We start from the raw sequence: 72089 nt of genomic DNA, 5'->3' as shown, positions 1-72089 counted from the left end.
TTAACAAATGGTTCAAATGGCTCTGAGCAGTATGCGACTTAACTACTGAGGTCATCAGTCGCCTAGAACTTAGAATTAAACCTAACTAACCTAAGGACATCACACACATCCATGCCCGAGGCAGGATTCGAACCTGCGACCTAGCGGTCGCCCTGTTCCAGACTGTAGTGCCTAGAACCGCACGGCCACTCCGGCCGGCACACACATTAACAATAAATAAATTTATCATAATATAAGGTTAAAACAAGAATATATGTAACAAAACATACGCTAAAACATTCGAGAATCTGCCATGAAAAGAAATTATAGAAGTAGTCATACCCACAATTGGTACTTTTGGTACCCAAAAATCATGGTTTTTTAGGGTTTTCTCAGGACACAGACCGGTGCTACACACAGATATATCACATACTGTAATTTATCTTTCTAGTACAGGTGTTGCTAACGACGGACATGTGCTCGACACTAGTCCGAGAATGAAATAAAACAGTAAATGTACACCGTACTGAGCTTAAGCCAGTATACTACTGCTTGTGAAAAATGCAACACAGGAAGACAAGGGTCTGGATATGTTGTGGGGAACCCGTTGCCACGTCTTTTGTGAGCATGTCCACTAATGAATAAGTTGCGGATGGCCATATCCTATCCGTGTTCGAGGGGCGACACATCAGGTAATAGTACAGGCCAGGGAACCTTGTAAGTAGGCTGTTTAGGTTTTTTTATTGGTAACGCCACCTCTGTATGAAAATCACTGGCTGTGCTGTGTGCAGTCTGTGGCTGCTTTGCATTGTTGTAATACTCGCCATTGTAGTGTTAGGCAGCTGGCTGTGAACAGCGCATAGCGTTGCGCAGTTGGAGGTGAGCCGCCAGCAGTGGTGGATGTGGGGAGAGAGATGGCGGAGTTTTGTAATTTGTCATGAACTGCTATATATATGATGATATCAAGGTAAATACATTGTTTGTTCTCTATTAATATCTTTCATTTGCTAACTATCCCTATCAGTAGTTAGTGCCTTCCATAGTTTGAATCTTTTATTTAGCTGGCAGTAGTGGCGCTTGCTGTATTGCAGTAGTGGGAGAAACGAAGATTATTGTGAGGTAAGTGATTTAGTGATTTGTGAAGGGTATAGTTTAATGTTAGTCAGGGCTATTCTTTTGTAGAGATTTTTGAAAGTCAGATTGCGTTGCGCTAAAAAAAAATATTGTGTGTCAGTTTAAGGACAGTCTTGTAAAATTGTTCAAAAAGGGGACGTTTCATATGCCGACCCTGCCAGGATACCTCACTGGAATCTTCTGATTTTTTCTTGTAGTTTGTGTAATTAGTGTAGCTTTTGTTTATTGGTAGCGCATAATTGTAGAGAAAATCTCCTTTGTAGTTGCAGTCTGTCATTGTTGTACAGTAAAACAGTTGTGGCATGCATGTAGATTTGCACCAAGTATTTCGCAGCTGCAATTAACTAGATATTATTTTCAGTGTTATGTTAATGTGTTCTCTTATTTTTGGTCTTCAAATTGTGTTTTTCTGTGTTGTAGTGTGAAATACTGTGACAATAATGGCGTGTGAAAAACGTAACACTAGGCTACAAAGTAAACTGAGAAATAATAGTGACGACGAGTGTAGCTTATCAGCACCACTGTGTAATGAATTAACAGACATTCAAAGTAGTAATTTGGTAACTGTGCACAGGGAAATCGAGCGGGCGTCAAAAAATGGCGTGGACAGTGAAAGAATTAGTGCAGAGGAAAGCATTATCGATCGATCGGTCGGCAACAGCTCGCCTCAGGAATCCGAAATGACAGAACACAATATTGCAACTACTGCAGATTCAGATTTTGGGTCCACACCGTTCTCTCAAATAAGTCAAGACACATTTTCTGCTCGTCAAAATGTAAATGTTGCCGGTGCCAATTCAGTGCCGAAAAGCATAGAGGAACCGATTCCAGACACTAACACATTATTATTGCAATTAATGCAGCAAATGGAACAAAATCAGAGACAAACACAGCAAAAGCTTCAAAAGTTAGACACAATGGAACAACACCAGAGACAAACACAGCAACAGTTAGACACAATGGAACAAAATCAGAGACAAACACAGCAACAGCTTCAAAAGTTAGACTCATTGGAACAAACTCTTGAACAAACACGTGAAGATTTAGCTATTGAGTTACATAACATTGAATCGAAATGTCAAAAAGCCTGTAATGACGTAAAAACACAAATTTGTGAGCACTTCCAACCTATTTTTTCGCGTCATGAAAATGCACTACAGAATTACGAAGCAGCCATAAAAGAACTGCAAACTACTGTTCATGAAAATCATGAGACCTTGCAAGCTAAATTTGACTCAGTTGCATCTACCGATTCGGTTACGCAACTTGCAAAAACTCAGGAAAACTTGAAGGACACAGTAGATTCGATTTCAACACAAATGGACACTCTGAAACTTGGTTCAGAAAAACACACTGAGGAAATGTGTTCACTATCGGAGAAAGTAGCCGAACTTTCGGATCAGGTCACTAACTTATCTACGAAGGTAGATGATAATCTGAATGACACAAAACCGGTAGTCTTTAATGACACAGAAGAGAGCGAACAAATTAGGAAACTGAAACAAAATCAAAATCAATTCAATACACAGTACAAAAGAGAAATCCGGGAAGTACAAGATCATTTGGCACAAGTAATACAAGAATTACGTATTTCAGAGGACACTCGCGCTCCAATACGGGAAGAGGGACATAGAAATACGGAACAGACACAAAATAACAACACAGGGCACTTCGGAAATTATGAAAGAAATTGGCAAGGTGCACCGAATTTTGAAGTGGAACCGCCGAAACAACGTAACAATGACCGACATGCGACTCGCCGACACGATGATTTTTATTATGCTTATCCATTACGGATATTTTAGAACCGTGACTGTATATTAATGTAAATAAATTATACAAAACTGCAACCAGTCACTTTTTTCATTAATAATGCTTTATTACATTAACCGGTTTTCGAACCCTTTCAGGTTCATCTTCAGATGATTTCGGCAGAATCCGGGAAGTTACATCATTATTGGTAGTAGCATAATGCTGGGTGCTGGTTCTATGGCAGAAAGATGGGTCACATTTTAATGTAACGCCATGACTATAGATTATCTGTCGGAATGGATGTAAATGTAGTTTTTTCTTACTGCGACAGTATATGCGGCTTTTTTCGTATCTGTCTGCCTCCATTTTGATGTCCAGATACGAAAAAAGCCGCATATACTGTCGCAGTAAGAAAAAACTACATTTACATCCATTCCGACAGATAATCTATAGTCATCGCGTTACATTAAAATGTGACCCATCTTTCTGCCATAGAACCAGCACCCAGCATTATGCTACTACCAATAATGATGTAACTTCCCGGATTCTGCCGAAATCATCTGAAGATGAACCTGAAAGGGTTCGAAAACCGGTTAATGTAATAAAGCATTATTAATGAAAAAAGTGACTGGTTGCAGTTTTGTATAATTTATTTACGATGATTTTGACTATCAGCTGTTCATTACTACACGTAAATTCAAAACGTTTAAGAATTCTGCCAACGACATTCATCCACAAGCGTGGCTCCATCAATTCTCTCAGTGTTTTCCTCCCAACTGGTCATTGCAGCACAGATTAGAATTTATGAGTGGCTACTTGGAGAATGAACCAGCTGTAAGAATGCGATCGGTCATTCACGATTGTCACAGTGAAGGAGAATTTTATCATGCCTTCCTCTCAGCATATTGGTCTCAAGCCACACAAGACCGAGTAAAACATGGCATCATAATGATGAAACATTTCGAACAATCTGAATTCTCCAGTCTTGTGAAATATTTTGAAGACATGTTGCACAAAAATCAGTACCTGTCAAACCCATACAGCCCCTCAGAACTCATCCGCATTTGCTTAATCAAATTACCTGAACATTTACGACATATTGTTTTGGCAGGACGTTGCAAAGACGACATTGAAGCTTTTCAGGGGCTCTTACAAGAACTGGAAATAGACACTGACAATCGCAGAACGCGAGAACAGGAGCACAACAATTACAGGTCACATCTGTCACAATTCCGCGATGACAGAAATAATACACGACAAGGCTATTCTTATAATGTAAATCGTGACCAAAACAGACATCACCCGTATGACAACCGTTGGCAGAGTAGTAATAATTACAGGGAAAGATCACCTCTCCGCGGTAATGACTATTACAGAGACAATCAGAGAAACAGACAATATGGGAACCAAAATAATTATTATTACGGGAGACAGAATAACTTTAGACGCAATGGTCCAGCGCGCAGTTACGATTCAGGGAGAAATTCTCCACCACTTAACCGACAAGAAAGAAACTACAGGAACTACCGACATGACGACAGACGATGTGATCGTAACGACAGACCTGAATTGCATCAGAACCGGCAGGATTTAAACAGGGCAGGGCCTTCTCGTCAAGGTGAATTTGTAGAAGTTCGGTCTCCGAATCCCAATAACAGCGCGCGCCAACAAAGAGACAGACAATGACTCGCACAGCAGGCAGCCGCGTGCTCCCGCTGGCTCCGAGATAAATAACATAAGACGCTAGCCTTGAGAAAAATTCCAGTATTCTTTACCGACGTATACCGCATGATAATTGCGCTCAAGTTGAAACTCTGAGTACTATGAAGAGTAAAGGATTGCACCACATTTCACATTTAAAACCGTTTATTGAAAGGTAATCTGCTTTTTAACTTTGTCTTTGGCATAAAATTTTTCACTTCACATTTCTAGTATGCTTTGTCAGACTTAGAAACTGTTAACATGCAACAATGTTTGAAGTTAAATATCCAGTCTAGAACCTAGGGAACATTTTTAAACAGAAATTACGAATGCATTGTTATAGTGAACAGACGACACAGTGTTGTATTTGTACATTCTTGCTTGTTAGTTGCACGATTACGTAACGACTATAAGGCTCACATACTTAGAACATTTACCAGTACTGCTAATGAGATTTTAATGCAACATTTTGGTTTATTTGAAAATACATTCTGAATTTAAAGTGCTTTCTGAGAAATACCAGATGACACAGGTTAGTTTATGTGACAGCTACACGATTTTTATCACGACGCTACTAATGAGTGACAATTTACAATGTTGCTTTTGCGGTGTATCTGTTTTATATCTGCACAGCTTTCTGAATTATTCTGGAAAGTAAAACATGTTTTAGTAGTAACTTTTGTGGTATAGCTACAAGGAGACAGCCTTTTCCGTAGCACAACAATACGTTACAGCACAATACTTTCTTCGTCACAACAATAAGCGTAATAACTAAGATATCTATACTCGAAGCATTTCACTTTTGTTTATCATCAGGTAAGTACATTGACTTCTGCAGAACTTAGCTTTCGGAGGACGATAATTACGACACTTCCACAGAATTATCTTACAGCAAGACGCACATTTAGCGCTATAGGACACGTATTTGAGTGATTAATTTTGTACTTAAAACATTTATTTTTTAAAGATATTTGAAGTACAATGATATAAAGGTTTTCCGTGATACATTTCATTCCATTGCTGTAATCTGTAACACCTGAGGTTATAATTACATTAATCCTCATGGGGGTACACACTTACTTTGTGTACCATGTGTTTGGCAAGCACAAGGAGCCCTAGCTAATATGGTATTTGCTTACACAACTTTACACATCGGTACCATATTTCTCCAACACAAAATACACAGCTATCTGATCATTTAATAGAGAAACAAACATTTCTTTACTATATCAGTGACAGATGTTTACGCAATTACACAGTTGGATACCTTCACACTTATGAAATTGCATTTTGTCAGTACTTTGTGAACTGTTCATATTTTTTCGGACCCATTGTGATGTTATGAGAGCTTTGAATGATATATTTGGTAAGGGAGCATGATTTTTAAAGTCTGTTTGAGGTTGATGACACTATTGAAATGAGCAGAGAATTTTTTTAGGTTTTGAAATTATTGGAGGAAGCTACGACGATTTTGAGAGTTGACTAGACTGAGATGTTATGATGTTATTTTTACGCCGACGATGTGTATTATGCTGTTGCGGTATGTTTATGATCAATAAGATGATGCTGTATAAGGAATGTGATTACGTGTTTATATGTATATGAATAATGAATAGAAGGTAGGGACTCTGACTGGTGAAAAAGGATATTGTAAACCGAGAATCGTACTTTAAGAGTTATGAAATGTGTGTAAATGTGTGAATGTATCACAATGCCGGCGAAAATTTTTTGGACACTGTTATATTCATACGATTTTGTTTCTACAGATTTGTAACGCAAATTCTTGACCTATGAAATTTTTATATGAGACTGTCGCTGTAGCGAAAACTGCTGTCGTAAATATTTCGTTAAGAAAGGTAAGTGACCGTGAAGTAATTCGTTGTGAGCGGCCAGGTGTGTCAGACGCCTGGAGAAAAAGCCATTATTGCGAGCCCTTTTCAGCGGCACAGGTAGAAAAAAAAAAGGGAGGCCATTATCCTCACTATTGACGTTCCTTTGTAGAGAGCATCGCAAAAACGACACGGTCGAACTTGAAAACATATGTTGACACTGTGGAGCTCTTAATTTATGATATTTACAGAAATGCGTAATGAAATGACGAGAAATATTTTTACATCTGCACACCTGATTATGACAAGCGTCTTTCTACGAGAGTTGAGAGAATGTCTACTAACTTATGAAATGTCACATGACTATTGAATGATATTTTTATGCTTTGGTTTGCGTAATTGCTTATTTCATTTGATATCTAGTTTCTAGCTGCACTGCAGCATTGGTTAAAATAAAATTTTATAGGTGTACTAATATAAATATTTTCTGTCTACAGATCGAGTAAATAATAATTTTTTTTAAAAAAATGAGGGAACACAAAAAGACATTTACCTTCACAGGAACTGCAATCATAGTTTTCTTTTCAAGTACTTGTTAATTTCTTTTGTAGAATAAATTGTGATGCATCACTCTAGTGTTAAGATGTGACATAGGTATTAGACATGGCCATTTTTAGTGTAATACTTTTTCTGCTTGAACTTTGTCATGTTTAGTTATAAGTTATGCTGTTTGCCAGGCATAGTGCTACTGAATTTGAATTTGTGTTACTCTGCTAAGCCAGATTTATTTTTCTTGTTTGCTGCACATTGCCTTATATTAGTCGTAATATTGCAATTGCTTCGCTAATTTCTAAAATGCTGCTTCCTTTGCAAATCTGCACTTTTTGGTCATTGCTGTTTGCATTAATTGTTTTATGTGCTGCTGCATTGCCTCGTCCCTTAGTTTAGCATCTGAGCTCAGTAGATTTAAGTTAGCTTAAGAGGGGGTAGACTATATCAGAACCTAACTATGGAGAATAGGGAAAGAATGCTTTGAAAGTTATATGAAAACGATTTGGGCCTAAATGAGTATTGTACAATGAGCCATATTTATTTTGAAAGAAATATGGTTAGAATACAGAAAAGAGGTACAGATAGGACTTTTTGGGAATAATGATGAACGACGGGAGATCTCCAAGAACAAAAAAGGTTTTGTACGCAAAATACTGCAGTACCAAAAGTTACACTGAAAACGAACCCTGTCCTTTCCATTGTGTTATTCCCCTATGTGTTTGTGTACCCTTGTGTATTTGTTTTCTTCCTGTCTCTGTGTAGTTTCATAGAATTTTTTTTTCTAATACTATTCACTATGATGAGGAATACTGTTATCCTCAAATATAATTGGTATTAATAATATGTTATTTAACTTGTAAATATGCTTAGATATTATTTATTCTGTTTTGTTTTAATGATCATGTGTGAAGTTGATGTTTCGAAAGTTATTCTGATGTTTTATGTATTTACTTATGTCATAATTCCTGTGACACTGATGTATATGTTTATTTCTATTCTTTTGTAAAGCCCCTAGTACTACAAATGTTATCTGTATTGTTACGTTCTTTGATGATGTATTTTGTACCTTTGTAATTGTATTCTTCTGTTATAAAATTGTAATTGACACCAGTTCATCATATTATTAACTTGTAAGTTACATTTCACTGCACGCGTATCTGTTGGTCATAGTATATGGACAATATGTGAGAAGTAGGGACTGTTAGTGTTTGCACATGTGTTAATAATTCAGCAAGGGACTGGATAACAGCATTGCTGGTTCTAAGGACATTCCAAACTTTGTGAGTGCACAAGTGGTGGTTTATTGACTTGCTCTATTCTCCGCAAGACTCTTCAATGGTGATTGTGCACCTGCACAGTCACAACAGATGGCTGCTGGCCATCTCTACAAGGACTACAGTGGGTCTACATCTTTGATGATCCACCAATACCATTATTTCTACAAGGACTGCAGTGGGTCTGCACCTCTGGTGGCCCACCAATACCGTAATCTCTACCAGGACTACAGTGGGTCTGCTCTGTGATGACCTACCAAACGATATTCTTCAGAACTTCGATTGACTCCGCTGTGGGTTTGCTCTATTGTGGCCCATGACCTGTCTGCATGTCGAGAGTCAGTACTGTCTTTCCATTGCAAGGACAACGCTACTTCTTCAAGATTGCATGGAAATCCACTACTTCCATGTGCATTTTCTTTTACTGCTCAGACTTTGAGAAAAACCCTGCAGTGTTACTGTGATGAACGATTAGGACTGTCTTTATGGACTGTGAGAAAATTTTAGCTTTTGACCAACATTGTATCAATAAGTGTGTGCATTTGATATCTTTGTTATTGTAATTATAAAAAAATTTTATCAAATCATTATTGGCCAGTGCCCAAAAAAAATTTGTAAAATTTTTTTGTGGGTAGCATGGGGGCTATGTAATTAGGCTGTTTAGGTTTTTTATTGGTAACGCCACCTCTGTATGAAAATCACTGGCTGTGCTGTGTGCAGTCTGTGGCTGCTTTGCATTGTTGTAATACTCGCCATTGTAGTGTTAGGCAGCTGGCTGTGAACAGCGCATAGCGTTGCGCAGTTGGAGGTGAGCCGCCAGCAGTGGTGGATGTGGGGAGAGAGATGGCGGAGTTTTGTAATTTGTCATGAACTGCTATATATATGATGATATCAAGGTAAATACATTGTTTGTTCTCTATTAATATCTTTCATTTGCTAACTATCCCTATCAGTAGTTAGTGCCTTCCATAGTTTGAATCTTTTATTTAGCTGGCAGTAGTGGTGCTTGCTGTATTGCAGTAGTGGGAGAAACGAAGATTATTGTGAGGTAAGTGATTTAGTGATTTGTGAAAGGCATAGTTTAATGTTAGTCAGGGCTATTCGTTTGTAGAGATTTTTGAAAGTCAGATTGCGTTGCGCTAAAAAAAAATATTGTGTGTCAGTTTAAGGACAGTCTTGTAAAATTGTTCAAAATGGGGACGTTTCAACCTGTACTACCCGTCATACTTCCCAGAAGACTTGCAATTTCCTCTTCATACGTAATCGAGCATTGTCCTGCTGAAATATGGCACGTGGAGATCCTGCAGGATGGGCAATGCCTTGGCCTCTAAAGCCTCCCTGATGTAGCGGTTTCTGTTCGGATTGAGTTCAATATGTAGCTGGCGATATCGCATGTCATAACCAACGACGCCCCAAAAATTAAAAATTAACTTTTATCAGTTATGCCACTCAACAATGTAGGTCCAGTGACGGGTTCATGTGCCCATTGCAGTCTGAGGCGGAGCTGGTTTCAGATCGACTGAGACTGATGTAGTGGCATGCATGCCACCAGTCCAGCCCTCGCCAGATAGCGTCGAATTATCGACGTAGACATGTTGTAACACTACAATCGATATCGTAAATAATTTGTATTGATTAATTCTGAGTAATGTAAAATGTATATTCTTTATTATGAAATGTATTTGATCTACTATAAAGAAGTAGAGTTGTGTGAAACGTTTACCCTTTGCGAGTTAAGTTATTTGTATTATATGGAGGGCAATAGCATTTAATTAAATACATTTTGTGTTATCTCCTTAATATGTGTAAATGATGAGATTCTTTAAAATATGTTTTTTTTGTAACTGTATAATAGCTGGTTCATACCTAGGGACTTTGCATTATATAAAGGAAAACGAAGAGTAATTCGCCTCTGCGAAAAGGTGGTACTGGCGCTCAGCCTTTGTGGCAAACGGGGGAGCGCAGTGGTCAGTCGGCAGCCAGTGGCCGACGAGTGAACAGCGCAGGTGCCGAGCGAGGTTTACAGTACTGCAACTGAGATGGGATGGCCTCGGATGTAATTTGTGGCCGAAAGTAGTGCCACCACGATTGCGCAACCACTTCCCCACACATACGACAGATTACAACTGTATAACTGTATGAGCCAGTACTTTTGTGTTTGGTTTGGTGAATTTATAATTCTAATATTGAAGAACTGTCTTTGAACAATGAGTATGTCCTGTGTACTTATCCAAGCAGGATCCTCTCCTTGTAAGTGATGAAATCCGAGTATACTCGTTATAAAGAACTGGTTAATTTTCTAATTTAATCACCTGTGTCTAATATTTAGTGAGAAAATAATAATATGTTTCATTAATACGTTGTTGATTAAATTAACTGTTGCATAGACAAAGAAAGGCACTTAATGATTGACTTATCAGAAAGTTTTAACAGCTTCACATTGCTTTCAAATTGTGTGTGACAAAGTTTTGTGCTAGTACACTTAATATGCTTGATAAAAGTTACTTGTTTCGTATGCAGATAAAAAGAGACTCTTTATGTCTGATCATTTTGAATCTCAAGTTAAATATGAAATCAGGCAAGAAAAGTGTTTTAATGCTCATTTGGTTTAAAAAGTGTCAGTAAAATTCACTTGCTTGACAAGTGGCGTCGAAAAACAAAAAACAAAAAAATACAGTTGGTTTAGATGTTGATGGAAATTGAACTTTCACTTGAAGTCATGTTTATAGTAGTAGATAGTATTGTCAATGGTAGTAGTGTTGAAACATTACAAGATTAGAAACTTCAAGTGGCGGAGTAATCTGACTTTTACCGTAATACCCTTCCCCCATGAACCATGGACCTTGCCGTTGGTGGGGAGGCCTGCGTGCCTCAGCGAAACAGATGGCCATACCGTAGGTGCAACCACAACGGAGGGTTATCTCTTGAGAGGCCAGACAAACATGTGGTTCCTGAAGAGGCGCAGCAGCCTTTTCAGTAGTTGCAGGGGCAACAGTCTGGATGATTGACTGATCTGGCCTTGTAACATTAACCAAAACGGCCTTGCTGTGCTGGTACTGCGAACGGCTGAAAGCAAGGGGAAACTACAGCCGTAATTTTTCCCGAGGACATGCAGCTTTACTGTATGATTAAATGATGATGGCGTCCTCTTGGGTAAAATATTCCGGAGGTAAAATAGTCCCCCATTCGGATCTCCGGGCGGGGACTACTCAAGAGGACGTCGTTATCAGGAGAAAGAAAACTGGCATTCTACGGATCGGAGCGTGGAATGTCAGATCCCTTAATCGTGGAGGTAGGTTAGAAAATTTAAAAAGGGAAATGGATAGGTTAAAGTTAGATATAGTGGGAATTAGTGAAGTTCGGTGGCAGGAGGAACAAGACTTTTGGTCAGGTGATTACAGGGTTATAAATACAAAATCAAATAGGGGTAATGCAGGAGTAGGTTTAATAATGAATAAAAAAAATTGGAGTGTGGGTTAGCTACTACAAACAGCATAGTGAACGCATTATTGTGGCCAAGATAGACACAAAGCCCATGCCTACTACAGTACTACAAGTTTATATGCCAACTAGCTCTGCAGATGATGAAGAAATAGATGAAATGTATGACGAGATAAAAGAAATTATTCAGGTAGTGAAGGGAGACGAAAATTTAATAGTCATGGGTGACTGGAATTCTTCAGTAGGAAAAGGGAGAGAAGGAAACATAGTAGGTGAATATGGATTGGGGGGAAGAAATGAAAGAGGAAGCCGCATTGTAGAATTTTGCACCGTAATACCACATAATTCTGAAAGTCCGTATAACTTTGCATTTATAATGAAGGGATACTTTGTGAGACCACATTTCATTCTTTATATCAGAAAGACAAATCAGAATAACTGTTTTCTAGCCAAAGGAACTTAAAGTGATTATATAAAAATTGAATCTAGAAGGGTGTATACAGTGAATTTATTGTTGTGCACCGTAAATGTGTGTTATTTGAAATTGACTGCTATCGTGTGCTATATTGTCCGGTGTGGGTTGTGAAAACCAGTTTAGAAAATTAGTTAAAGGCAGAAGTAATGATTAGGATGAATAAGGGAAAGGCTTCATTTGCAATCTGGTGACTGCTCACCTGTAAAAGAGATAACTTCTGCTACCAACTGTGTTTCGTCCAGTTGTGTGTATTCATTGCAGTTCACTAATCAGTGATTAATGGAAGTTCCTCTTGCAATAGTAAGAACAGATTCTTTCTGAATAATGTTTCACATTATTATGCCTGATTAGGCTGGCGACCGTATTATTTCATTCATCACTAATATGTTACTGAAATTTCTTGTCAAATTTAGTCTTTCTGCAATCTGTCAACTACTGTCATTACGAAGTTAAAGTTCGATGTCCTATTTCTGTTAGGAAAAACACGGTCAAATCCAAAAACTCCTCTCATAGGATAACATTTACTGTGCGTAGAAAACCATATTTGGGAATTAATAGCACAAGCGGCGCCAGTAGTGTTCTAATGTCCACGCCCATTGCAGAGCTCCAGCATAAAACCAAAACTGTGGACGGAGCTTATGTCGGTTAAGCTGCATGCCCTGTACGATGCACAATGTCACAGTATGATAAACCTAATTACCAGAGTTGAGTGACGGTGCCCTATACGACTTCACTCAAATGCAGACGTTGAGAGCTTTGACCTCGACTATGCAGACCAGCAGTTGGATGTTTCAACGACTGTTCGTGGCTTTACAAAGACTGACATGACTGGTACACAAAACAAGACTCTGCTGGGACTAATTGCTCACCATCTCTCTGCAAGCTTAATACCTTATTCAGGGTGCACTGTTCAACAAATTTTGAGAAATTCCGACCGTTCCTTGAGGATGTTGCAATTTTCACAAACAGTGCTGGATATTAAAACGACATAAACTTCCGGAAAAAATTAGTTCATCTGGAAAGACGACATCGATTTTGATCCAATAGCGGCATATGTCACCTCGGGGATACTGAATGTACTGGTAATAGTTTCAACGTCTTTTGCCTTGGTGTAGCTTAGTGGCATAACTACCAGAGCGCCATCTGTGTCACCTCTTTAACAGGTCACAGCCAGAAGGCCCAGAGTGGTGGAAACTTGTGAAGTGAGCAGGTAACCATGCCATGGAGATGCTGTTGTGCTTCCTACAGCCAAATGAGCAAGTTTGAATGGTATCGTATTGTAGCCATGCGCCGGCCGTTGTGGCCGAGCGGTTCTAGGTGCTTCAGTCCGGAACCGCGCTGCTGCTACTGTCGCAGGTTCGAATCCTGCCTCGTGCATGGATGTGTGTGGTGTCCTTAGGGTAGTTTGTGTTGTGGCGTAACAAGACAGCCACGCCACTCGGAAGTATCCGAAAGGCACGCGTTAACTCACGCAGGCTAGTAGATAGGTCTGAAACAGGATACGTAATGAATGCTATAAAGAAAAGTACGTAGGTCCTGGAATACTTAACTTTAATCCATCCTTGTGGTACATCGCTCTTGACGATACAAGTGAGACTCTTTAGATACAAGCTATGTAATGCTAATGGCGCCTTGCTAGGTCGTAGCCATTGACTTAGCTGAAGGCTATTCTAACTATCTGCTCTGCAAATGAGCGAGGCTTCGTCGGTGTGCATCGCTAGCTACGTCGTCCGTACAACTGGGGCGAGTGCTAGTCCGTCTCTCGAGACCTGCCGTGTGGTGGCTCTCGGTCTGCGATCACTGACAGTGGCGACACGCGGGTCCGACATGTACTAATGGACCGCGGCCGATTTAAAGCTACCACCTAGCAAGTGTGGTGTCTGGCGGTGACACCACAGTTTGGTTTAAGAAGTTTTAAGTCCAGGGGACTGATGACCTCAGATGTTAAATGCCATGGTGCTAGGAGCCATTTGAAGCACTTTTTTTGTAGCCTTCCCAGTGAGGTGGTGACCCTTTCGGATAATTGCCACACAAGTTGTACAACGATGCTATATCAGTGGTCACGTAAACATTTTCCCACGCGCAGACGGGGTTCTAGACGTCCGCAGAGTTCAGACGCGTGCCGAAATCGTCGTACAGTCTTTAGACAGCGTGTGCAGATGATACAGCTACCACAGCGCAGACAAGAAAGCTTCTGATCCCAGACGTGTCATCACGGTTGTTAACCGGTTATTGGCAGCGGGTTTACGGGCACGCACAGCCCTAGCCTGCCTTCCACTCGAGACACATCAGCGATGTGCACGACTGGACTCGTGCCGTCAGAGGATCACTTGCAACATGGAATGGCGCGCCGTGGTCTTACAAGATGAAAGCAGACTGCGCCTGCACAGAAGTGATGGCTGTTTGCACTTACTGCATAGACGTGGTGGACGGTCTCTCCTTATGTATTTGTCACATCTTATGTTCCAAGCTAACACTAGGTTTAAGAATCATGAAAGAAGGTTGTATACATGGAAGAACCCTGGAGATACTAAAAGGTATCAGATAGATTATATAATGGTAAGACAGAGATTTAGGAACCAGGTTTTAAATTGTAAGACATTTCCAGAGGCAGATGTGGACTCTGACCACAATCTATTGGTTATGAACTGTAGATTAAAACTGAAGAAACTGCAAAAAGGTGGGAATTTAATGAGATGGGACATGGATAAACTGAAAGAACCAGAGGTTGTACAGAGTTTCAGGGAGAGCATAAGGGAATAATTGTCACAAATGGGGGAAAAAAATACAGTAGAAGAAGAATGGGTAGCTCTGAGGGATGAAGTACTGAGGGCAGCAGAAGATCAAGTAGGTAAAAAGACGAGGGCTAGTAGAAATCCTTGGGTAACAAAAGAAATATTGAATTTAATTGATGAAAGGAGAAAATATAAAAATGCAGTAAATGAAGCAGGCAAAAAGGAATACAAACGTCTCAAAAATGAGATTGACAGGAAGTGCAAAATGGCTAAGCAGGGATGGCTAGAGGACAAATGTAAGGATGTAGAGGCTTGTCTCACTAGGGGTAAGATAGATACTGCCTACAGGAAAATTAAAGAGACTTTTGGAGAACAGAGAACCACTTGTATGAACATCAAGAGCTCAGATAGAAACCCAGTTCTAAGCAAAGAAGGGAAAGCAGAAAGGTGGAAGAAGTATATAGAGGGTCTATACAAGGGCGATGTACTTGAGGACAATATTATGGAAATGGAAGAGGATGTAGATGAAGATGAAATGGGAGATACGATACTGCGTGAAGAGTTTGACAGAGCACTGAAATACCTGAGTCGAAACAAGGCCCCAGGAGCAGACAACATTCCACTAGAACTACTGACGGCCTTCGGAGAGCCAGTCCTGACAAAACTCTACCATCTGGTGATCAAGATGTATGAGACAGGCGAAATACCCTCAGACTTCAAGAAGAATATAATAATTACAAACCCAAAGAAAGCAGGTGTTGACAGATGTGAAAATTACCGGACAATCAGTTTAATAAGCCACAGCTGCAAAATACTAACACGAATTCTTTACAGAAGAATGGAAAAACTAATAGAAGCCGACCTCGGGGAAGATCAGTTTGGATTCCGTAGAAACACTGGAACACGTGAGGCAATACTGACCTTACGACTTATCTTAGAAGAAAGATTAAGGAAAGGCAAACCTACGTTTCTAGCATTTGTAGACATAGAGAAAGCTTTTGACAATGTTGACTGGAATACTCTCTTTCAAATTCTAAAGGTGGCAGGGGTAAAATATAGGGAGCGAAAGGCTATTTACAATTTGTACAGAAACCAGATGGCAGGGACATGAAAGGGAAGCAGTGGTTGGGAAGGGAGTAAGACAGAGTTGTAGCCTCTCCCCGATGTTATTCAATCTGTATATTGAGCAAGCAGTAAAGGAAACAAAAGAAAAATTCGGAGTAGGTATTAAAATCCATGGAGAAGAAACAAAAACCTTAAGGTTCGCCGATGACATTGTAATTCTGTCAGAGACAGCAAAGGACTTGGAAGATCAGTTGAACGGAATGGACAGTGTCTTGAAAGGAGGATATAAGATGAACATCAACAACAGCAAAACGAGGATAATGGAATGTAGTCGAATTAAGTCGGGTGATGCTGATGGAATTAGATTAGGAAATGAGACACTTAAAGTAGTAAAGGAGTTTTGCTATTTAGGGAGTAAAATAACTGATGATGGTCGAAGTAGAGGGGATATAAAACGTAGACTGGCAATGGCAAGGAAAGCGTTTCTCAAGAAGAGAAATATGTTAACATCGAGTATAGATTTAAGTGTCAGGAAGTCATTTCTGAAAGTATTTGTATGGAGTGTAGCCACGTATGGAAGTGAAACATGGACGATAACCAGTTTGGACAAGAAGAGAATAGAAGCTTTCGAAATGTGGTGCTACAGAAGAATGCTGAAGATAAGGTGGGTAGATCACGTAACTAATGAGGAGGTATTGAATAGGATTGGGGAGAAGAGAAGTTTGTGGCACAACTTGACTAGAAGAAGGGATCGGTTGGTAGGACATGTTTTGAGGCATCAAGGGATCACAAATTTAGTAATGGAGGGCAGCGTGGAGGGTAAAAATCGTAGAGGGAGACCAAGAGATGAATACACTAAGCAGATTCAGAAGGATGTAGGTTGCAGTAGGTACTGGGAGATGAAGAGGCTTGCACAGGATAGAGTAGCATGGATAGCTGCATCAAACCAGTCTCAGGACTGAAGACCACAACAACAACAACATGTTCTGGGGTGCGATAAGCTCCAACTGTCGTCCACCTTAGGTATTTCCGGAGGGGACAGTTAACAAGACGTCGGTAAGCGTAGAATGTTGTTAGACCCTTTCTTTTGCCGTTCTTGCAACATGAAGGTGTTGTGTTGTCAGGATAACGCTCGCCCACACTCTGCCTGTGAAACTCAACGTGCTCTGCAAGTCGTGCAGCCACTTCCCTGGACAGCACGATCTCCAGACTTGTCTCCAGTAGAGCGCGTATTGGATATGATGAGAAGCGAAGTGACTCGTGTAAATTGTCAACCAACAACTCTTATACAATGACGTCAACAGGTCGAGCACGCGTGGCATAAGGTAACTCAGGACAGTATTTGACATCTGTATGATCGACTGAATGCCAGCGTCAGCACCTGTATTGCCGCCTGTGGAGGCTACGCGCTAAAATGGATGTATCAGGATGGGTATATACCTCAGTAGTACTAGTGTCATTTATCTGTAAATGTAAATACGAGGGTAATCCCAAAACTAAGGTCTCCTATTTTTTTATAAGTACATAAACCTGTTTATTTCTACAATGGTTTACATAAGTTAACAGCTTGAACATTTAGCTATTTTTCGACATAATCACCGTTTCTGTCGATGCATTTTTGTAGACGCCGTGGCAGTTTTTGTATGCCCATGTCATACCAGCTCGCCGCCATGCTCTTCAGAAAGTTATGAACCTCTTCTTTCACCTCGTCTTCGGAGGTGAATCGCTTTCCGGCCAGATGTTCTTTTAACCTAGGGAACCGGTGATAGTCACTGGGACCGAAGTCAGGACTATAGGGTGGGTGGGTGATTATGTTCCACTGAAACTGTTGCAGGAGAGCAACGGTTTGCCGAGCGATGTGTCATGGAGAATGTGTACGCCCTCGCTCAGTATTCCTCTTCCTCGGCTCTGAATTGCCCGTTTGAGTTTTTTCAGAGTCTCACAGTGCCTGTCAGCGTTAATTGTGGTACCAGCGATTCAGCACCGACGACGAGGTGAAAGAAGAGGTTCATAACTTTCTGAACAGCATGACGGCGAGCTGGTATGACATGGGCATACAAAAACTGCCACAGCGTCTACAAAAATGCATCGACAGAAATGGTGATTATGACGAAAATTAGCTAAATGTTCAAGCTGTAAACTGATGTAAATCATTGTAGAAATAAACAGGTCTATGAACTTACAAAAAAAATAGGAGACCTTACTTTTGGGATTACCCTCGTACTTAAGTGTATATTGCGTCTCTTCTGACTTCATCGTTGGTGGCATGTTAAACCCCCTGTTGTTTTCGCCTTCGAACGCGACCCTATAACTATATCCCTGATGATCTCATTTTAGATGAGAACTTAAATTTCAAGAGGGGAAAGTCAATATACGGGAATGTCCTGCTTTGCTCTTGGTCGGAACAGACAAACAACAATCCGAAGCTTTGAACGCATTCATGACGAGTGCTCGGATGACTCAGTTTCAAGGTTATTGGCCGAACAAGTAGGTGTAGTTTCCACCTCGTACATAGCTGTAACTGGTATTGATGGTCAATGTAAATGATGTCCAGGGAGAAATAAGTATTCTGGGCGATGACCGCTGTGAATTCAGTACCAATTCTTTTTTCACTCGTCTATTTTACACAGCTTTGTTGTTTATTTAGCTGAATGTAAACATTAGCAGAAATCTCTTTTCTACTCTCAGATGTTCCACATAACGTTTGTTTACGGCAGGCTTATTTTTGTTAGTAATATAAGTTAATTTGCAAAATACTCTAGTATGTACAGCAGTTTTTTTTTTTTGCTTCTTTTGTTAAAGATGCTGAATTTTGGGACTACCCTCATATTTCATGTACCCCATATCCACTGTTGCAACAATGGGAACCTCTAAAAGGGTGTAATAACTTCTTTCCGGCAGTGTATTTCCAGTACAATAATTTGAAAGCTGCTAACAGCAGTACAGTGTGTAACAAGGATGCTGTGTTTCCAAATACAGAAAAGCGTCTACGTAGAAAGAAGTTGGGGAGCAGCAAAGGAGAACAGAATTCGTATGTATCTAGCGAGAGACACAACGACAATATTCCGCAGTCGGGTTCAGCAGTGGGCCGCCCGCGCGCGAGGTATCTGGGACTCGCCAATTTCGAGACGGAACAGAGCAAGAGAAAGAGCAACAGGCGGCGGCGGATCTGCAAATTTCTCGCCGGCTGGGAGAGGCGGCGGGGGCGGCGGGGGCGGCGGGGGTGGCAGGAAGCGCGGCCCGCCGAGGAAATTGCGGCGCCGGGGCGCAGCAAAGCAGGAGCAGGGCAGGAGCAGGCCAATCGCGCAGCCGGCAGCCGGGGGCGGCGCGCGCCGGCGATTCGATTACCGCCGCGACGCGAGGAGCGAGCCGCCGCCGCCGCCGCCGCCGGCTTCGTTACGGCCCGCCGGGGTAAACACACGGGCCGGCGGGCGTACGTGCCACTCTGTGACGCAGACACCGCGCCGAACCCTGCGCCGGGGGCCGATGTGTGTGCACCGACGGTGAAAAGAAACGGTATCACCTCGAACGACGAGGCAGATTTTGATCCGCATCCAGTGCAAATTTGCCAATAAGTAGCTGATACTTCATCACACACATCGAAGGACGCAACCATCATGTGACATAGTGACAAAAGTTCACTGTTGGTCCACGAAGCGATTGAGACTGTTGAAATGACCAAATTTCGTAACAGAATAGTAGAGTTAAGCATTATCATACAAATCAGAAAAATTTTGGCTTTTGCAGCAGAATAATTTATGTTTGTATATGCAAAACATGTTTAGCTCTTTTGGGGTAGTCATCGACTCTGATATTCCCTTTATGTCATTGTCATGGATCCATGTGTATATGCTTATGTGTCGTGTATTGTGTATCGAACCAGGGACCTAGAAACCATGGTGATGCTTCGTCCCGCTGTAGCCCTCAGTGGTTCACAATCCCACAAAAGGGCACAGCAGTCCATCAAAAAATGGTTCACATGGCTCTAAGCACTATGGGACTTAACATCTGAAGTCATTACGTAAGGTGGCGTGGTCTCCTGACCCTCTTTTCTACATATTCCGACCTCACCATCATATTCTGCCTATCAAGACGTTTCATTCGAGCCCAAACTCGATAGGGTCAATTTTACATATTTCCAGTTAATCAATATGCAAATCTAATAAATAAATCGCAAGTTCGCACCAAGATTAAAAAGTCAAGGCTGGCATACACAAGCATTCAAGACATGATGGGCATAGGAGTTTTTGTTCAGCGGAGGCAACCAGCCCGCTGGAAAGTCCGTAGGAGGGTGGGTTAGCACGCAGCTGCGCTGGCCGGCCAACCACCCACAGACCAAAACAGTTTTTGCCAGATAAACGGATAATGGCCTACATGTTCACCTTAAAAGTAAAACGTGCTATATTGTTTGTGAGAGCCCCAGCACACACATTCTTTTGATGGGCCTAGTGCATAGTTTCAGAGTTCTCACAAGTGGACACTAAACGCCTAACGCAAATGCAATATATTTCCGGATTGGTCGGCTTAGCCATTCTCCCATTTGTAAGAGTAACGCTCACGCAATGAGCCGGAGGAGTGAGGGGAAGACAGCAGATGATATACGCCTTTGCTTCTTGCGTGGAGGGAAGCCATTCCAGTGACGCTCCTGTAGTGGGAACACGTAGCGGGAGCGAGTGCGCTCGGGCGTGTACGCAGAGAGCGAGGAACAAAGTCTCTACTCAGTACTGCACTGAGAGAGCACCTTTGTCACTAGCGAATCAGAGTGGAACTCTATATTGAGTCGCTTGCGATTAAGCGTTTGTTCACTGTGTTGGCCGCGACACTTAAAGTACGGTGTGAACGCAGACTGAGTATTAGTTAGTACCTGCGAGTGAACATTGAGTGGCATCACGGTGGACTGCTTATCTGACCGGTGTACCACGCCAATAGCTAGACTAGGGGCAAGTAGGAGTCCTTGACTTCATCAAGGCATAGTGAGAGTTCAATTGGCGAAGGTCAGTCCAGATAGAAAGAGATAGTTTTGTTATATTCCAGCAGCGAACGATGCAGGCAGCAGTCGTCGCAGCTCACGGTATTGTGTGCTACAGAGGAGGCGGGCCCCATCTTTCCTCCATTACAAATAACATACTTCATTCACGTCTCTCCATAACATTTCTCACGCGACAGCCTCGACCGTACTTAGAAAAATTCAATCAGATAATTATTCAAGTTGAGTAGGCGCGGCTCTCAGCCATTCTGCCGAGTAAATAACATTCTTAAATAAAAGCGATAAAATAGCTTTCCCACACTTTGTATATAAATGTCGTTAACAGGATTCCTATCCATAAGGGGTAACCTCCTATTCCAAAAAGAACCCGGAAATTTGTATATCAGTTTATAAATAAAAGTTTCACTTGATTTTCTAAAATTGTGCAATAAATAATATTTTTCGTTCATTTAATGTTTTTCTTACACTAACTAGCAGTTCTCCAGTACCCATGTATAGCAGTAGTTATGTAAGAAAATAGAATATTTGTGTGTCTTTTCCTTACAGCGGACGACTCCAGAAGATATTTATGGCTGAAAGTTTTTCAGGCATTTCTTTTTGACACATTAGGAGCGTCTGACTTCTGTAGTAGTGTAGGGTGGAAATCGCTTCTTGCAGGAGCTAAACGGTACTTGTCAAATCTATCCATTGCGCAACTCATCAAGATAACACCCACACACTGACAATCAGTCCTCTAAGAACTACTTAAACCTAACCAACCTAAGGACATCACACACATCCATGCCACCGAGCGAGGTGGCGCAGTGGTTAGACACTGGACTCGCATTCGAGAGGACGACGGTTCAATCCCGCGTCCGGCCATCCTGATTTAGGTTTTCCGTGATTTCCCTAAATCGCTCCAGGCAAATGCTGGGATGGTTCCTTTCAAAGGGCACGGCAGACTTCCTTCCCCGTCCTTCCCTCATCCGATGACACTGATCACCTCGCTGTCTGGTCCCCTTCCCCAAACAACCCAACCCACATCCATGTCCAAGGCAGGATTCGTTATAGCAGCAGCGCGGTTCCGGACTGAAGCGCCTAGAACCTCTCGGCCACACGGCCAGCAGCAGTCCATCCACGCCACCGCTGCCCCACACCGAACCCATGGTTATTGTGCCGTTTAGCACCTAGTGGACCCCCTGGAAACGTCTCACACTAGTCTAGTGTAACCCCAAATGTTTGCGTGGTAGAGTAATTATGGTGTACGCGTATGTGGAGACAGTGGTTGCGCAGCAATCGCCGACATAGTGAAACGGAGGCGGAATAAGAGGAACCAGCTCGCATTCGCCGAGGCAGATGGAAAACCGCCTTGAAAACCATCCAAAGGCTGGCCGGCACACCGGACCTCGACAATAATCCGCCGGCCGGATTCGTGCTGGGGACTGGCACACCTTCCTGCTCACGAAGCAGCGCGTTAGACCGCGCGGCTAGCCGGGCGGGCTTGTGTATCGGTTAGATGCACATAAAAATGGCTCTGAGCACTGTGGGACTCAACTGCTGAGGTCATGAGTCCCCTAGAACTTAGAACTAGTTAAACCTAACTAACCTAAGGACATCACAAACATCCATGCCCGAGGCAGGATTCTAACCGGCGACCGTAGCGGTCTTGCGGTTCCAGACTGCAGCGCCTTTAACCGCACGGCCACTTCGGCCGGCTGTTAGATGCACATAGTACAGGTTTATTACAAGTGATATGTCACATTCAAACAAACACACACACACACACACACACGCGCACATGTACAAAAATACACATGCATGCCTGAACATATAAAATGAATACCGCTGAAGATGAATATGAAAAGCATCTTCTTTACACACAAACAAAACATTCAGTTGCCAAAGACAGAATTTTTCTTAAGTATATGATAAAGCACAATTGATGCTTCACAATGCGGGGCAATTACGGGATTTCGACAAGTATCCTTTAATGATATTGCACGGTGTATTCGATAAAGGACAAATGAAGTACCAATTAAGCAAAATATCTGAATTATTAATTATAGAATAATAGTTTGTGATGCACCTGGATTCGAACCCAAATACGTAACCCTCCCCCACACCCACCTCCCTTGGGAGATCATTTTAGCAGTCATCGTTAATGTTTATTTATTTATTAACATTGCAGAGTGACCCACCGCCTTGGAAACTGTGGTGGGTCGTTTACTACAGTTTAGTAACAAGCCCCAGAACAGACTTGTCTTTTTCTACAGCTTCTCGCAGTGTTTTTTAATTAAAAACATGTGATACGTAAAGAACATTTTGAGAAGGGAAAATTTTTTTATTACATTCTTAGGAAGAAATAACAGAAGAAAGGAAAGATTTAGATATTAAAAGAGGTACCTTTATCTGGCATTTTAAGGTGGGAGGGCTTCGGTAAACACTGCGAGCCTGTCTCACTTTAATTAGCATATCCTATTCTACTGTGGTTACTACTGTGTGTATGTATGTCGTGAGATTATCACTATGTAATGTGTATGTGACTTGACAGTACTATTTGTTACTACAATTACCTCTTCATATGCCCACACCTCAAGTGGGAGAGAAGCATCTGCAGTGTTGCTCCAGTCGTCTGGTCTGCTGCAATGCCAATTCGTATCTGTATCTGGTGATACTGGTGTCATCGTGTCATCATCTGTTTCCACAGCAGTGTTTGAAAATCTGTAGTTTCGTGTATGACGTTGTGGTGTAAGGTTCGTGTCTCGTCGTGATCTTGCATATAGTCGTTGCTGCTTATAAGTCTTGACATTTCATCAGTGATCTGGTTAAACATGCTCCATTTATCTGGGCCTCTTAAACGTTACCCTATGTCTTCGACTTCTGTCATCAGTCTTAAGTGTGTGTGAGAGTGCCGCATTTTAGTGTTTCGGAGGATCCACGTTCCCCACATTCATATGTATGAAGTCGTCAGCATAGGCTGATATACCCATTCGTCCAAATTGTTTACGAGTGATTCTATGGTAATATCCCAGAAAACTGCCCCGCGTATTGAGCCTTGTCGGTGCCCTTTTGATACTTTCTTGATAACCTTTTGTTTTCCAGAGTGACATTGAACCACCCTATCTTTGCAGTAATCGAGTAAGCTGTTGTACAGGATTCTGCATCTCTCGTAGCCTTGCGAATAAAGCAGGTCATTAGAGGTTGTCGAAGGCGCCGGCTATGTCTGTCGGTATAGGGTATTTTTCTTGTGTGGCTTGTATTACTTCCAGCACGCGGTTAATTGCACAGCCATTGAGCTTTTGGATCTAAAGCCATACTGATGTGGACTAAGGCCGAAGAACCTCCTGTATGACTGTAGTCCATTGCAGAGGAACCTCTTCTGTATCTCAGCCGAAGTATTCAAAAGGCAGATGGGTCTGTAAGTCTTTGGGTCTTTTGGGTCCCGACTACTACGTTCGCAATTTTCCACATGGCGGGGTCTCTACCTTTCAGCAATGCCTCATTCAGTAGCTCTGTTAGAAAAGGGGTGATCTGTGCAATTATATTTTTAGTGCTTCTGAATTTATTCCATCTGGGCGGTGGGTCTACATATTCTTTAATTGTTTAATTGCTAACCCTACCTCTTCTTGGGCAAATGGGACAGCAACTGGGACATTTGTGTAGGTGTCACACATTTGTCTTCGTAAGTCTGTGTGATGTTGCTGGTCATTCGTTTTTACCTGCTTGAAATTTGAGTGGTTTCTCCGATGTATTGTTTTCCAGTTGAGTGTTGACAAAATTGATCCAGTGATCCTACCTGGTCCTGCATAGTTCATTTTTTTATTTTTGTTTTGCATGATTGTAATTTCCAGGTTGCTTTTTAGTAGTGTTTCCTTTTGTCTCTAGCGTCTCTACCTGGTCCTGCATAGTTCATTTTTTTATTTTTGTTTTGCATGATTGTAATTTCCAGGTTGCTTTTTAGTAGTGTTTCCTTTTGTCTCTAGCGTCGTTCCTTAGTTTTGTTAATACAGTGGACCACGGTAGATTCTATTTTGGTTCACTGCGACGGATTTTTTTTTTTTTTTTTTACGTGCGTGCGTGCGATGCACCAATTGCGACGGATTATACGTTGCTGCTGCAATGCAATTTCTTTTATAATTTTTGTTCACCTACCTCTCTACAGCGGTAGATCTTCGCACGTAAACTCGTGATTGCAGCTACTTACGAGATCAGAGAAAAGCAGTGTTGAGGAAACTGTAACCTCATAGCTACACGCCGGCGGACGCTGCAAGTAAAATTTGCTGAAAATTGTCTATGTACTTTAAAGAAAGGATTCGGAAAGGGGATGTCACTCGTACTTTAAACATGAAGTTCAAATTTAAACCTTCAATAGATCTTTATTGCCGTTAAGCAAGATCATCAGCCCACCTTTACGAAAATTACTAAAGTTTCTACTCACAGTTATCACCATACCTAAAACAGCCAGAACTTTTACCTTCCCAAATTCCGAAACCAATTACTTGTAACACAGTCAATGATCGTCCAAAGTTTATGCTCGCCATAAAATACTCAGTAAGAATATACTCAGTACCGCCACGCTATATAATTCAAAGTTCACTCGCGATTTTCATCGGAACGAATTATTACAACACTAAAGTTTTCATAAACAGTTTCTGGTCACTACCAGATACCATTAGCACTGGGCCATAACGCGTAAGTCATCCCAAGAATTCATCTTACACATGATGCGAAAAGTCACATCCAACATCGCCTCCAATCAAAGCTAGCTCGCGACTCCCCTCTCACTCTCCCACACTCAAAACTACACTCCTGGAAATTGAAATAAGAACACCGTGAATTCATTGTCCCAGGAAGGGGAAACTTTATTGACACATTCCTGGGGTCAGATACATCACATGATCACACTGACAGAACCACAGGCACATAGACACAGGCAACAGAGCATGCACAATGTCGGCACTAGTACAGTGTATATCCACCTTTCGCAGCAATGCAGGCTGCTATTCTCCCATGGAGACGATCGTAGAGATGCTGGATGTAGTCCTGTGGAACGGCTTGCCATGCCATTTCCACCTGGCGCCTCAGTTGGACCAGCGTTCGTGCTGGACGTGCAGACCGCGTGAGACGACGCTTCATCCAGTCCCAAACATGCTCAATGGGGGACAGATCCGGAGATCTTGCTGGCCAGGGTAGTTGACTTACACCTTCTAGAGCACGTTGGGTGGCACGGGATACATGCGGACGTGCATTGTCCTGTTGGAACAGCAAGTTCCCTTGCCGGTCTAGGAATGGTAGAACGATGGGTTCGATGACGGTTTGGATGTACCGTGCACTATTCAGTGTCCTCTCGACGATCACCAGTGGTGTACGGCCAGTGTAGGAGATCGCTCCCCACACCATGATGCCGGGTGTTGGTCCTGTGTGCCTCGGTCGTATGCAGTCCTGATTGTGGCGCTCACCTGCACGGCGCCAAACACGCATACGACCATCATTGGCACCAAGGCAGAAGCGACTGTCATCGCTGAAGACGACACGTCTCCATTCGTCCCTCCATTCACGCCTGTCGCGACACCACTGGAGGCGGGCTGCACGATGTTGGGGCGTGAGCGGAAGACGGCCTAACGGTGTGCGGGACCGTAGCCCAGCTTCAGCATCCGTGCGTCGCTGCGGTCCGGTCCCAGGTCGACGGGCACGTGCACCTTCCGCCGACCAATGGCGACAACATCGATGTACTGTGGAGACCTCACGCCCCACGTGTTGAGCAATTCGGCGGTACGTCCACCCGGCCTCCCGCATGCCCACTATACGCCCTCGCTCAAAGTCCGTCAACTGCACATACGGTTCACGTCCACGCTGTCGCGGCATGCTACCAGTGTTAAAGACTGCGATGGCGCTCCGTATGCCACGGCAAACTGGCTGACACTGACGGCGGCGGTGCACAAATGCTGCGCAGCTAGCGCCATTCGACGGCCAACACCGCGGTTCCTGGTGTGTCCGCTGTGCCGTGCGTGTGATCATTGCTTGTACAGCCCTCTCGCAGTGTCCGGAGCAAGTATGGTGGGTCTGACACACCGGTGTCAATGTGTTCTTTTTTCCATTTCCAGGAGGGTATATCTCCTCGCTAGGCGGCCAACCGTCTCGCTTCTCATTGGCTGTCAGCATTTACGACCAATGAGAACTCACTTCTATGGCGCGGCTCACGATAAAAACTAGCAAGCACCAACCACTTCTCTAGGCTCATTGATGTCATCAGATTAAGTATCACAAAACTCTCTGATTAAATAAACAAAACAAAATGAACTATAAGCTTTACTCTATATCTGGAAATTTATTATGTATTCGTGAATGTTCTGGCTCTCTTATACATAAGCATACATACTTGGACATCCGACATTCACTAGCAGGGGAACCACTAGTGGATTCGTTCCCACGTTACAGAGTTGGAACACTTGCCAGTTCCTGTAGAGAATTACATGAATGATTTTTAATAATGCCGAACATCTCACATACTCTCACACACGCATTCTCATTCACACACACCCTAACACACAATACACATATTTACTTAGAATTCTTGGAATTATTATTATAGAAAAGTCACAGAGGTTTTCTGAAACAAAAAACTTTCCAAATTTATATATGAACACTCGTACATAGTCACTGAAGGTGAACGACTACCTCACTGTGTCTATTTAAATTCTTGACTGTCGGAAAATTACGTTTTTTTATGGAATTTTACTAACTTCCAAAATACAACTATTTTTGATCTCAGACTTTGACATATGGTTTGTTTTCACAACAGAAGGATGTACATCAAATATGACGTTCCTCAGGTTATTCCTTTATTTGTTATGAATATTTTTAGTTTCGTATAATGTAAGTGGCCTGCCAGCACTACTCCACTGCTTTCACACGCGCAGCTGCAACAGATGGTCGTGACGTCAGTCTGCAGGACACAACTCGTCCTTTACTGACCCTATAATACTCTACCGGCTTACATTGCAGCCCACATACATCCTGAAGTAAAGCTTTTAATAGACAAATGGGCGATCGCGCACTAGTTGCGACGCCACAATCTCTCCAAGGCAGAAACGAAAGACTTAACTGATCGATAGAGCTCGGCCAGAAATCCTTCTGTTCCTTCTGATTTTGGGTTCATAAAGAGTGACGTTTTGTTGAGTGGTTGGAACACTTCATGAAACACGAGGGTAACTAAAGAAAATCAAGTGTCGTTGGTTTTAGATAACGACTTGATGCACATCAGCATTAGAGCGATTGTTAAACACAGATAATGCAAATACACGGATCATCCAGAACAATATTGGATAACGTGTCATCAGTACAATAATTGGTATCAAGAACATTTTTCTGTCTACAGGGATTGTCCGTTGTTTGCTTGAGATAATTGTGTCCAAGTTACAAATTTATTTCAAAATGGTTCAAATGGCTCTGAGCACTATGCGACTTAACTTCTGAGGTCATCAGTCGCTTAGAACTTAGAACTAATTAAACCTAACTAACCTAAGGACACCACACACATCCATTCCCGAGGCAGGATTCGAACCTGCGACCGTAGCGGTCGCTCGGTTCCAGACTGTAGCGCCTAGAACCGCACGGCCACTCTGGCCGGCACAAATTTATTTCGTCTCCTGCGTATTCCCTCTCACAGTAGCCACAAAATGCAACCACTTCACAGGGGATTTTTTGGACCATTAAAAACAGTATTTTCTAAAGAGTGTGAGAAATGGCAAGTTTCATAATCGGAGAGGGCCATCACACAGTGTTAGGTTGGTGAAATGTTTGGGTATGCTTACAATAGGGTTGCTTCAATTCACAATGCTGTTATACCTTTCAAACGTTGTGATATGTACTCATACAACAAAGATGTTTTTGAACATGAGGATTTTGTGCCTGCTACTTCACGTAATGCACTGTGCAGTAAATGCCATCTGCAGCCAATGAAGAAAATGAAGACAGTCAGCGGTCTCTTTCTCCACAGGTAACTCCCTCCAAGCCAAACAAGAATCCAGGACCTAGCCACCTATCCCCAAAGGACATTCATCTTCCTCTATAGCCACTGCAAAATGGGAAGAAGAGGAAACACAAGAGAAAAAATTCTCAAATTTTAACAATTTCACCTTTTAAGACATTCCAAGCCAAGGAAAAGTCATTCAGAAAGAAGGATTGCAAAGCAGCTGACGGTAACCGCCTAGAAGACTGGAATCGCTTGGTACTGGAATCGCTTGCCCACATTGTGGATATAAACACGTGGATCCTCCAGAAACAGATCGGATAATGTGTCAGTGTGTAGGGAGGCAGCCTACTCACGCCGTAGTAAATTCACATCAGTCTTTCCATTGTGTGCCAGCCAGTCCTCTGTAACAAGCTCTGACGTCATAAATGTTGCGCAATACTTTAAAAATCAAATAAATAACCTGAAATGTTTCTAGCATGTCAGGAGTAATACTAAATTAAAATGTGTTAAATATCAGTTCGATAACTTTAGCCATTTTCGAAATTTGGACGTTTTTCTGTAAAAATCATTGGCGCAACAGAAAAGAGCTAGAGACTTCAAAATTTATAATTAAATTCATTTTTCATAATTATTTAATAAAAACAGTCTTCTGGATCTCACAAATTAAGATTTTAGTGGAAATTCATGATTTTCTGGTTTTCGTCTTAAAACTTAAGGAAGCAAGATAGATTAAGTAGGCTAATAAATAAGGCTAGGATGTTTATATTTAAGTAGGTTGGAAATCCGCTATAACTACACTCCTGGAAATGGAAAAAAGAACACATTGACACCGGTCTGTCAGACCCACCATACTTGCTCCGGGCACTGCGAGAGGGCTGTACAAGCAATGGTCACACGCACGGCACAGCGGACACACCAGGAACCGCGGTGTTGGCCGTCGAATGGCGCTAGCTGCGCAGCATTTGTGCACCGCCGCCGTCAGTGTCAGCCAGTTTGCCGTGGCATACGGAGCTCCATCGCAGTCTTTAACACTGGTAGTATGCCGCGACAGCGTGGACGTGAACCGCATGTGCAGTTGACGGACTTTTAGCGAGGGCGTATAGTGGGCACGCGGGAGGCCGGGTGGACGTACCGCCGAATTGCTCAATACGTGGGGCGTGAGGTCTCCACAGTACATCGATGTTGTCGCCAGTGGTCGGCGGAAGGTGCACGTGCCCGTCGACCTGGGACCGGACCACAGCGACGCACGGATGCACGCCAAGACCGTAGGATCCTACGCAGTGCCGTAGGGGACCGCACCGCCACTTCCCAGCAAATTAGGGACACTGTTGCTCCTGGGGTATCGGCGAGGACCATTCGCAACCGTCTCCATGAAGCTGGGCTACGGTCCCGCACACCGTTAGGCCGTCTTCCGCTCACGCCCCAACATCGTGTAGCCCGCCTCCAGTGGTGTCGCGACAGGCGTGAATGGAGGGACGAATGGAGACGTGTCGTCTTCAGCGATGAGAGTCGCTTCTGCCTTGGTGCCAATGATGGTCGTATGCGTGTTTGGCGCCGTGCAGGTGAGCGCCACAATCAGGACTGCATACGACCGAGGCACACAGGGCCAACACCCGGCATCATGGTGTGTGGAGCGATCTCCTACACTGGCCGTACACCACTGGTGATCGTCGGGGGGACACTGAATAGTGCACGGTACATCCAAACCGTCATCGAACCCATCGTTCTACCATTCCTAGACCGGCAAGGGAACGTGCTGTTCCAACAGGACAATGCACGTCCGCATGTATCCCGTGCCACCCAACGTGCTCTAGAAGGTGTAAGTCAACTACCCTGGCCAGCAAGATCTCCGGATCTGTCCCCCATTGAGCATGTTTGGGACTGGATGAAGCGTCGTCTCACGCGGTCTGCACGTCCAGCACGAACGCTGGTCCAACTGAGGCGCCAGGTGGAAATGGCATGGCAAGCCGTTCCACAGGACTACATCCAGCATCTCTACGATCGTCTCCATGGGAGAATAGCAGCCTGCATTGCTGCGAAAGGTGGATATACACTGTACTAGTGCCGACATTGTGCATGCTCTGTTGCCTGTGTCTATGTGCCTGTGGTTCTGTCAGTGTGATCATGTGATGTATCTGACCCCAGGAATGTGTCAATAAAGTTTCCCCTTCCTGGGGCAATGAATTCACGGTGTTCTTATTTCAATTTCCAGGAATGTATGAAGATGTGAGAAGTTTCATTTGAATACCTATAAAACTATAGCAATAGCGTGTCTCCAAAGGGCCAGTTCAGAGCTCGTCTACTGCGTGCAGTGTAATTAAATTAATTCTCTCGCCCAAAATATTTAACTTAGCCACGTCAAAATTTTATTATCAATACGTACCTGTGTGCTGAATGCACATTTAAATTAAGAGCCTCATCGGCCATCAGCAAGAGAAGCTATGATTTATTAGGTAACTTAATGTGGTGCATTACTATCCCAGCGGCTAGTCGGGAGAGCCGATTTGATCAGGCGTTCCCTTAGCCGTCCGCACCGCGGCTTTATATATAAGAACGCTGCGTGAGGAAGGAAGGCCCCAGTTCTCTCCAGACGCTGAACAGCACGTCATCTGTGTCGGGAGTCGCGTCGCGTCGGTATCATTGCTACAAACAGCCTCGGATGCCGTAGTAAGTTACTCGAGATACGCGTAACATGAAATCATTTTCGAGTGAAGTGTTAATTCTGGGATGATTTTAACTATCTACCTTCAGTTTGCGTATGTCGTATTTTCACGTGCCGTCGCGGGATAGACATTCTACCATTATTTAGCGTGGCGTTTGATGAAACATTATCATCAAATTATGGTGAGCATTCATTTAAATATTTAACTTGGACAGTTATAGTGGCATCAGCGCATTAGACTCTGAACTGCTCTGTTAGTTAGATTGTGTGGATTATTTTGTTTTCATCTGTGACTTTCAGAATACAGAACGTTTTTTTTTTTTTCACGACCGTTTTTGATTATAAATCCCGGACAATCTCCTAATTCCTCAGAGCTATAAGCTGTAACTATAAGTGTATTCTCAGATGAAGTGGGCACTGGGAATTCTAATTACAGGCTTCACGTTTTGCTAATCACTTTCTGGTTGTCAATATTGTAGTTAGAGAGCCAGTGTTGAGAACGGCGAAAGACAGCATAAATAACATTCTAAATAATAGGAACATTTTTAACAACAATAATTCCACCCGCCGCCGCACATATGGTTAAAACGGCAAGGAATGCAGTGTTTCTACATTCTACAAACATATATAAAATTAACATAATTCCACCCGCTGCCCCACAAGTGCAACAATTTTTGTCGAGGACATAGTACTGATTTCATGCGTCGTGGGTTGTTCGTTTGTGGTGATTGTGCCTACGTTACACATATTTTTCAGTTGTTTTAATACCTGAAAAGCTATTTCCGTTTCATTACCACGATCACTCAATCAAAAAAGAGTGTAACTGTGGCAGGAAGATTTGTTTATGTAAGAACACATTTGCAAGTACGCACCCTTGGATATAGTGGTTGTGTACTCTTAGACCATAGGTTGTCCAAGAGTACGCAATTCCATGATTTCGCACTTGTGAATTAATCGCATACTGTTTATGCAGCTGCACTAATTTTAATTTTGCAAACTCTTCATTAGATAACAGTTGATTCCTGTATTACTTTCATGATAATACATTTAACCACTATGGCACAATTCAATAAATTTTAACAGCTGTGTATTTTTGCCTGCATTTCCCCTAATACCTTGCAATCGCTGTTGAAAACAGCTACTCGCCCCATGTTTGGGACGAGAGTGACTCTCTTAGAAATCAGTCCTGTTACCGGCCTCGATGAATTAATGTCTGTGACGGTACAACCTGTAAAATTTCATCGTCCATTGAGACTATTACAACTCTTACAGCATGAAGGCGCCATGCAACAAACCTCAAATTTTATTCTTTCTTTATTACTCTCTCCCAGTTGCACTGATAGTTTGAATTAATGTGTTCATTCATTATCGAATCATTACCTCACTGGTTCTGAAATGTTCAATAACATTTGTGCATTTTTAGTTATTCACAAGTGTTCAACTTCGAATTTATGTGAAATACAAAAGCTTTTTGATCAATCAGTTCAGAATTACTCAGGTAATGGTTTGGTAATGAATCGACACGTTTGACACTAGTCACTCTTAACTGACAGAAAAATAAAGAAATTGTTGTTGTTGTTGTGGTCTTCAGTCCTGAGACTGGTTTGATGCAGCTCTCCATGCTACTCTATCCTGTGCAAGCTTCTTCATCTCCCAGTACCTACTGCAACCTACATCCTTCTGAATCTGCTTAGTGTATTCATCTCTTGGTCTCCCTCTACGATTTTTACCCTCCACGCTGCCCTCCAATGCTAAATTTGTGATCCCTTGATGCCTCAAAACATGTCCTACCAACCGATCCCTTCTTCTAGTCAAGTTGTGCCACAAACTTCTCTTCTCCCCAATCCTATTCAATACCTCCTCATTAGTTACGTGATATACCCATCTTATCTTCAGCATTCTTCTGTAGCACCACATTTCAAAAGCTTCTATTCTCTTCTTGTCCAAACTAGTTATCGTCCATGTTTCACTTCCATACATGGCTACACTCCATACAAATGCTTTCAGAAACGACTTCCTGACACCTAAATCTATACTCGATGTTAACAAATTTCTCTTCTTGAGAAACGCTTTCCTTGCCATTGCCAGTCTACATTTTATATCCTCTCTACTTCGACCATCATCGGTTATTTTACTCCCTAAATAGCAAAACTCTTTTACTACTTTAAGTGTCTCATTTCCTAATCTAATTCCCTCAGCATCACCCGACTTAATTCGACCACATTCCATTATCCTTGTTTTGCTTTTGTTGATGTTCATCTTATATCCTCCTTTCAAGACACTGTCCATTCCGTTCAACTGCTCTTCCAAGTCCTTTGCTGTCTCTGACAGAATTACAATGTCATCGGCGAACCTCAAAGTTTTTACTTCTTCTCCATGAATTTTAATACCTACTCCGAATTTTTCTTTTGTTTCCTTTACTGCTTGCTCAATATACAGATTGAATAACATCGGGGAGAGGCTACAACCCTGTCTCACTCCTTTCCCAACCACTGCTTCCCTTTCATGCCCCTCGACTCTTATAACTGCCATCTGGTTTCTGTACAAATTGTAAATAGCCTTTCGCTCCCTGTATTTTACCCCTGCCACCTTCAGAATTTGAAAGAGAGTATTCCAGTCAACATTGTCAAAAGCTTTCTCTAAGTCTACAAATGCTAGAAACGTAGGTTTGCCTTTTCTTAATCTTTCTTCCAAGATAAGTCGTAAGGTCAGTATTGCCTCACGTGTTCCAACATTTCTACGGAATCCAAACTGATCTTCCCCGAGGTCCGCTTCTACCAGTTTTTCCATTCGTCTGTAAAGAATTCGCGTTAGTATTTTGCAGCTGTGACTTATTAAACTGATAGTTCGGTAATTTTCACATCTGTCAACACCTGCTTTCTTTGGGATTGGAATTATTATATTCTTCTTGAAGTCTGAGGGTATTTCGCCTGTCTCATGCATCGTGCTCACCAGATGGTAGAGTTTTGTCATGACTGGCTCTCCCGAGGCTATCAGTAGTTCTAATGGAATGTTGTCTACTCCCGGGGCCTTGTTTCGACTCAGGTCTTTCAGTGCTCTGTCAAACTCTTCACGCAGTATCTTATCTCCCATTTCGTCTTCATCTACATCTTCTTCCATTTCCATAATATTGTCCTCAAGTACATCGCCCTTGTATAAACCCTCTATATACTCCTTCCACCTTTCTGCCTTCCCTTCTTTGCTTAGAACTGGGTTGCCATCTGAGCTCTTGATATTCATACAAGTGGTTCTCTTCTCTCCAAAGGTCTCTTTAATTTTCCTGTAGGCAGTATCTATCTTACCCCTAGTGAGACAAGCCTCTACATCCTTACATTTGTCCTCTAGCCATCCCTGCTTAGCCATTTTGCACTTCCTGTCGACCTCATTTTTGAGACGTTTGTATTCCTTTTTGCCTGCTTCATTTACTGCATTTTTATATTTTCTCCTTTCATCAATTAAATTCAATATTTCTTCTGTTACCCAAGGATTTCTATTAGCCCTCGTCTTTTTACCTACTTGATCATCTGCTGCCTTCACCACTTCATCCCTCAGAGCTACCCATTCTTCTTCTACTGTATTTCTTTCCCCCATTCCTGTCAATTGTTCCCTTATGCTCTCCCTGAAACTCTCTACAACCTCTGGTTCTTTCAGTTTATCCAGGTCCCATCTCCTTAAATTCCCACCTTTTTGCAGTTTCTTCAGTTTCAATCTGCAGTTCATAACCAATAGATTGTGGTCAGAATCCACATCTGCCCCAGGAAATGTCTTACAATTTAAAACCTGGTTCCTAAATCTCTGTCTTACCATTATATAATCTATCTGAAACCTGTCAGTATCTCCAGGCTTCTTCCATGTATACAGCCTCCTTTCATGATTCTTGAACCAGGTGTTAGCTATGATTAAGCTATGCTCTGTGCAAAATTCTACAAGGCGGCTTCCTCTTTCATTCCTTCCCCCCAATCCAAATTTACCTACTATGTTTCCTTCTCTCCCTTTTCCTACTGATGAATTCCAGTCACCCATGACTATTAAATTTTCGTCTCCCTTCACTACCTGAATAATTTCTTTTATCTCGTCATACATTTCATCAATTTCTTCATCATCTGCAGAGCTAGTTGGCATATAAACTTGTACTACTGTAGTAGGCATGGGCTTTGTGTCTATCTTGGCCACAATAATGCGTTCACTATGCTGTTTGTAGTAGCTAACCCGCACTCCAATTTTTTTATTCATTATTAAACCTACTCCTGCATTACCCCTATTTGATTTTGTATTTATAACCCTGTAATCACCAGACCAAAAGTCTTGTTCCTCCTGCCACCGAACTTCACTAATTCCCACTATATCTAACTTTAACCTATCCATTTCCCTTTTCAAATTTTCTAACCTACCTGGCCGATTAAGTGATCTGACATTCCACGCTCCGATCCGTAGAACGCCAGTTTTCTTTCTCCTGATAACGACGTCCTCTTGAGTAGTCCCCGCCCGGAGATCCGAATGGGGGACTCTTTTACCTCCGGAATATTTTACCCAAGAGGACGCCATCATCATTTAATCATACAGTAGAGCTGCATGTCCTCGGGAAAAATTACGGCTGTAGTTTCCCCTTGCTTTCAGCCGTTCGCAGTACCAGCACAGCAAGGCCGTTTTGGTTAATGTTACAAGGCCAGATCAGTCAATCATCCAGACTGTTGCACCTGCAACTACTGAAAAGGCTGCTGCCCCTCTTCAGGAACCACATGTTTGTCTGGCCTCTCAACAGATACCCCTCCGTTGTGGTTGCACCTACGGTACGGCCATCTGTATCGCTGAGGCACGCAAGCCTCCCCACCAACGGCAAGGTCCATGGTTCATGGGGGGAATAAAGAAATAATAAGATGGAATGTAGACTGACTACAAAATCTGTGCTAAGTGCCAGGACGAAAGTGTTGAGTAAAAAGCAACAACAGTTTGAAATTATATCCATTTTTTCCTGTTAATTGATGTCTAAGACTATTCTGTAAATACTTACCAAAGTTTAACTGACCATTCAACTTTCACGTTTATGAAAATAATATTTTCCCTGCAAACAGAACGGTGCTATTCTTCTAGTTCTGTGTATGACCCCTGCCGCCTGCGTTTAACTTAAACACTTACGTTTCCCATTAGATACGAATTTTGCTTGATAATATCTCCTATTCCGTAAGACTGAACAAAAATGTTCAGTTTCTGATCAAAGGTAAGACTTTAGAATTTGTATCGGCATCGGCATGAAACCTTTAAGAGCAACAAAAAAATGGTTATCATAGGCGCTATCCTGGCATCTGTTAACCTGTTTCTAGATACATTACACTAAAGAAAACGAACAAACAACCGTGACGTTAAAAGCTGAGGGTAGGTCTATGAAGTTGTAAAGCTAATTAAACCTAGCTCAACAGGTGGATTTTGTTTGTCAGGCACTATCCCGTCCTGGTTATTGTCGTAGGACTTCCCCTTCAGCTCTAAGCTTTTTATTGATTTGAGAAACAGTTCCTCCACCTCTTTTACAGCCTTTCTTTATCGCGTCCACTACAGAAAACAGCATAACACAGCACTAAAAACGCAATTTATTAATAAACACTTACTGCATGTTACACCGTGGAATCATGAACTGAAATTAACAACAACGCTCACATGGAAGCTCTGGGGCTCTGTAACCTAGCACCAGGCTTTACTTCAGAACTGGTGGCACGTAGAAACATACGCATTTTAGTGGCGATTAGTTGAAGTACATCCTCAGTGAATACTAGACAGTTAGTCACATAGCCCACATTTTGACACAAACCGAACTTCTTTACACTTATCGTGGATTTCATTTTCAGTGTACGAATACAGTTACGTATCCTCTGGCCAATGAAATGTTGCAAATCCCCAAACCACAAGGACGGAGTTCAGATAATGTCTCAACGTAAGTATAGGCAGAGGAAGTGCTCTCAATTACTGAAAGCTGCGTACTCAACGACAACTTCCAACCCAGAGGTGAAGTCCAGAATCGTATAGGTTCGCAACAGTACAGTGCCTAACTGTTCTAACTATAAACTCTCCTGAGAGCAAAGACAGCAAGTCCGTCTGTACCAACAAAAGCTGATATCGACCGACCGTCACACACGGGCGCTCACAACGGAAGACCCTCGCCTCTCCAGCACTGGCTTCCCGGCAAAACTTGGCTCCCCACCAACGTAATTCCGAAAACGAATCATATTCCCGAAACCACGGAATATTCTCCCTCTCTACAGATTCTTCTGAACATCGACCAACCATATGTTAGTCTTTTGTCGTCCAGCGCGGAAGGTTTGCAAGGAAAAACCTATACTCGTACAATCGTACGCTTCTGAGTAAAAATCCTTGGAAATAACCCAGCCTGCATGGTTTCCGAGGTGCCGCTTCTTCGGTCCTCTCAACTGTGTCCAAGATTTTCAGCGTTTCCAAAGTATAATCGTCCCGGTTCGGCTAGATCACTGGCCGGTGGCGACTCTATTGTGCTCCAGCGCTTAGGTCAGGGCTTCACAACATACGTGCTCGCGGAGCAAGCTGTGAGCAGCAAGGCGCGAGCACGGAGCAGCGCGAGCACGCTACCCCCACTACCGGACCAGAGCGGAGAGTGGGGAGAGTCACGTGGGGTACACAGCAGCTGCCGCCAGTCGATGTAAATCCGCGGCCACCTGCAGGGATATCACTCACGAACTATTACTGCGACAAATGAAACAAATAAAGGAGAATGTACATGTGCCACATAATTTTATTAGCTTAGTGTATGCCTCTACCATCTGTAGACACTGAAACTAAAGAATTCCACGACAATCCTATATTTTCAACACTTTCTTCAACACTACTTAAAATATCACCTCCGGTTGTAGTGTTCTTCATGGCTACTACATCGAGGAGCTCCTCCCTCACCTGAAGATCTCTGTTAACACCTCTAATAAATATGGCAAGCTGCGCTGTTCCAGTGATATCAACACTTTCGTCCATAGCTAGAGAATACGCCATAAAATCTTAACAGATATTTGCAAGCTGGCTCTGGACGTCGTCTGCCATGTCCTGTATGCGACGTATAATGGTCATGTTAGATAATGGCACAATCCGAAACTGTTCAACTTGAGATGGACACAAATGTTCCGCTGCAACTACCAAACATTCTTTTATTAAATCGCCATCAGTTAAGGGGCGCAGGGATTCTGCTAAAAGCAAAGCAATTTTGTAATGCACTCTGAGAGCTGCCTCAGTTGATTTTTCTTCGTCGTCCAGATCTTCTTCAGATAGCTTCCTTTTATGTTTAATAACTTCCTGTGCACGATCTGGTCAATCACATTTTTCACGTCCGTAGTCTTTCGCGTGGTACGACATATAATGTCGCTGCAAATTAAATTTCGTAAAAGAATTCAGCGTTTTGTGACATACTAAACATTTTGCAACACCATCTTTTTCAGTAAACAGATACAATTCCTCTCAATGGGGGTTGAACTGCAAAAGCATGGTTGGGGTTACACAACGGCGACTTCACATGATTCTTAACCAGCGAAGTGACTGTTGAAGAGCTGATCGTAGTACTTCAAACGTTACACAGTCGGCTCGAATTCAATAGGCACGCTGCGGCCCTATTCAAACGTGCGCGCGCATTTCCCCTCCCTCCCCTCCCTCCCCACTCCGCGACCTTGCAGCTGCTCGCGAGCAGGTGCCTGAGCAGACGCGAGTACTCGCGCTCAAAACCGGCCAGTTGTTAAGCCCTGGCTTAGGTGCTACGACGTCCGTCTTGCTATTTCCTGTGTTTAAGCAGGACCAACACACCTGTGTGGGCTTTCCACCCAGGGCTTCAGTTCCACCAGCCGTTTCATTTCCACTGGCGTTCCAACCTCTACTAGTATAGGCAATCGTTCATTACGCCGTTTTTATAATAGACACTCCGTCACCTTTCATGCAATAAGCGTTAACAGTTATTTGCAAGATGTACGTGACAATGTCAGTTTCCTTTATATATTCATATATACGATGTACAACCTATCACATAATACGTAATTGCGTCTGTAGATCATGGCAACATATGTGGATGAGTGCTTGTAAGGAGCGAAATTATAGCCACCTTACAGTGGCACAATCGCTCCTATCGAAACTGCGGGATACCAATCCGCGATATTATTCTTGAGTTACACAGGATTCCAAGACTGTCATGAGAATATGGAAACGATGAGTTCGAGAGGGTCATACACAACGCCATGGGGATGACGCTGGCCTCATTTGAGCAGCGCCTAACAGGACATACATGTTGTATGCTCAGCTTTGCACGGTCATACAACCGCATCAAGTGGCTTGATGCAGAAAATGAGCATCTTTGCAACAATGCAGGTACACAAACTTACAGACAGACAGCGCCTAGAGCTCCACAGACTCTCAGCACGGCAATAATTGTTGTGACTTTCCTTAACGCAGCAGCATAGGGGGCCTTGAGAACAGTGGAGGAACCAGCAACAACACTGGGGACAGAGTGCGTGCGTGATTGTGTGGGCTGGCTTTGGTCACGCAACGTGGTTACCTCCGGCTCACATTATTGATAACTTCGACAGCAGCCGCTGCATTCCTGACGTCTTAAGACCGCCGGGTGAGTCCAACCTACAAGGTATCCGTAATGTTATCTTTCAACGAGGGTCGTACGTCCTCCAGTTTCCTCACGCACTGAAAAATCTAGTCGTGGCGTGCCACCACTCGCAGGATACTACGTGTGATGTTCCTCACCACCGATTTCGTCCGGAGCCTGGACAGAAATGAAACCAGCAGAAGTGAGAGCTCCAGATGGCTAAGCGATTAGAAGGAATAGCGTTTTATACGCGGGTCGGGCGAGGTATGAGCCATTTATGTGAGCGTAGTTTCCAGGCAGTAGTTGGCGCAGCGAATAGGCAGAAGAATGGTAATCCGCTGGTTGTGGCGTCGAGTCTCTAACCGGAACCTACTTTTATTTTCTATTTTTACTTTGCTTACTCTGCAAATAACCCCAAATACTATTCTATGTATTGCAGTTACGAGGGCAGTTCAATAAGTAATGCAACACATTTTTTTTCTCGGCCAATTTTGGTTGAAAAAACCGGAAATTTCTTGTGGAATATTTTCAAACATTCCCGCTTCGTCTCGTATAGTTTCATTGACTTCCGACAGGTGGCAGCGCTGTACGGAGCTGTTAAAATGGCGTCTGTAACGGATGTGCGTTGCAAACAACGAGCAGTGATCGAGTTTCTTTTGGCGGAAAACCAGGGCATCTCAGATATTCATAGGCGCTTGCAGAATGTCTACGGTGATCTGGCAGTGGACAAAAGCACGGTGAGTCGTTGGGCAAAGCGTGTGTCATCACCGCCGCAAGGTCAAGCAAGACTGTCTGATCTCCCGCGTGCGGGCCGGCCGTGCACAGCTGTGACTCCTGCAATGGCGGAGCGTGCGAACACACTCGTTCGAGATGATCGACGGATCACCATCAAACGACTCAGTGCTCAACTTGACATCTCTGTTGGTAGTGCTGTCACAATTGTTCACCAGTTGGGATATTCAAAGGTTTGTTCCCGCTGGGTCCCTCGTTGTCTAACCGAACACCATAAAGAGCAAAGGAGAACCATCTGTGCGGAATTGCTTGCTCGTCATGTGGCTGAGGGTGACAATTCCTTGTCAAAGATTGTTACAGGCGATGAAACATGGGTTCATCACTTCGAACCTGAAACAAAACGGCAATCAATGGAGTGGCACCACACCCACTCCCCTACCAAGAAAAAGTTTAAAGCCATACCCTCAGCCGGTAAAGTCATGGTTACAGTCTTCTGGGACGCTGAAGGGGTTATTCTGTTCGATGCCCTTCCCCATGGTCAAACGATCAACTCTGAAGTGTATTGTGCTACTCTTCAGAAATTGAAGAAACGACTTCAGCGTGTTCGTAGGCACAAAAATCTGAACGAACTTCTCCTTCTTCATGACAACGCAAGACCTCACACAAGTCTTTGCACCCGAGAGGAGCTCACAAAACTTCAGTGGACTGTTCTTCCTCATGCACCCTACAACCCCGATCTCGCACCGTCGGATTTCCATTTGTTTGGCCCAATGAAGGACGCAATCCGTGGGAGGCACTACGCGGATGATGAAGAAGTTATTGATGCAGAACGACGTTGGCTCCGACATCGACCAGTGGAATGGTACCGTGCAGGCATACAGGCCCTCATTTCAAGGTGGCGTAAGGCCGTAGCATTGAATGGAGATTACGTTGAAAAATAGTGTTGTGTAGCTAAAAGATTGGGGAATAACCTGGTGTATTTCAATGCTGAATAAAACAACCCCTGTTTCAGAAAAAAAATGTGTTGCATTACTTATTGAACTGCCCTCGTATTAATATTTTCATAAAAGGAAAGCCAAAGGAAAATTTGGGATTGCAAATAAATTTCCAAGAATGGATTGTAATTGAAGCGCACAGGGCATCGTATTCCGTTTGTTTGATTTTGACCTTCGAGCGGACCTCTGCGACTGCACGTCTACAGGTAAAAATTGACCCGTCGAGAGACAAAAAGAAATCACATTCCCAAAAGACTGCAACAAAATACATTTCATCTCACATCACCAGCTATCCTTGCAAATATTTGGCGATATGTTGCGTTATGCGTGGTTTGCTGCCAAACTGTACGGTGACAGAGAAGTACAACAATTTTTTTCTGCAGAAACCTTAAATCATCCATGTATTTGTAAAAATGTGGCGTTAATAATGTGTGCAAGATGCCGTGAAGATTACTTCTTCCCTTATTTTTACGACGAATATCACTCCAACTCGTGTAAATCATGTTTGTTGTTGTTGTTGTCTCCAGTCCTGAGACTAGTTTGATGCAGCTCTCCATGCTACTCTATCCTGTGCAAGCTGCTTCATTTCCCAGTACTTACTGCAACCTACATCCTTCTGAATCTGCTTAGTGTATTCATCTCTTGGTCTCCCTCTACGATTTTTACCCTCGACGCTGCCCTCCAACGCTAAATTTGTGATCCCTTGATGCCTCAGAACATGTCCTATCAACCGGTCCCTTCTTCTTGTCAAGTTGTGCCACAAACTCCTCTTCTCCCCAATTCTATTCTAAACCTCCTCATTAGTTATGTGGTCTACCCATCTAATCTTCAGCATTCTTCTGTAGCACCACATCTCGAAAGCTTCTGTTCTCTTCTCGTCCAAACTATACAAATACTTTCAGAAACGACTTCCTGACACTTAAATCTATACTCGATGTTAACAAATTTCTCTTCTTCAGAAACGATTTCCTTGCCATTGCCAGTCTACATTTTATATCCTCTCTACTTCGACCATCATCAGTTATTTTGCTCCCCAAATAGCAAAACTCCTTTACTACTTTAAGTGTCTCATTTCCTAATCTAATCCCCTCAGCATCACCCTACGTAATTCGACTACATTCCATTATCCTCGTTTTGCTTTTGTTGATGTTCATCTTATATCCTCCTTTCAAGACACTGTCCATTCCATTCAACTGATCTTTCAAGTCCTTTGCTGTTTCTGACAGAATTACAATGTCATCGGCGAACCTCAATGTTTTTGTTTCTTCTCCATGGATTTTAATACCTACTCCGAATTTTTCTTTTGTTTCCTTTACTGCTTCCTCAATATACAGGTTGAACAACATCGGGGAGAGGCTACAATCCCGTCTCACTCCCTTCCCAACCACTGCTTCCCTTTCATGTCCCTCGACTCTTATAACTGCCATCTGGTTTCTGTACAAATTGTAAATAGCCTTTCGCTCCCTGTATTTTACCCCTGCCGCCTTCATAATTTGAAAGAGAGTATTCCAGTCAACATTGTCAAAAGCTTTCTCTATGTCTACAAATGCTAGAAACGTAGTTTTGCCTTTTCTTAATCTAGCTTCTAAAATAAGTCGTAGGGTCAGTATTGCCTCACGTGTTCCCATATATTACAAACTGATCTTCCCCAAGGTCAGCATCTACCAGTTTTTCCATTCGTCTGTAAAGAATTCGCGTTAGTATTTTGCAGCTGTGACTTATTAAACTAATAGTTCGGTAATTGTCACATCTGTCAACACCTGCTTTCTTTGGGATTGGAATTATTATATTCTTCTTGAAGTCTGAGGGTATTTCGCCTGTCTCATACATCTTGCTCACCAGATGGTAGAGTTTTGTCAGGACTGGCTCTCCCAAGGCCGTCAGTAGTTCTAGTACAATGTTGTCTGCTCCTGGGGCCTTGTTTCGACTCAGGTATTTCAGTGCTCTGTCAAACTCTTCATGCACTATCGCATCTCCCATTTCATCTTCATCTACATCCTCTTTCATTTCCATAATATTGTCCTCAAGTATATCGCCCTTGTATAGACCCTCTATATACTCCTTCCACCTTTGTGCTTTCCCTTCTTTGCTTAGAACTGGGTTTCCATCTGAGCTCTTGATATTCATACAAGTGGCTCTCTTTTCTCCAAAGGTCTCTTTAATTTTCCTGTAGGCAGTATCTATCCTACCTCTAGTGAGGTAAGCCTCTACATCCTTACATTTGTCCTCTAGCCATCCCTGTTTAGCCATTTTGCACTTTCTGTCGATCTCATTTTTGAGACGTTTGTATTTCTTTTTGCCCGCTTCATTTACTGCATTTTTATATTTTCTCCTTTCATCAATTAAATTCAATATTTCTTTTGTTACCCAAGGATTTCTACTAGCCCTCGTCTTTTTACCTACTTGATCTTCTGCTGCCCTCACTACTTCATCCCTCAGAGCTACCCATTCTTCTTCTACTGTATTTCTTTCCCCCATTCCTGTCAACTGTTCCCTTATGCTCTCCCTGAAACTCTCTACAACCTCTGGTTCTTTCAGTTTATCCATGTCCCATCTCCTTAAATTGCCACCTTTTTGCAGTTTCTTCAGTTTTAATCTACAGTTCATAACCAATAGATTGTGGTCAGAGTCCACATCTGCCCCTGGAAATGTCTTACAATTTAAAACCTGGTTCCTAAATCTCTGTCTTACCATTATATAATCGATCTGATAGCTTCTAGTATCTGCAGGATTCTTCCATGTATACAACCTTCTTTTATGATTCTTGAACCAAGTGTTAGCTATGATTAAGTTATGCTCTGTGCAAAATTCTACCAGACGGCTACCTCTTTCATTTCTCTCCCCCAATCCATATTCACCCACTATGTTTCCTTCTCTCCATTTTCCTACTCTCGAATTCCAGTCAATTATGACTATTAAATTTTCGTCTCCCTTCACTACCTGAATAATTTCTTTTATCTCATCATACATTTAATCAATTTCTTCATCATCTGCAGAGCTAGTTGGCATTTAAACTTGTACTACTGTAGTAGGCATGGGCTTCGTGTCTATCCTGGCCACAACAATGCGTTCACTATGCTGTTGGTAGTAGCTTACCCGCACTCCGATTTTTTTATTCATTATTAAACCTACTCCTGCATTACCGCTATTTGATTTTGTATTTATAACCCTGTATTCACCTGACCAAAAGTCTTGTTCCTCCTGCCGCCGAACTTCGCTAATTTCCACTACCTCTAACTTTAACCCATGCATTTCCCTTTTTAAATTTTCTAACCTACCTGCCCGATTAAGGGATCTGACATTCCACGCTCCGATCCGCACAACGCCAGTTTTCTTTCACCTGAAAACGACGTCCTCCTGAGTAGTCCCCGACCGGAGATCCGAATGGGGGACTATTTTACCTCCGGAATATTTTACCCAAGAGGACGCAAATCATCATTTAACCATACAGTAAAGCTGCATGCCCTCGGGAAAAATTTACGACTGTAGTTTCCCCTTATTTTCAGCAGTTCGCAGTACCAGTACACCAAGGCCGTTTTGGTTAGTGTTACAAGGCCAGATCAGTCAATCATCCAGACTGTTGCCCCTGCAACTACTGAAAAGGCTGCTGCCCCTCTTCAGGAACCACATGTTTGTCTGGCCTCTCAACAGATACCCCTCCGTTGTGGTTGCACCTACGGTATGGCCATCTGTATCGCTGTGGCACGCAAGCCTCCCCACCAACGGCAAGGTCCATTGTTCATGGGGGTAGGGTGTAAATCATCCACTGCAAAATAATAAAATTATCTAATTTTATATGTTCTCATCTACTCTTTACAACCCTTTCCTGGTATATTATGTACAATCACAAATTTTCCTTTACTTTTCATGCCTTTTATGAAAATATTAATAAACAGAATATAATAAGCATTAATTCGGTTTATATGCAGTGTAAGTGTCGTAAAAATTGTAAATAAAAAAGTTTCTGCTTAGGCACTCGACACAAAACCCTCGGTTTATCTTAGCGTACTTTTCTGCTGTGTCAAACGCTGCGTGAGAATTGCGATAACATAAGCGGCTCCTGTGTCGCCGACCACAGTAAAAAATGCTATTTTTTCTGAACGCTTGCTCATCTGGAGCTCCTTCTTCCGTCACTTTCGTTTCTGGCCGAGCCGTGCATGTGCCACAAATTTGGACGAAATCGGGGATGACAAATAAACGTTGAGCCTTTGTTAGAGTGAAGCAGCATGGAATGATGTACCCGTATCTGTCTTCCATGCCCAGTTAGAAACCCAGTCCTGTTAGAGCCATGAACTAAATTAAGTACGACGTATATATCAAATACATTATAAATTAAATTACATGTTTTTGCTAGTGTACTATGTCTGCACGCTGAGTAGAATGTCATTATTTGCCATCCTTTCTGGTACGCAGGTGATAAACCGGTATTCATTGGACAAATATATTATACTAGAACTGACATGTGATTACATTTTCACGCAATTTGGGTGCATAGACCCTGAGAAATCAGTACCCAGAACAATCACCTCTGGCCGTAATAACGGCCTTGATACACCTGAGCATTTAGTCAAACAGAGCTTGGATGCCGTGTACAGGTAGAGCTGCCCATGCAGCTTCAACACGATACCACAGTTCATCAAGAATAGTGACTGGCGTATTGTGACGAGCCAGTTGCTCGCCCACCATTGACCACACGTTTTCAATTGGTGAGAGACCTGGAGAGTGTGCTGGCCAGGGCAGCAGTCGAACATTTTCTGTATGCAGAAAGGCCCGTACAGGACCTGGAACATGCGGTCGTGCATTATCCTGCTGAAATGTAGGGTTTCGCAGGGATCGAATGAAGGGTAGAACCACAGGTCGTAACACATCTGAAATGTAACGTCCACTGTTCAAAGTGCCGTCTATGAGAACAAGAGGTGACCGAGACGTGTAACCAATGGCACTCCATACCATCACGGCGGGTGATACGCCAGTATGGCGATGACGAATACACGCTTCCAATGTGTGTTCACCGCGAGGACGCCAAACATGGATGCGACCATCATGATGCTGTAAACAGAACCTGGATTCATCCGAAAAAATGACGTTTTGCCATTCGTGCACCCAGGGTTCGTTGTGGAGTACACCATCGCAGGCGTTCCTGTCTGTGATGCAGCGGCAAGGGTCACCGCAGCCACGGTCTCCGAGCTGATAGTCCACGCTCCTGCAAACGTCGTCGAACTGTTCGTGCAGATGGTTGTTGTCTTGCAAACGTCCCCATCTGTTGACTCAGGGATCGAGACGTGGCTGCACGATCCGTTACAGCCATGCGGATAAGATGCCCTCATCTCGACTGCTAGTGATACGAGACCGTTGGGATCCAGCACGGCGTTCTGTATTACCCTCCTGAACCCACCGATTCCATATTCCGGTAACAGTCATCTGATCTCGACCAACGCGAGCAGAAATGTCGTGATACGATAAACCGCAATCGCGATAGACCACAATCCGACCTTTATCAAAGTGGGAAGCGTGATGGAACGCATTTCTCCTCCTTACGCGAGGCATCACAACAACGCTTCACCAGGCAACGCCGGTCAACTTCTGTTTGTGTATGAGAAATCGGTTGGATACTTTCCTCATGTCAGCACGTTGTAGGCGTCGCCACCGGCGCCAACCTTGTGTGAATGCCCTGGCAAGCTAATCATCTGCATATCACAGCATCTTCTTCCTGTCGTTTAAATTTCGCGTCTGTAGCACGTCATATTCGTGGTGTAGCAATTTTAATGGCCAGTAGTGTAAAATCCAGCAGTGTACATCACTACGATGTGGTCGCTTGTTCTGTCTCATACTTAAAAACAAAATTTGCTTTCAGCCGGAGGGGTTTGAAGCGTTATTTCTCAGCGCGGATTTCAGTGTGCTGTACAATTCATCGTATTCCCCCCTTCTCGTGGAGACTGGAAAGTTTAAAAAGGGCCATCAGGATGTATTAGAATGCAGAAGACACGAGTCGCCATCGAAAGTTGTTACGAACTCGGAAGTCCCATCGGAAAGGCAATGAGCAGGAAATTTAACGGGACGACAGGGAAATGAGCATCCGCAATTTCCTCTCGGAGCGTAGCTCAATTGAAGAACCGCTAAGCGTAAATGACCAGATGGTTGTATCGTAATTTTCCAATGAACTCAAATAAATTGGACATAAATTAACATAGACATGAAACAAATCTATATATTTGCAGCGGCCAATGTTAAAACTATATCTGTCGCCACCAAAGAGCTAAACTCCCAATATGTCCACACAGACAAAATAAATATAGCATAAGATCTAGAATAATAACCGATACCAGTCACATTTGTGACTGATGCATGAATCTTTTCCACCAAGTTATCTAATTTCCGTGGATACTAAGTCAGTTTAGACATCGTAATTGAAGTAGGCACAGTGATACAGTAGATGGAAGGCTTGCAATGCGAACACACTTACCTTCGGACAGGACAGTGCTTTCGTGATAGTACAAATTAACAGTGTACATGCACTACCCGTAAGTAAAGCAAGGATCGCGTGAAGGATGAAGCAAGTTCAATAGAGTATTCAATCACAGGTCGACGTAAGGTAATCGTGTCACCCAGTGATTTCCATTGTTTCTTGCACCGTAAAGACCACACATGAATACGAATTAGTGCTATAAACTACGCGCTGTAAGTCGTGCGTTTCACATAACGGGCACTTGGTAGCACATACGAGGTGTGGCTAGAAAAAAACCGGACTAGTACTGGTGAAGCAATAAAACGAATGCAATAAGGCTGAAAGTCACGTGGCCTGTCACGTGACTCTCGCTCCGCCTACTGCTCGAGTTTCATCTGCCTCCTGCACTCAGTCTGCCCGTGGCGTCTGTTTTAAGTAGTTGACGTTTTGCCTGTGCGTCGGAAAATGTTGAGTGTACAGAAAGAACAGCGTGTTAACATCAAATTTTGTTTCAAACTAGGAAAATCTGCAAGTGAAACGTTTGTAATGTTACAACAAGTGTACGGCGATGATTGTTTATCGCGAACACAAGTGTTTGAGTGGTTTAAACGATTTAAAGATGGCCGCGAAGACACCAGTGATGACACTCGCACTGGCAGACCATTGTCAGCAAAAACTGATGCAAACATTGAAAAAAATCGGTAAACTTGTTCGACACTTTCCTTGTCAACTCCTGTTAACTCAGACACTGCTCTGATTGTTAAACGGCGATCTTGTCGAACAAGTTTACCGATTTTTTCAATGTTTGCATCAGTTTTTGCTGACAATGGTCTGCCAGTGCGAGTGTCATCACTGGTGTCTTCGCGGCCATCTTTAAATCGTTTAAACCACTCAAACACTTGTGTTCGCGATAAACAATCATCGCCGTACACTTGTTGTAACATTACAAACGTTTCTCTTGCAGATTTTCCTTGTTTGAAACAAAATTTGATGTTAACACGCTGTTCTTTTTGTACACTCAACATTTTCCGACGCACAGACAAAACGTCAACTACTTAAAACAGACGCCACGGGCAGACTGAGTGCAGAAGGCAGATGAAACTCGAGCAATAGGCGGAGCGAGAGTCACGTGACAGGCCACGCGACTTTCAGCCTTATTGCATTCGTTTTATTGTTTCACCAGTACTAGTCCGGTTGTTTTCTAGCCATACCTCGTATACCCAGCAATTCTGGCTCACTCACACATGTCTGCTACAACAACAAGCCTTTTGGTCTGTTATGGTGGCCAAAAATCATTAACGCTCACACGACGGAATTTTGGCCCGTCACCTTTTCAAACCAGAGTGCCTACCTCTTAACGCTTATTCACAGCCCGCCTAGTCTTTGCAAGTGCTGGGAGACGTGGGGACTCAATTGCAGCACGCTACAGGACCTGAGATAATGAAACAGTGTTAAGAGTCGACGTGGCTTGGTTGCTATCGAGGAGAGCAGAGTACGGCACGAGAATGGACTGACAGATCTGTCGTATAACGCTTTGTCTCATATCGTGTGTGAAAGCATTTTGTTGTGCTCTTCAGTCCGAAAACTGCTTCGATGCAGTTCTCCATGCTTGCCTGGCCTGTGAAAGCCTGTGCATCGCTGTATTAGTACCGCAGCCAATATCCATTTGAGACTGAGTGCTCTATTCAACTCTTGATCTCCTTCTATAATTTTCATCCCTCCCCCGCTCCCTCCCCCAACAGCAAACTTACTATTCCTCAGGAGTTTTATCGTCATACCCTTCCTTTCAGTCAAGTTGCACCATAAATTGCTCCCAAATTCAATGCAGTACCACCTGATTTGTTATTTGATCTGCCCATTTAATCGTCAGAGTTATTCTTTAGCATCAATTTCGAAAAAATCTATTCACTTCTTGTTCGAAGTACTTATCGCCAACGTTTCACTTCCATAGAAGGTCACGCTCCAGATAAATCCCTTCAGATAAGTCTTCCTTATAATTAAATTTAACTTAGATTTCTTTCTTAGGTATTATTTTCAAGCTAGTCTGCCCTCTACTTCGACAATCGTCACTACGTCTCTTGCCCAAATAGCAAACCTCATCTACTACTTTCACTGTCTCGTTTCCTACTCAAATTAACTAACCATAACGTGATTTAATTTGACTATATTCCATTAAACTTGTTTTACTTTTGTTGGTATTCTCGAGACGCTGTCCAGGTTCTCTTCCAAGTTCTTTGCTCTGATTGAATTACTATGACATGGGCAAACTCTGATGTTTCTACTTCTTCTCACTCAACTTTAAGTTCCTTCCCAAATTCTCCTTAGCTTCCTTCAGAGCTTGTTCAATGGACCGATTTAATAACTTCGTGGATAAGCTGCAACGCTGCCCCACTTTCTTTTCAACTACGTCTTCTCTTTCAACTCCTTCTATTCTTATAACGGCAGTCTGGTTTTCTTTCTTTCTTTTACGTCATCAATCACCAGACTGGTTTCATGTAGTCAGCCACAAATTCCTCTCAACGTGCCAACCTTTTCGTTTCAGAGTAGCAATTGCGAAGTACTTCCTCAATTATTTGCTGGATGTATTCCAATTTACATCTTCCTCTACTGTTTTTACCCTCTACAGGTCCCCCTTGTACCACAGAACTTATTCTCTGATGTCTTAACAGATGTCCTATTATCCTGTCCCTCCTTCATGTCCGTGATTTTCATACATTCCTTTCGTCGCCTTATCTGTCCACCTAATTTTCAACGTTCTTCTGCAGCACCACATCTCAAATTCTTCGATTCTCCTCTGTTCCAGTTTTTCCTCAGTCCATGTTTCACTACCATGCAATGCTGTGCTCCAAAAATACATTCTCACATATTTCTTCCTCAAGTTAAAGCCCATGTTTGACACTAGTGGGCTACTCTTGGTCACTTTGCAAATGCTGGTCTGCTTTTTATGTCCTTCTTTCTCCATCCACCATGCGTTATTTTGCTGTCTAGGTAGCAGAAATCCTTAACCTCGTCTACTTCGTAATCCCCAGTTCGGATATTAAGATCCTCGCTGTTCTCATTTTTTCTACTTCTCATTACTTTCGTCTTTCTTTGATTTACTTTCAATTCTTTTTCTGTGCCCCTTACACCGTTAATCGTGTACTTCTTCTTTACACACATCTTGTAATTCTTCTTTACTTTCAATCAGAATAGAAATGTCATCAGCAAATCTTATCTTTGGGATCGTTTCACCATGAATTTTAATCCTACTTTTCAACATTCAATTCATTCCCGTCACTGCTTCTTTGATATATAGATGTAGTAGACACAAAAGGCTACATCCAGTCTTATTGCTTCCTCTTGGTCACAAGAGGAGCAAGTATACTTGGGAAAGGTGGGAAGATACGGAAAGATTCCAGTTAGATTACATCAGATATTGTATTGTGAGATGTACCCAGGAACAGATATAGACTCAAATCACAATATAGTAGGATTGGATGTCTCTAAAATGGGAGATCACAGTATTTAGAAAGAAAAAGGTAGGTGCAAGAATTTTTATTACCCGTCTTTCCCTAAAGCTTACCTCCATTTTTCTCGGAATTTCGAACATGTTGTTCTATTTCACATTGCCAAACACTTTTTCCAGGCCAGCAAGTCCTATGCACCTGGAAGCATGAACTGTTAAGCTGACTGCACGATTTACCTCACATGTCAGCTCTTGCTATCTTCGGAATTCCGTGGATGATGACTTTCCGAAAAATGATATATCGCCGGTATCACACCAGCGTGAATAGTCGTTTTGCTGTCACTCCCTCCAATGATTTAAGAAATTCCGTTGGAATGTTGTCTAACCCTTCTGCCTTAGCTTTCAAATACTGATTCCAATACTGGATCCTATACTTCTTCCCTGTCGACTCCTGTTTCTTCTTTTCTGTGACGTCATCAGAGAAGTCCTACTATTCAGAGGGGCTTTCATGTACTCTTTCCACCTATTTTGCATTTAACAGTGGACTTCTCGCCCTTTCTTTAATTTGACCGACTGTTGTTTTGACATTTCTATAAGTTGAGTCAGTTCTTCCGACAATCATTTCTTTATCGATTCATTTTCCATGCAACCATTTCGCCTTACTTTCCCTGCACTTCGTATCTGTTCTGGTGCTAAGTGACTTTTATTTCTGTATTCTTGGTTTCCCGGAACATTGTTTCTTCCTCCTTTCGTCGATCAAGTGAAGTATTTCTTCTGTTAGGCTACCCATGATTTTTACGCAGTTACCTTTCTTGTACCTACCTTTTTCTTTCCAACTACTGTGACTGCCCTTTTTAGAGATAGCCATTCCTACTAAATTGCGACCTGAGTCTATATCCTCTCCTGGGTACGCCTCAATACAATATCTGATGTAATCTAACTGGAATCTTCCCGTATCTCCCGACCTTTCCCAAGTATACTTGCTCCTCTTGTGATTCTTGAACAGAGTATTCGAAAGCAGAACTACATTAGCCTTTCTCCTCTCTCGTTCCTACTAGCAAGTCCGCCCCCCCCCCTCCGCCCCGTCTACAACCGCTTTCAAACACCCCATGGCTATTAGATTTTCATCTTCTTTATTTACTTAATTACCCATTTAATATCCTCATACACATTCTCTTTCTCTATATCCTCTGCCTGCCACGTCGGCATGTATACCTGATTTATTGTTGTCTGTGTTGGTTTGCTGTCAATTCCGATAAGAATAACCCTATCACTGAACTGTTCACAGTAACTCACTCACTGACCTGCCTTCCTATTCATAACGAGTCCTACTCACGTTATACCATTTTATGCTGCTGTTGACACTACCCTATACTTGGCTGACCAGAAGTCCTTGACTTTTTTTTCCATTTCACTTCACTGGCCCCCACTAAAATTTGGCCTCTGCATTTCTCTCTTCAGATTTTCTAGCTTCCCTTGAAAAACACGTTCAAATTTCTGACATTCCACGACCCAAAACGTTGAACGTTACTCTTTTTTTGGTCATTCAAACATTTCGTCGTGGTCATCTCTCCATGGAAATCCCCTCCCGGAGATGCGAATAGGGGACTATTCCGGAATCTTTTGCCAATGGAGGGATCATCATGATACTTTTTCAAATGCAGCAATTCAGGCAGTACATCCTGTAGAAACACGTTAACACGTTTATTATTTAATGCAGTGGTTTCCATTTCCTTCTGCATCATCCTCATGGCGTTGATCGTTGTTGATTCTTCCGCCTTTCAGGGGTGACCCCCCCCCCTCCCTCTCCATGGCCAGAGAGTGCTCTGAACATCTGGCGGTTCTTGCTCCCCTCTTCTACAAAGCCTCTGGTAGGACAAAGGGTGACTTCTGAAGCCGGAAGTCTTCGGTCGTCATTTCTGATGATTTTTATTTATAAATTAAGCAGAGGAAATCTTCGAAACCCGGACCGATAACGTTTTGATTAAGGGTCAATGACGCTACATCCACACCCCCACGCCGGCCGCGGTGGTCTCGCGGTTCTAGGCGCGCAGTCCGGAACCGTGCGACTGCTGCGGTCGCAGGTTCGAATCCTGCCTCGGGCATGGATGTGTGTGATGTCCTTAGGTTAGTTAGGTTTAAGTAGTTCTAAGTTCTAGGGGACTGATGACCACAGCAGTTGAGTCCCATAGTGCTCAGAGCCATTTGAACCATTTGAAGCCACCCCCACCCACCTTACACACACACACACACACACACACACATTTTTATTCTTAATTTTGTTCGTCACGGTTCTCGTCATTTCTTTCCCCCCATTTTGTTCGTCATTGTTCACGGAATATGGTCTGGGCGGACGTCACAAAATACAGCTTCAAGTTCACAAGTTCATAATTGAATATTTCACTCAGTTTTTTTTCCCCCCTTACATGTGGCGGCAAGCCCTCTGACCGAACGCTAAGCTACCATGCCGGCACCATTTGTACAAGCTTTAAGTTACATGTACTTTTATTACTACTACCTTGAAAATTTAAAAGCGTGTAGCCCAATCAACACCATCAAAAGCTTTGTCTAAATCTAAGTGCTTTAAACATAGGTTTGCCTTTCTTCAGTCCATCTTCTAATATAAGTCGTAGGATCAGCACTGCCCCGTGTGTTTCCCCGAACTCAGACTGATCCATGGTCGTCTTCTACCTGTTTTTCCATTCTTCTGTGAGTAATTCGTGTGGCTGTTTTGCTATCATGACTTCTTAAACTGACAGTTCGGTAATACTCACACCCGTAAACAGTCGCCTTTGGAATTGGAATTATTCCATATTTCCTATAGTTTGAGGTTATAGAGGGAGGGGGGGGGGCGGGAGGCAGAAAAACGTAGACACTCTTTGATAGTCAGTACTAATCGAACAAAATTATATATCGTCACCATTCTTGCACGGGGCGAAGGTTATTTTATGTGTTCGAAGTGATCACCATTAGCAGCCGAGCAACGGCGATGTCGCTCAACTGTTAACCGAACTACTGTTGCCAGTGTTGCTGGCGTGACAACCGCACAGGACGTCTCGATGGTTTCTCGTAGCTCATTCAGTGTATCTGGCTTCTGTTGGTAAGCTTAACTTTTCAAGGTCGCCCATTCTGAAGGTGGCAGGGGTAAAATACAGGGAGCGAAAGGCTATTTACAATTTGTACAGAAACCAGATGGCAGTTATAAGAGTCGAGGGGCATGAAAGGGAAGCAGTGGTTGGGAAAGGAGTGAGACAGGGTTGTAGCCTCTCCCCGATGTTATTCAATCTGTATATTGAGCAAGCAGTAAAGGAAACAAAAGAAAAATTCGGAGTAGGTATTCAAATTCATGGAGAAGAAGTAAAAACTTTGAGGTTCGCCGATGACATTGTAATTCTGTCAGAGACAGCAAAGGACTTGGAAGAGCAGTTGAACGGAATGGACAGTGTCTTGAAAGGAGGATATAAGATGAACATTAACAATAGTAAAACGAGGATAATGGAATGTAGTCAAATTAAATCGGGTGATGCTGAGGGGATTAGATTAGGAAATGAGACACTTAAAGTAGTAAAGGAGTTTTGCTATTTAGGGAGTAAAATAACTGATGATGGTCGAAGTAGAGAGGATATAAAACGTAGACTGGCAATGGCAAGGAAAGCGTTTCTGAAGAAGAGAAATTTGTTAACATCGAGTATAGATTTAAGTGTGAGGAAGTCGTTTCTGAAAGTATTTGTATGGAGTGTAGCCATGTATGGAAGTGAAACATGGACGATAACCAGTTTGGACAAGAAGAGAATAGAAGCTTTCGAAATGTGGTGCTACAGAAGAATGCTGAAGATAAGGTGGGTAGATCACGTAACTAATGAGGAGGTATTGAATAGGATTGGGGAGAAGAGAAGTTTGTGGCACAACTTGACTAGAAGAAGGGATCGGTTGGTAGGACATGTTTTGAGGCATCAAGGGATCACAAATTTAGCATTGGAGGGCAGCGTGGAGGGTAAAAGTCGTAGAGGGAGACCAAGAGATGAATACACTAAGCAGATTCAGAAGGATGTAGGTTGCAGTAGGTACTGGGAGATGAAGAAGCTTGCACAGGATAGAGTAGCATGGAGAGCTGCATCAAACCACTCTCAGGACTGAAGACCACAACAACAACAACATAGGTAGAAGTCAAGATGTGTAAGGTTTGCAGACCCTGGTGGGTACCCAGCAGCTCCTCTTCACGCTATCAATCGTCCAGGAAGATTTTCCTCCAAGTAGGCTCTGAAATCTCTATGGTAGTGAGGCCGAGCGCCATCTCTCGGATGGCAGGTAAAATCGACGTTGCAGAGTGATGGTAGGTAATGAAAACATTGCAGCTCCTTTTGTCTGCGAAATCTAGTAATTCCACTAACCACCAACTCCGTAATCAAATGTTCAAATGTGTGTGAAATCTTATGGGACTTAACTGCTAAGGTCATCAGTCCCTAAGCTTACACACTACTTAACCTAAATTATCTTAAGGACAAACACACACACACCCATGCCCGAGGGAGGACTCGAACCTCCGCCGGGACCAGCCGCACAGTCCATGACTGCAGCGCCCTAGACCGCTCAGCTAATCCCGCGCGGCCAACTCCGTAATCAAAGAGAGATTTGGAAGCGCATAGATTTTTCTACTCTGTCGATAAATAGGATTCTACTATAAGATTACACATGTAGCAACTTCATGTAACACTTTATATTATTATTTAGAAAACCGTTTCTGCTTCAGCTACAAAATTTAATAAAATGGAGTTACGAAGTTTCCATTGCGTACCATCTATATGAAGATACAACTCACCATTTACGGTACCTTCAAAGAAGAGTGGGCCAAGTAAACAGCGCGCTTGAATTGCGCCTCGTCAGACCAGATAACCATCCCTGCAAACCGTTCCTCACGAAGCATGCCTCCAAACCACTCGCAGTACTCCGTCCTTCGATCCGGGTCGTCCCCGTTCATAGCGTTCAGTAGTCTTGGAATGTACACGTTTTTTTACAGCCTTCGGAATTTGTCGTACGCTTGATCGGCTTATTCCGCTTTCACATGCACCGTGATTGACAGATTTTTGAGGTGACCTAGTGAAATACTGTAGTATAGCAACGCTGGAAGCTGCACTTGATGCTGTTTTTGGTCCGCCAGACCTTCCCCTATGCACATCCTGAAGAGTTCCGTCGGCTTTAGATTTATCCCGAATACGATAAATTGTTGTAGGCGTTGTGGCTGAGTTCCCTGCACATTACACTATTGCCGTTGTACCTACAACATGTTTTCGTACTTCCAGTACATCCTTGCGTTGCTCAAACGACAATCTTACCTTATTGCTGCAGTGTCGTCTGCTGGAAAACCTGCACCAAGATCTGTTGTGAAAACAATGCACTACGCTACCGTACAAAGTTACAACGATATACCATTTTCTTCCAAAGATATTAACTACCAAAGAGTGTCTACATTTTCTGGACTGCTCTGTATATCTTGTACATTAGGCTGACTCTCCCAAGTACCTCAATAATTGTAAGGGATCTCCTCTACCAAAGAGGCCTTGTTTCTTTCACTGCCCTTCGAAATTCTCGTAGCAGCGTCATACCCTCCATCTTATTTTCACCCATATTTCTCTTTCTACAATACTGTTCTAATGTTTATTCTCCTCTATATATAATCCTTCCACCTTTCAACTTTCCCGTCTCTGCTTGGTACTAATTCGCCATCTGAGCTCTTGGGATTCACACAGCTACTTATTTTCTTTCCAAAGGTTTGTTTGATGTTCCTGTACAGCTCACATCTATCTTTCTCTTAGTTATGCATGATTTTATATATTCCCACATTTGCCTTCTAGACATTTCTCTTAGCCATTTAGTAAGATCTGACAGTCTCATTTTTTAGATGTCTATATTCTCTTTTGCTTGCTTCATTCGCTGCAAAGCACGTGATAAGAAAAAGCACACTGACAGAGGCACATCGTTGAATTCAATATTTCGTTTTTGCGCCAACTGCAAAGTTACCCATCGAAGTTCACTGAAAGTATTATATCTTTTCAGCTGATGGCACAGAGCAGGACATGACATCTGCTCGACATTATACGTGTAAGGACTAGGCAAAAGGTCCCAAGAAGTTATGTAATTCAGGAGTTGCTTGAAATTTTTAAGCAAATTACGGTTTACGATGCAATTCGCAAGTCCAAATAGTGAAGCTCATAAGAAATATATTTAAAAAAAAATATTAAAACTGAAGAACGGCTCGCAAATATAAGTTCCATGTGCTCAATGTCAGAGCAACTACGTAGGCCTACTTGCTACTCTCCTTTCCCGGTAATCAAAGAGTTCATCAGATACTTGACCGATTTAAAGTTCATGGCTACATTTGTGTCTCAGAGATGAACACATACCGGTACATCTGTCGGATTACCCTGTAAATTGTTCTGTTAACTTCAAAGGTTTATACATCACGATAAGTGGCAGCTTTGTTTGGAATCTCCCCAAGATGGGCAGCTTTGAAAGTCCTTTACTTCACTTCTAGGAGTGGAGCGCACTGTTTCAGACCTGGCCCATTAAAAGTCGCGGTTCTATTCAGCGAGTTTTCACACGCGCTGATAGTGGGGAAAATGGGATACCTCAGTTGGAAATACATGGGAGGATCTTACCATTACCGACATACGTCTTACAACCAAGACAAACGTCGCGAACAGCTTGGTCTGAACCTGGGGATTGGAACCGTATTAATTTATTTTTGGGGCGTCATCCTTCGTTGAGGATGCTCTCCCAGCCATAACGTAAAATGTGTATGTGTGAGGTGTACATATGTTGTATGTGTGACTAAGTCTTACCGAACGGCATGAAGTGTTGGATGCCTTATCTCATGTAGGATACGTCATTGTGACTACGTACACTTTCCCGGCGTATTAGTATATCAAATTCATGTCGGGTTTCCAGCCGAATCAAACTGTCGTCTGAGCACAATATTTCAGCGGTCCACCTGGCCACCACCATCAGGTGAGAAAAGCTACGCTGCTCTCGCCGACAACTGATTCCACTCGCAGATGACTGCACCTTTATATGCATAGGAAGTACAACAGTGCATGCGCTAGATACATTGCGCATGCGCTGTCATTCCTGCTGCCCCCTGCCGCAAAAAGAGTTGCAGCGCCTCCGGTGGTGAATACTGTTGAAAACGATATATCGTTACAAATGATTATTCATAGCCGACCCATTCAGATGTCGTTATTTCTTCATGTCTGATACTTAGCGGGTATTCATTATCACGACTAATGGTATTATTTGCTAGTCTGATTTCGACAGATTCTTTTAAAACACAATCCCAATACCGAGAAGCATTTGCAACTACTTGCGACTCATTGTATAGCATCCTGTGTCCCTCTGTAAGGCAATGCTCAGCCACCGCAGATTTAACTGGTTGTAATAATCGCTTATGGCGATGATGTTCAATACACACGTCGTTGACGGTACGAATAGTTTGGCCAATGTAAATTTACATTGGTCATACTATTCGTACCGTCAACAACAGGTGTATTCAACATCATCGCATGTAAATTTACATTGGCCAAACCATTCGTAACGTCAACGACAGTAACGAGTTGTGTCCTGCAGACAGACGACACGACCATCTGTTGCAGCTGCGCGTGTGAAAGCAGTGGAGTAGCGCTGGCAGGCCACTTGTTGTTGTTGTTGTGGTCTTCAGTCCTGAGACTGGTTTGATGCAGCTCTCCATGCTACTCTATCCTCTGCAAGCTTCTTCATCTCCCAGTACCTAATGCAACCTACATCCTTCTGAATCTGCTTAGTGTATTCATCTCTTTGTCTCCCCCTACGTTTTTTACCCTCCACTCTGCCCTCCAATGCTAAATTTGTGATCCCTTGATGCCTCAGAACATGCCCTACCAACCGGTCCCTTCTTTTTGTCAAGTTGTGCCACAAACTCCTCTTCTCCCCAATTCTATTCAACACCTCCTCATTAGTTATGTGATCTACCCATCTAATCTTCAGCATTCTTCTGTAGCACCACATTTTGAAAGCTTCTATTCTCGTCTTGTCCAAACTATTTATCGTCCATGTTTCACTTCCATACATGGCCACACTCCACACAAATACTTTAAGAAACGACTTCCTGACACTTAAATCTTTACTTGATGTTAACAAATTTCTCTTCTTCAGAAACGCTTCTCTTGCCATTGACAGTCTACATTTTATATCCTGCCGGCCTCGGTGGTCTAGCCGTTCTGGCGCTGCAGTCCGGAACTGCGGGACTGCTACGGTCGCAGGTTCGAATCCTGCCTCGGGCATGGGTGTGTGTGATGTCCTTAGGTTAGTTAGGTTTAAGTAGTTCTAAGTTCTAGGGGACTTATGACCTAAGATGTTGAGTCCCATAGTGCTCAGAGTCATTTTTTTATATCCTCTCTACTTCTACCATCATCAGTTATTTTGCTCCCCAAATAGCAAAACTCCTTTACTACTTTAAGTGTCTCATTTCCTAATCTAATTCCCTCAGCATCGCCCGACTTGATTCGACTACATTCCATAATCCTCGTTTTGCTGTTGTTGATGTTCATCTTATATCCTCCTTTCAAGACACTGTCCATTCCATTCAACTGATCTTCCAAGTCCTTTGCTGTCTCTGACATAATTACAATGTCATCGGCGAACATTAAGGTTTTTACTTCTTCTCCATGGATTTTAATACCTACTCCGAATTTTTCTCTTGTTTCCTTTACTGCTTGCTCTATATACAGATTGAATAACATCGGGGAGAGGCTACAACCCTGTCTCACTCCCTTCCCAACCATTGCTTCCCTTTCATGTCCCTCGACTCTTATAACTGCCATCTGGTTTCTGTACAAATTGTAAATAGCCTTTCACTCCCTGTATTTTACCCCTGCCACCTTTATAATTTGAAAGAGAGTATTCCAGTTAACATTGTCAAAAGCTTTCTCTAAGTCTACAAATACTAGAAACGTAGGTTTGCCTTTGCTTAATCTTTCTTCTAAGATAAGTCGTAAGGTCAGTATTGCCTCACGTGTTCCAATATTTCTACGTAACCCAAACTGATCTTCCCCAAGGCTGGCTTCTACTACTTTTTCCATTCGTCTGTAAAGAATTCGCGTTAGTATTTTGCAGCTGTGGCTTATTAAACTGATTATTCGGTAATTTGCACATCTGTCAACACCTGCTTTCTTTGGGATAGGAATTATTATATTCTTCTTGAAGTCTGAGGGTATTTCGCCTGTCTCATACATCTTGCTCACCACATGGTAGAGTTTTGTCAGGACTGGCTTTCCTAAAGCCGTCAGTAGTTGTAATGGAATGTTGTCTACTCCCGGGGCCTTGTTTCGACTCAGGTCTTTCAGTGCTCTGTCAAACTCTTCACGCAGTATTGTATCTCCCATTTCATCTTCATCTACATTCTCTTCCATTTCCAGAATATTGTCCTCAAGTACGTCGCAGGCCACTTACATTATACGACACTAAAAATATTAATAACTAATAAAGGAATAACCTGAGGAACGTCATATTTGATGCACATCCTTCTGTTGTGAAAACAATCAATATGTCAAAGTCTGAGATCAAAAATAGTTGTATTTTGGAAGTTAGTAAAATTCCATAAAAAAACGTAATTTTCCGACAGTCAAGATTGTTTGGTTGTTTTTGGGGAAGGAGACCAGACAGCGAGGTCATCGGTCTCATCGGATTAGGGAAGGACGGGGAAGGAAGTCGGCCGTGCTCTTTGAAAGGAACCATCCCGGCATTTGCCTGGAGCGATTTAGGGAAATCACGGAAAACCTAAATCAGGATGAGCGGACGCGGCATTGATCCGTCGTCCTCCCGAATGCCAGACCAGTGTCTAACCACTGCGCACAGTCAAGAATTTAAATAAATACAGTGATGTAATAGTTCACCTTCAGTGACTATGTACGATGATCTGATAACATTTTCAGTGTTCATATATAAATTTGGAAAGTTTTTAGTTTCAGAAAACCTCTGTGACTTTTCTATAATAATAATTTCAAGAATTCTAAGTAAATATGTCTATTGTGTGTTACGGTGCGTGTGAATGAGAATGCGTGCGGGAGAGTATGTGAGATGTTCGGCATTATTAAAAATCATTCATGTAATTCTCTAGAGGAACTGGCAAGTGTTCCAACTCTGTAACGTGGGAACGAATCCACTAGTGGTTCCCCTACTAGTGAATGTCGGATGTCCAAGTATGAATGCTTATGTATAAGACAGTCACAACATTCGCGACTACATAATAAATTTCCAGATATAGAGTAAAGCTTATAGTTCGTTTTGTTTATTTAATTAGAGAGTTTTGTGTTACTTAATTTGATGATGTCAATGAGCCTAGAGAAGTGGTTGGTGCTTGCTAGATTTTGGCCCGAGCCGCGCCCTAGAAGTGAGTTCTCATTGGTCGTAAGTGCTGACAGCCAATGAGAAGCGAGACGGTTGGCCGCCTAGCAAGGAGATATGGTTTTGAGTGTGGGAGAGTGAGAGGGGAGTCGCGAGCTAGCTTTTATGCTGGATGTGACTTTTCGCATTATGTGTAAGATGAAGTCTTGGGATGACTTATGCGTTATGGTCCAGTGTTAATGGTATCTGGTAGTGACCAGAAACTGTTTATGACAACTTTACAGTGTTGTGATAATTCGTTCCGACGAAAATCGTGAGTGAACTTGGAATTATATAGTGTGGCGGTACTGTGTATATTCTTACTGAGTATTTTATGGCGAGCATAAACATTTACTAACGACAACCACTGTATATCGTGTGCAGAAGTAATTGGCCGATCATTGACTGTGTTACAAGTAATTGGTTTCGGAATTTGGGAAGGTAAAAGTTCTGGGTGTTTTAGATATGGTGATAATTGTAAGCAGAAACTTTAGTAATTTTCGTAAATGTGGGCTGATGATCTTGCTTATCGGCAATAAAGATCTATTGAAGGTTTAAATTTGAACTTAATGTTTAAAGTACGAGTGACATCCCCTTTCCGAATCATTTCTTTAAAGTACATAGAAAATTTTCAGCAAATATTTCTTGTAGCGGCCTCCGGCGTGTAGCTATGAGGTTACAGTTTCCTCAACACTGCTTTTCTGTGATCTCGTAAGTAGCTGCAGTCAGGAGTTTACATGCGAAGATCTACCGCTGTAAAGAGGTAGGTGAACAAAAATTATGAAAGAAATTGCATTGCAGCAGCAACGTATAATCCGTCGCAATTGGTGCATCGCACAAACGCAAGTAAAATCCGTCGCAATTGGTGCATCGGCCGGGAAACATAATGAAACATTTCATTAAAAGCAGTAGTGTGTGTGTAACCGGACGATAAAAAAAAATTGCTCACGAATAAATAGGAACTGGGGAAAGGACAAATATTATGAGTGAAGTATCGCCACGTGGACAGAAAGACAGTGATAGCCCATTAACTGTGAGGTTGTTCGATGTGCTTGGCGGATGAATTTTGCGGTTATATCGCGCCGACTGAAGTAGCTGATAACGGCGACATCTGGCAGACTGCGAGCTGCGAGACGACGCGACGGCGGCAGCGGAAGCAGTTGGCAGCGCTGACGGAGTGGTGGCCCGTGAACTGGTACGGCGGCCTAGTGCATGGTGGTCGGACCCGCAGCCTCAGCTAGCCGTGTTGGAGGCATCAGAAGCGCAAAGTTAAGCAGTGTGTTTTTTAAAACTTTGTGTGTGTTTGTGAAAAAAAAACTGAATAAAATGGCTGAGTGTAAGCAAACAAATGTAGAGGACGAACTGAGGGCAGATAGGGGGAAATAACAAGGGGAAGAGATTTTTGATCCCATGAACTTTAGCTTGGATGCGTCCCAACCAAATTTCAGTAGTAGTTTGACACAGTCATTAAGTGTTAATTATAGATCGGAGGTGGAACAGAATGTATCAGATCCCAGTGTTTCAGATCTACCTGTGGCAGTAGCTAATATTAATCGAGACATTGTATCAGTAAATGGTGGGGCGAAAGATAGTGTGGCAGGTATGTTAATGAGTCTATTGGCAAAATTGAATGGTTTAGATGCTAATATGACGAAAATGGATTCTAATATGACGAAAATGGGTACCTCATTAAATGATGAGATGGAAGCTAAAATGACGAAAATGGGTACCTCATTAAGTGAGGAGATAGAATCTAAGCTGGATTAAAAAATTTTGGATCTAGGAGATTGTTGGAAGCACGACATGGCAGTGCTTAGTAATAATGTAAAAATTGAAATAAATCAGGTTAAACAGGAATGTACGCAAACTATTGTTCAAGTAAAAAGTAAATTAACTACACAAATCGAACAAGTTACTGATGACCACCAGCAATTTAAAGTGCACGTAAATTCAGAAATAGTCAAGGCTCGTGAATATATCAAAGGGGTAGAAAATTATAGTGAAATAAATCACGCTGCCTTACAATGTAAATTAAAGGAAAATAAAGATAAGTGTGACAAACTTGGGGCTCAGGAATATATAAAGTCACAGGCTTGGAAACTCATATTAATCAATTCAGTGAAAGTATGAATGAGCAATTGTGTGAGCATGACTGTCGGCTAACAAAAGTAGAACAGTGTGTTACTAACAATAGTGGTAGCATTGTGTCTAGCGGAATAGTAGAATCCACTGAGGTTGCTTATGTCACCCATAGACAGTTCCTCAAGTTTGATCCCAATAAAAGTGTACATCCACGTGAGTTTTGGAATGACTTTGAGGATATCTTGCCTAAAGTGTGGAGTGATAAGCAGAAGATCGGATTTATTACTTCAAACTTAATGGGGGAGGCAAGAATCTGGGGGAACTTGGCCTCAGAAAAATATACTAAATTACAGGAATTTAAACACGCTTTCTTTAAGGAGTACTGGGGTAAGCGAAAGCAAATGGATGTACTTAACCGTTTCTGGTCTGGGGAAAAACACGACCCCAAGAAAGAAGGAATAAAATGATTTGTACAAAGGTGTGTAACTACTCTATCCTATCTTACAAGGGAACCTCCCCATCGCACCCCCCTCAGATTTTGTTATAAGTTGGCACAGTGGATAGGCCTTGAAAAACTGGACACAGATCAATCGATAAAACAGGAAGAAGATGTGTGGAAGTACGAAAAAAATAAGCAAAATATACGAACTGAGTAGTCCATGCGCAACATAATCAACATTAAGGATATTGTGAGCTCAGGAGCGCCGTGGCCCGTGGTTAGCGTGAGCAGCTCCGGAGTGTGAGGTGCTTGGTTCAAGTCTTCCCTTCGAATGAAAAATTTATTTATTTTCTTTATTTTCGCAAAGTTATGATCTGTCCGTTCGTTCATTGACGTCTCTGTTCACTGTAATATGTTTAGTGTCTGTGTTTTGCGACCGCACCGCAAAACCGTGCGATTAGTAGACGAAAGGACGTGCCTCTCCAATGGGAACCGAAAACATTTGCTCGCAAGGTCATAGGTCAACCGATTCCTCCACAGGACAACACGTCTGATATATTCTATACGACACTGGTGACGGCATGTGCGTCACCTGACAGGAATATGTTGTCGACCCATCTAACTTGTACACTTGGCGAATGGGTAAAAAGATTCCTCTACCTTGCCGGTTTAGGTTTTCTTGTGGATGTGATAATCACTCCCAAAAAAGTGATGAAAACATGTTTGTCACATGAACTGCAACAAATGGCTGCAACAGTTTCACAGTCGCACAGTTTTCCCTGTGCTCTGTCAAAACATATGTTTTTAACGCTTTCAAATTTTTCCGTGTGTAGTCCGTCAAATCCTGCATCTGTCCAAGCAAATCTGAACATGTCCTGGAATTTTGGAGAGCGAAGTTGATTATGTTTGAGTGCCTTAACTTTGATAATAGTCTGAAAATAAAAATTTTTTTACTCGAGGCAGGTTTGAACCAAAGACCTTCCGTTTCGCAGCTGCTCACGCTAACCACGGACCACGGCACTTCGGAGTTCACTGTGCCCTTGATGCTGCCTATCTTGCACATGGACTACTCAGTTTGTATATTTTGCTTATTTTTTTCATAGTTCCACACAACTTCTTCCTGTTTTCTCGATTGATCTGTGTTCAGTTTTTCAAGGCCTATCCACTGTGCCAACTAGTAATTAAATCTGAGGGGGGTGCGATGGGGAGGTTCACTTGTTAGTAATAAAGTAGAAACGGAGCAAATCATTTTGGGGGTAGAAAATAAGTTACCTTGGAATTGGAAGAATAAAATAATATCTGCACCTAGAGACAATGTAGATAAATTTGTACAATATCTAGAAAGCGTTGAAGCAGTACTCAAAGAGGAGGAAAGCGCGAGCAGAGAGTATCGCCCTCCTGTTTGGCAGAATGACAATCGCACTGATGTAAACATAAGCAGAATGAGTGTGCAGAGAGGAGGCGGATGTCGGGGTAGGTCACGAGGGAGGGGCAGGACGTATGATAATCGGGTCAGTGACCGGGGGCAGTACGGAGACGGCCGACAGATGTCAGGAGGTGACGCAACAAGCTGGCGAAGGACGTCAGTTAGCGGTGACGCTCCGCGGTCGGAAAACTTGTAGCTGTCTACGATTATGCTAGCGTTCGCAGACAACGGCATTCCCAGTTAAATCCGCTGGCAAAACCATCCATAAGAAAGGCACCAGTAAAACCACCTAGCATTAATATAGTTGCTACGAAAGAAGGGAAGAATAACGGGGAGCAACAAGAGACAGCAGAATTAATTAAAGTAGTCTTAATGGGGCACAGTAATATTAACAATATGAAAAAGAACACGCTTGTCGAAGAAATGCGTACTGATAATAAGGTTTTGAATCAGGAGGCGAAGGTAAATCTGCACAGCGAAACAGATGAGAATCTGTCTGACAGTGGTGGAAACAGAAATGAAGCGGAGGTCGAAGATGTGCTTAATAGGTTATTTGCAGTAGTTGAGGGTCGTGAAGAAGAAGAGAAGAAGGAAGAAGTGGAGGATACATAAACGAGGTGTGGCTAGAAAAAAACCGGACTAGTACTGGTGAAACAATAAAACGAATGCAATTAGGCTGAAAGTCGCGTGGCCTGTCACGTGACTCTCGCTCCGCCTACTGCTCGAGTTTCATCTGCCTCCTGCACTCAGTCTGCCAGTGGCGTCTGTTTTAAGTAGTTGACGTTTTGTCTGTGCGTCGGAAAATGTTGAGTGTACAGAAAGAACAGCGTGTTAACATCAAATTTTGTTTCAAACTAGGAAAATCTGCAAGTGAAACGTTTGTGATGTTACAACAAGTGTACGGCGATGATTGTTTATCGCGAACACAAGTGTTTGAGTGGTTTAAACGATTTAAAGATGGCCGCGAAGACACCAGTGATGACACTCGCACTGGCAGACCATTGTCAGCAAAAACTGATGCAAACATTGAAAAAATCGGTAAACTTGTTCGACACTTTCCTTGTCAACTCCTGTTAACTCAGACATTGCTCTGATTGTTAAACGGCGATCTTGTCGAACAAGTTTACCGATTTTTTCAATGTTTGCATCAGTTTTTGCTGACAATGGTCTGCCAATGCGAGTGTCACCACTGGTGTCTTCGCGGCCATCTTTAAATCGTTTAAACCACTCAAACACTTGTGTTCGCGATAAACAATCATCGCCGTACACTTGTTGTAACATTACAAACGTTTCACTTGCAGATTTTCCTAGTTTGAAACAAAATTTGATGTTAACACGCTGTTCTTTCTGTACACTCAACATTTTCCGACGCACAGACAAAACGTCAACTACTTAAAACAAACGCCACGGGCAGACTGAGTGCAGGAGGCAGATGAAACTCGAGCAGTAGGCGGAGTGAGAGTCACGTGACAGGCCACGCGACTTTCAGCCTTATTGCATTCGTTTTATTGTTTCACCAGTACTAGTCCGGTTTTTTTCTAGCCACACCTCGTATATTGCTGACGACACCTGGGTTAGGGTCGCAGAAACAGAGGTGAGTAAAGGAAGAGAAACACTAGCGAGATGTTTCGATTTAGCACTAGTGGACAGACTGGTAGGAGCTGCCACTAATAATGGGGATAATATTAAGCATGAGGGAGAGCCTGTAAGCGTGAATGTGATATCCACCCAGAAGACAGGTTTTGACAGAAGGGAAACGGTGCAGGGTTTATTAGACGAAGTAAAACCTCAAATCAAAAAAGAGTACTTAGGACAGCCAATAATAGAGTTAAGTGAATTCAATGAAAACGTAAAGTGTTTAATAGATACAGGATCAGAGGGGTGTGCTGTGTCACAAAATTTTGTGAATGGACTCCCAGATAATAAACAAGTAGTAAAGATGACAGTAAGTGGCTTAAATATAATTGTAGCAACAGGAAAAGCCAAGAAGGTGGTAAAGCAAGAAGTATTCCTACCCATAGTTGTAAAGGGGGTAGTAATTAAGCAGAACTTCTTAGTAATAAGTGGACTAAGCGTAGACATGCTGGTGGGTGCTGGTTCTCTTAGTAAACATGAAGGATGGGTAAACTTCGGGACAAATGATGTAGTGGTTAGAATTAATGGTACCCTTATAGCAATACCATTCATAGCCAAGAGACCATGTGACGATACAGAATTGAATGACTTTCCAATCCGTATTTGCAAGACCACAAAAGTGATGGAAAGCTACAGTGAGTACGGTGGAGGTAAAGAAGTGTATCCGTCTGAGCTGGATAGCGTTAGAGAAAGAATTGATGATAAATTACAGGAGCGTCAGAGACGAGATTACCTCAGAGGGCTTTGCACTCTTTGCAGAGCTAAGTGTGTGACGAACACTAGGTCTCGAGTCGTATGACAATACTATTTCTTTTCATTTCGTATTGGCAACCTAACCCCTTCATTTCATTCAGAACTTTTTACTATCTTCTTTCTTTATTCACTATCTAGCGTTAGAGAGAGTGCCAGGAGATTGTTTTGGGAAGAGTGGCAGGGTGTGGCCTGCATAATGTCAGTAAAGGAGTGAGAGGTTAGGTGTTGCCTGCTCAATCCTAGTATTAAGTATGTGAATAAATGGCGTGAGAACCTCGGGTGGTTGTTTTGGTAAGGGAGGTTAAGGTATGATACAGAGCAGCAAGGCTGTCTGTAATATAATGGTAATATGTTGTAAGAAGAATATTTGTATAAGGTAATGAGAAAATGTTTCAATAAGAATGTATGTGAGGAAATAATTACAGAGCAGCAAGGCTGGCTGTAAAACGATGGTAATGTGTAACAGAGCAGTAAAAGTGTTGCCTGCTAAAAAAAAAAAAAACTTAAACAAAGGAGTGAAAGGCAAGGTGTTGCCTGCTCAATGTTGGTAAAAGAAGGAGAGGCTATGTTTGTAAACAGAGTGAGGCAATGTAAGTAAACGAAAACGGGATCAAAGCTAAAAAAACAGGTGGATGTACAAATGAGAGAAGTGAGAAGGAACCTGACGTAACTCAGAATAAATTGAGACGTTATTAACCGTTACTAACCTGAGTGAGTGTAGTATGGATGTGACTGTGTAACAAATACTGAATGTGACTAGAGAAACCTGATGTTGAATATTGTGGAACCTGAGTTGGAGATTATTGTAACAGAGCAGCAAAAGGCTGGCTTGAGAAACCCTAAGTTGACTTTAGTCAAGAGGAACCCATATATGAATCTGAACCATTCAAGTGCCCCAGAAGTCAATAGAACAATTTTAAGATTAGTAGTTTTAAGGAATGTGTAGTGTTTATATGTGTTTTCAGATGTTGTTTTTCTTGTACAGGACTGCAGGAGATTGCCTGAAAAGTGTATTTGTGTATTATTTGTTAGAAATAATTTCTATATATTTATATGTAACAGTAACTTGTTTGATTCATTGAGATGAAAAAAAAATTAAAATTAATAGTAAATGTGCCACTTTGGTACTGCTTGTAGGAAACTTAGTTCAGTCTTAACAAAAAAAAGGGTATTTGTAAATGGAAATAGTGGAAAGAGAATTTTGCATGATGACTTGGAAAACTAGGGTTATTCAGTAAGAGTCATGAAAACTATGATTAAAATAATTTTGAGAGGGTTATTGTGTTAGGTTAAGACGTAGCATGTAAGGATAGAAACTGAGGCCAGCTGAATTTTTCAGGTGCGTTGGCGTAAGGTTGTAGTAGCACAAGACACATATGGACCTCCAAAGCAGGACCGAGTCAGACAACGAGGGCTAGCAGAACTGAAAAGTGTAAGTGTTCAGAGATGACACTCACCAAAGCGATTATGTTGTTAGTGTGCGTGTGATGTAAAAAGAGTGTATTCTAGGTTTGTTTCCTTTTCAGCAACTTGTAAAAAAAAACATATAAGTTGTAACTTTTTTATTTTAGTATTGATGATTTAACATATATATATCTAGCGTTAAGCGCTAAAGACTACACTGTTGAGCGCCCATAACACCATATCCACCACCATCTTGAGTTAACTGATTGTAGGTCATCAGCCCTAGATATTGATGAATGAAATATATACAGAACGAGAAATGGCAAATAATAACAGTTAAAGTAAATCTTTAATAGAAAAATATTAAGAAACAAAAATTTGTTATGAAATTAAAAATTTTAGTTCCTCAGGAGGTGTGTGGCGTCGCAACTAGTGCGCGATCACCCATTTGTCTATTGAAAGCTTTACTTCAGAATGTAAGTGGGCTGCAATGTAAGCTGGTAGAGTATTATACGGTCAGTAACGGACGAGTTGTGTCCTGCAGACTGACGCACGACCATCTGTTGCAGCTGCGCGTGTGAAAGCAGTGGAGTAGCGCTGGCAGGCCACTTACATTATACGAAACTAAAAATGTTAATAACTAATAAAGGAATAACCTGAGCAAAGTCATATTTGATGCACATCCTTCTGTTGTGAAAACAAACAATATGTCAAAGTCTGAGATCAAAAATAGTTGTATTTTGGAAGTTAGTAAAATTCCATAAAGAAACGTAATTTTCCGACAGTCAAGAATTTAAATAAATACAGTGATGTAATAGTTCACCTTCAGTGACTATGTACGATGATCTGATAACACTTTCAGTGTTCGTATATAAATTTGGAAAGTTTTTAGTTTCAGAAAACCTCTGTGACTTTTCTATAATAATAATTTCAAGAATTCTAAGTAAATATGTGTATTGTGTGTTAGGGTGCGTGTGAATGAGAATGCGTGCGGGAGAGTATGTGGGATGTTCGGCATTATTAAAAATCATTCATGTAATTCTCTACAGGAACTGGCAAGTGTTCCAACTCTGTAACGTGGGAACGAATCCACTAGTGGTTCCCCTACTAGTGAATGTCGGATGTACAAGTATGTATGCTTATGTATAAGACAGCCACAACCTTCGCGTCTACATAATAAATTTCCAGATATAGAGTAAAGCTTATAGTTCATTTTGTTTTGTTTATTTAATTAGAGAGTTTTGTGTTACTTAATTTGATGACGTCAATGAGCCTAGAGAAGTGGTTGGTGCATGCTAGATTTTGGCCCGAGCCGCGCCCTAGAAGTGAGTTCTCATTGGTAGTAAGTGCTGTCAGCCAATGAGAAGCGAGACGGTTGGCCGCCTAGCGAGGAGATATAGTTTTAAGTGTGGGAGAGTGAGAGGGGAGTCGCGAGCTAGCTTTGATTGGAGGCGGTTATGCTGGATGTGACTTTTCGCATTATGTGTAAGATGAAGTCTTGGGATGACTTCCGCGTTATGGTCCAGTGTTAATGGTATCTGGTAGTGCCCAGAAACTGTTTATGAAAACATTAGAGTGTTGTGATAATTCGTTGCGACGAAAATCGCGAGTGAACTTTGAATTATATAGCGTGACGGTACTGAGTATATTCTTACTGAGTATATTATGGCAAGCATAAACTTTTACTAAAGACAACCACTGAATATCGTGTGCAGAAGTAATTGGTCGATCATTGACTGTGTTACAAGTAATTGGTTTCGGAATTTGGGAAGGTAAAAGTTCTGGCTGTTTTAGGTATGATGATAATTGTGAGCAGAAACTTTAGTAATATTCGTAAATGTGGGCTGATGATCTTGCTTAACGGCAATAAATATCTATTGAAGGTTTAAATTTGATCTTCATGTTTAAAGTACGAGTGACATCCCCTTTCCGAATCATTTCCTTAAAGTAGATAGAAAATTTTCAGCAAATATTACTTATAGCGGTCTCCGGCGTGTAGCTATGAGGTTGCAGTTTCCTCAACACTGCTTTTCTGTGATCTCGTAAGTAGCTGCAGTCAGGAGTTTACGTGCGAAGATCTACCGCTGTAAAGAGGTAGGTGAACAAAAATTATAAAAGAAATTGCATTGCAGCAGCAACGTATAATCCGTCGCAATTGGTGCATCGCACACACGCAAGTAAAATCCGTCG

This window comes from Schistocerca nitens, chromosome 2, assembly GCF_023898315.1.
Source record: "Schistocerca nitens isolate TAMUIC-IGC-003100 chromosome 2, iqSchNite1.1, whole genome shotgun sequence".
In the NCBI taxonomy this organism is placed as follows: domain Eukaryota; kingdom Metazoa; phylum Arthropoda; class Insecta; order Orthoptera; family Acrididae; genus Schistocerca; species Schistocerca nitens.
This window is presented reverse-complemented; position numbering follows the sequence as displayed.